The sequence below is a fragment of the Dunckerocampus dactyliophorus genome, chromosome 8 (assembly GCF_027744805.1).
Source record: "Dunckerocampus dactyliophorus isolate RoL2022-P2 chromosome 8, RoL_Ddac_1.1, whole genome shotgun sequence".
NCBI classification, from domain to species: Eukaryota; Metazoa; Chordata; class Actinopteri; order Syngnathiformes; family Syngnathidae; genus Dunckerocampus; species Dunckerocampus dactyliophorus.
The window spans coordinates 12,090,156-12,151,385 of record NC_072826.1 but is presented as its reverse complement, the minus strand read 5'-3'; the positions used below and the strand labels follow the sequence as shown (position 1 = coordinate 12,151,385).

Sequence of the window (61,230 nt, the reverse complement as noted above, 5' to 3'; positions counted from 1 at the left end):
CACACGAAAAAATGTTGGAGACTTCTGCTGTATGGGAAAGGCTGATATGTTCACATAAAAAAAAAAGTGTTCTTAATTTGAGTTGTTTTGTTTTTTATAATCATGTTAACTATTAAATAGGTCTTTTATAATTGCCAATGTCAACAGACACAATCTATATGGATAGCCATTTAGATTAAAAAACAAACAACGCTATTAATGTTTGTATGAAGTTACGATTAACACAGTGGCAGGTCAAAGCGGTCATTACAACGGTGAGTAAACAAATCCCCGGGCCTATTCAAGCGTAAATGTTCTTTAAAATAACATGGGGACTACTGCTAGTGTAATCCTGCTGCACAGAGCGTGTAGCGTTAATCCCTGATTCATGTCTATGGACTGAATGGAGAGACACATTTATACAGAAACATAGCTTTTAAAACATCTGCTAAACAACAGAAATATCAAAAACATCCCAAGTCCGAAGGTCTTAAAATTTAGACGAAAATCGTTTTGAAATTAGTATAATTTTGAAATTGACTTAGTGTTTGACTCGGTATGCAGAAAATACTCCTACACAATGCTTTCTTGCCGTAGCTTTTAATTGTGAGTTGGCACCAAAGGGAAAAAAAAAAAAAAACTCAAGTAAATCCAGTTGCGTAGTTTTGTTTATGACATTCATTGAAGAGTCATGAGAACTTGTAAATGTAATTCAATCAAATACTGTAGTGTTAGCACACCCAAACGATAAAGTGTTCTAACTAAGTCAAAGTCAAAGTATTTCACATGTAAAGCAAAAAAAAATGTGACATGACTCCAAATATGCAGCCACAAGGGGGGAAAAAAAGCCCCATTATTGTTTTTCGCAACAACTTGGTACTGATGTTGGAGAGGCCACAACGAATAAGATGCACTCAGTGTTTGAGGTCTGAAATGGTCTCAACCTCAACAGCAGCGTTTAAGTGTGCTCTGCGGCACGTTCAACACTTTGTGCTTGAAGTCACCATCAACAACTTACAGAAAACCAAGCCAGTTTTGCCCAAATGATTACAGCACCATTGCTTACCCTCTCTTTAAAATGATCCTCAGCACTAAAAACAATTGCAGTCAATATTGTTTCAAAATCTCAAAAAACCTGCAGAAAAGTCTCACTCATAAACCCTTAAACAGTTTAAATCACTGAGTCAGCAGCTACAATTTCGGATCTTAATAGCTAAAACCACGTCAAGTTTTACAACATTTCCGACTGAGAAGGTCTTGTGCCCACTCAGGAACAGAATGTCGTCATCAGCGCAACCTAGAGAAATTGCTAAATCAATGTTTTGATGTAGCACGCTTTCATCTAATGTTTAACTATTTAACCATGTCATGTGTGGGTTCTTGCCTCGTTGGACTGGGAACATCCTTGGAAGATCATGAACAAGAAAGAAACACTGATGTTTGGTGGAGGTGAAAATGATGATGATGATGATGAGTAACAGTCAGAGTGCTGCCCCCGGTGGTGAAGTGTATCATCACATATAAAGTGGTGGCAATGTGGTGATTCTTCTATGTGATGTCATGATCAACTTGGACTGGTCCAGGCAGGTCCATCGATGGACTGAAATGGTGTTAGTCATGAGTAGAAAGCGGAACACTGAAGAGGTGCGTCGACATGAATGTCAGTGGACGACGTGAGGTAGACGATCACATGAAAGGTGGACGAGTGTTGGCTGTATTTGCGAGAAGAGGGGGAGAAAAAAAAGCCAAAAAGAATCAAGAAATCTTTCACACTTCACCAAAGTTGGTGTGGCCCGTCTCTTTGGCGTGCTCCCGCGCCTCCTTCTGTCCCACCAGGCCCGTCTGACACACCATGCAGCGCAAAGCAAAGCGGTTTACGTCCGTGAACTGGCGCTTGCGCCGAGCCTCGTCTGCCAGCTCCAGAGCCTGAGCCAGAATGACGTCGTCGCAGGTGGAGAAGATGGTTTGGGGCGGGGCCCCGGAGCCTGGTACCTCTTTCTCCAGCGGGTCATAGTGGATGCCGTCATAGATGAGAAGCACGCGCTTACGGTAGCCGGCGTCCTCGCCGAATCGGTCCACTCGCACTGTCTGAGTGTCCACCACACAGATCTCACACTGGTAGAACTTGGACAGGATGGACACCTCGATGGCTCCGCCCCACGTGTCGTCACGCCGGATCCAAGTGCAGTAGTCCTCGTTGGTCTTGCCCAGCACCGCCTCAGAGTACGCCGACGGGTTGCTGGACACAATCTGGGCGATGAGGCCCCGCATCTCGGGGGCGCACGCCGGGTCGTACACGCCGCCTTCCACCACGTAGTTAACGCTGGTGAAGAGGCACGAGTTGTCCGCTGGGACCACACGCCGCGCCAGGACCGGCGAGGTGTCCAGATGTGGTGTTTTAGTCACAGAAGGATGATCGATTGGCTTTGGCTTGTTTTTTTCCTCCTCCACAATGAGCGTGTCTCCTGAAGGGGGCGACAACGCAAACTAACTCAGTGCGTCCCCTAGTAAAGAATACTGGTGGCACAGGTAAGGGACTTTTAAACAAACACAAGCACAGCATAAAAAGACTGTACTGTTACACATGATAACTGTCGCCTTTTATGAAAGAAATCAATAGACTGCAAAATAATCCACTAAGTTAAACAAACGGCACGCTTGCTCAAATATAGACTTGAGAAAAAGTCCAGTGATATTCTAGAAGAAATGTATCCTTACATGACTGCTGTTGTATTGTGGCGCCATAGAAACCAAAACGAACTTGACCTTCATTCAACTTTGAGACACTACATGAAGTAACCTACCAGACTTGATGGGGTAGTCCTTGAGGTGAGCATCCCCGTTCTGGAGGTCCAGGCTGGAGGGGGGGTAGCCCACCATGATCTTCTGCACGTCGCAGGGGATTCCTGTCAGCTCTTCCACTTTTCTCTTCAGCTCTTGCACACATGACTGGTGAGTCAAACCCTGCATGACATGGCTCCCGTTTTTGGTCTTACAGCGAAGACGCAACATCCTGCCTACGGAACCACAAAAATCCACTTCAATACAGCCAAAATTTTGTGTTTACACACACACTAAAAGTGGCCTTTATTTGTACAAATCCTAAATGTTAGCATTGTAGACCATAAATAACAATGTTACAATCATACTGTAATAACTCCCCCGTTACTTCTAAACGGCTTGGTTGTTTTGTCATTTTGGTGGACACTCCTCAGTAATTTACTAGTAGTGTCTAAAGCAGGGGGCTCCAAATGTTTTCCACCAAGGGCTGCATACCGCAACATCAACGGATGTGGGCGCTCGCATTTTTTTTTTATTTTGTAGGAAGGCTAAAAAAATGTTATGTATATTCAAAGACAAAGCTTTGTGCAATTTTGTTCTATTTTTGCTATTTTTGATGGGGGGTTTTTGGGGTTAATTTTATTTCTATAATGGTTACTACTCTGATGGGTTAAACCAGTGGTGTCCAAAGTCTGGCCTGGGGGGCCATTTGGAGCCAGCAGCTTGTTTTATCTGCCCACAGCATCTTATTTCAGAAATTAAATTAAACATGGCCCGCTGCAGAATGTGACAATTATGGTCAATCCAAAACATACAAATATGTAATGTTATGATATAAAGGAGCAAAATAACAAAACTGACGTTATTTATGCTATGTAGCATGTCTTTAACTACTTTGGATTGATTTTTTAAGGAGTTGAAGAGGTAAAGAATATTCAATATTTCAGTGTATGCCTCCCTCAGTGCAACCAAGGTTCATTATTTATTTGGTAATCTTATAATTAGCAATAAGAATTGACATCTGTTTGTTAAATGTGTAATTATTTTTTTTACTTTTCTTCAGCATCTAAACTCACACGTGACACGATGACATAATATTTTATGTTTTGTATTGATAGTTATACTGTCCGTGCATCACAATCATCTCGTGAGGACAATGCACACTAAACAAATAACACCTGACGACAACATTGTTTTGTTTCACTCTTTTGTCCCAATGCTCTTAACGCCGCAGCTTCTACACGCTACATAAGCAACTGTTACAAGTTTAAATTCCATACATCAGTCGTCTTGTTAACTATTTAACAGCGATTAAGCATTAATGTGTGTAAAATTAACTTATTAGCCGAGCTAAATGTGTGCTGAGCGGAAGCTAACCTGGGCTAGCATGCTAACCTGGCCATGAACTGAGCGTTGAACAGACAGTTGCCGCCAAGCGACTCAGCTTCGTCTTGTTAGCCACAAAAAGACGAGACGTCACTCCACTAAAGACGTTGAAGGACATCTCCGTGACGTCATTCCCAAATTGCTCTTACCTGTCGATGACTTGCTACCTCGCCTCAAACAATAAACAGCCACTACGAGGGGTTGGAAACGTCAACACGTACGTGACCTCATGACGCATCAACTACCGTAAGTCCTCTAATAATCACATTTACCATAATAGTAACACACGCGCGCATTTTAAAGTAAAACGCTTACAAATGTCGTCAGGTATTCGTCGTTAAGTCTACTCAAATTGTTATCAAGTATTGAAACACAAGCAGCCAGAGTGTAAAGTTATAATCTTTAATGGGTTTTTTTTAAACACGGCCATAAAACAATGAACACAAACATGTATGTTTGTGTGCAAAATAACAGCTTTGCGTCACTCCACTTGGTGCAAAGACAACTGCTCATTTTATGGTACAAAATTCAATAAGGTTCCCTTTTATTAGCTAAAAAGGCACAAATCGGCATCCCTCCATGATCCACCATCCATAAGGGGGTACAACCGTCCAAATATACGTAAATCAACACGTGTATTCAATATAACGAGCACACATTCTACATGCTTTTTGTAGAGAAGTCCAAGAAAAAACGTAATTATACTAGCATCTACAAAGGCATTTTCAACCCTCCACAATCCTCTAAAATATGAAGAAAAAATATTTTCTTTAAGTCTCCATGACTATAGCTCTTAAATACTGTACACTGCCCATTTGTTTGCACATGTTTATAATACCGATAAGTCATCCTTTTCTTGGAATGAGCATGCAAACAAATATATGAAATTGCAGCATTTGTTCCTTGACTGATTCCTTCATTTCATATGACCATGACACATTCACTGGCCATTCCAATAGGCACACATGCAGGTGGTCCTCAGGGTATGACGCCGCTCGGGAGACATGATGCGCAAAAAAGTTAGCTGCGCAGGTAAACACACTAGCCTTCCGCCGTGTGTGAAGCACAAAATGCTTTCTTGAGCCATGCACAGCTCGCATTATTCCATCACATCCGCTGTAAGTAGTTCATCGACCAAAATTCCATAACCACAAAACGTTGTAAATTGAGGACCACCTGCATTTTCTGTGAGATGCATGGCAAAAATACATGGCTGTAGGTTTGTCATGTAAATTGATGACAGCACAGTCAAAAGTGCAGCTGTGCCACCTATTGATGAATCTGGTTTATTACAGTTTCATCAGTCTGAAATCGATAAAAAAAAAAAAAAAAATTAACATTCCCTGAAGCATACCTCTTCCTTTAACACTTGTATGATCGTAAATGTTACTTAAAACTTGTACTGTCAATAAAGGTTTAATGATGGCAGCATTTTGACTCTGGGGCAGACTAGTTCCATTTTCTGCCATAGGAAACATGATTTGGATATTTGAACCAACTGGGAGGTTGACTGGAATATAGTTTACTGTAATTTTTGTAGAAAACCGACACAGCAAACCCACAAAATGCCAACATATTCCAAATAAATCTGTGCTCTCATCTCATTTGGGATGTGCAGGTGTTTTAATGTTGCGGCCAGTGGCTGCATTTGCTCTTCTATTTAGATGGTCACAATTGGTCTTCACTCAAAAGCGGATGCAGCCGCTCGTTTCATCAGGGCTGTCAAAGTGGATTCCTTCACACAGGCAGACCTGCAGGAAAACATGAAAAAACAAAGTATTAGTTCAACTTTTAATGCACAAAGGTGACCCACAAATGTACGCAAACATAACTGACATGCTGAGTGGAAGAATGGGAAGACTTGAGGAGGCGAAGGTCTCAACTAAGCTGTCATTCAAAATAAACAGCTGATTCCGACGCCGGGCTGCAAGGTTTCACACACTCAAACCACAAAGCAAAACCAACACAAGTGTGATGATGATAACCACAGAACCAGAAATGCAAATTACTGCGACATGGGAAACTGTCTGCCTGCTCAGTACAACATGAGCAATGAAATTAGTAAAATTTTACATCAATTGTATGTACACAAATGCATTTTTACCAAGCAGATGCGACTGTAAATAGCATTCAGCTGGTTAATGACCTGAGAATCTTGTTGACAAACTGTTTCTTGTTCCCAATTTTTTTCACGTCCCATGCCACGGAATAGCTAACTTTTGTTAACAGTCCATTCTTGGCAGAGGTCAGCGGTTAACTGGTTGCTATTTGAGTTATCTTTTGCTAGCACGCTTGTATTGTCCCTAATCTTGTGACCTGTGAGCGTATGTGTGGATTCACTGACGCGTCAAACATGCTTGGTTGTCCAAAGTCGTGCAAGACAAACATTTTGACAGCACACAACACAAAAGATGGCCAGTGACACACAGGGAAGCATCTCGACGTGATGGGATGGATGACTTGTTAACAACATAGCCCACTCAGGAGGCGGCACTGACTTGGCTCGGCCGGCCATCAGGCATCAGAGCCGACGGGGTGGGGGCAAGTGGCAGCCAGGGCTGGTTGCCAGCGCTGTACAGCCTGGGACGCTTGACCTGGTCGTGACTGGACAAGGGTGTGTAACTATTCCTCCGCAGTAAAAGAGCAGATTCCTTTGCCATTTTAGCCTGGTAGGAGATGAGGAGGAGGGGATAGTGATACGGCAGGTGTAGATTTGGATACGGGCAGTCTTCTTCAACATGGAGTGACAAAGGCGGCAGAATTTCAAACAGAAAGTTTGTAACACTTAAGGGTGGCACATTCCAAAGAGCTCGGGAGGAAGAATGAAGGATTGATTTAGCCAAGCATGATCAGCCAGTAGCTCTCGAAAATTTCCTCCATGATAAAATAACTCATAAGATGCAATAATAATACCAGACAATAATGTCAAATAATGCTGATGCAATAAAGATATGGTACATGTAAATAAATACACTAAACAATTATTAAAAATAAGTAAAGCATAGTCAGCTACAACTTGAAATGGTTTGCGCTACTGGTTAGTTACCAGCAGAGGGTACTGGTGATTCAGCTCAACCAGTCATGTCATAGTTTATGCTGTAAGCGTGACTGATGACATTTTCATTATATTCAACACTTCATAATCTCAGCTATGATGCATTTTAAACTTTGCTCTGATTCTACCTCAAAAACCTGAAAATAGCGAAAAAGACTTTAGAAAATGGCTTTTAAGGGATGAAAAGAAAAACTGACCAAATGCCCCTGCTTTTTATTAGATAGTAGGAAGTTAATTAAACCCTTATGTCCGTCCTGTTTAGGGTTTTAAATGGACTCACAAGAGGCCGATCCCGATGCGTGTTGACCGCCTCCACGTTGAGATAAAACATTTCCACCTTACAGCCTAAAGGAGGAAGAAGAGATTTTAGCAGATCAAGAGCTGCTGTCAATTCAAGTCTCTTAATTTGAAAGTCATCTACCATATGCCACGGGGGTGAGTTTGAGGATGGTGTGCAGCGGACATTTCATGTAGGGCAGATCCTCTGTTGTAGGAAGGACAAGAGGACAATCATCCAGCAGGACTGCAGACAAGCCACAAGACCAGCATGTGATTGTGTACACACCTGCACTTTTATCCAGGAAGTAGGCCAGAAGACAGCGCATGACCGCCTGGTGGCAGATGACCAGAACATTGCCTTGCCTCTCCAGCTCCATGATGGCTGGCTCCAGGCGCTGGACCAGATCCTGGTACGACTACACAAACATACAACTTTTTGTGAATGGCTAGAAATGGGAAAAGGGTCCAACGTGCCGTAAGCAACCAGTCAACAATATTTCCATGAGTAAATAACATAGTGGATTAATTTTTTCCAGGGTCAAACTGTGGCCATCATAGAACATTTATGAACTAAGTAACATTTGAACATGAACTGCGTAAAAAGAGAGAAATAGTGGAAATGGGAAACTGTGCAGTCACCTCGCCCCCTGGGTAGCGGTAGTGATATTTGTCCTGGTCCCTCAAAGCAAACTCCTCTGGGAACGCCCTCTGGATCATCTCGTAGGTCATTTCCTCGCACACACCCTGCATGGAGTAAAACACAAACGTTTGTGTAGTGTTTCACAAATGCTCCAATTAACACGTTCACATAGTCGCCGGTTGTCTCGGATTAGCAGATGGGCTGTAGGCAACTTGTTGATGTTGTTTTTTATTAACTCCACACTATGGCAGCAGCTGCATTTGGAGTATGATGAGTGGTTAGCATCCAGCAGCTTTAACTATCTCTGTATGCGCTTTAAACTGTCACGTGTGTTATGCTTGCCATACTGCTGTTTACAACTAACTCATTGTCATTCTTAATGCTAGCTAAGCAGTTTGCTCCTTACCACAACTACAACATTGGCTCTGTTGCTGCAATATGATACAGCTCTTGTATTGGATCTCATTAGATTGTACAGACGTGATGGGGACGTCCACTACGACTGACCGCGTCAATTTCATTGAGAATCTTCCACTGCTCGTAGGGGACAGCCAGCTCCTCTGCCGTCTGAATGGTGCGTCTCAGCTGGCTTGTCCACACCTTCAGGTCTGACAGCTCATGCTCCTCGATGAAGTCACGAAGGGCACAGGCGAACTATAGCATAGGGAATGGTTCAATGCGATGAGATCAGCAACCTTTTCTATTGTGAATCTCACCTGTTTCCCACGAGGAGAAAGTTCGGCATCTCCCCCGATGCGACCCTCAACGTTGTGGTTGCTCTCGCCGTGACGACACAGGTAGATGGAGTGCGAGTGTACGTGGATGTTCATGAGGTAGTAGACGATTTTACTCTGGATGTAGTCTTGCACCCGATTTACCAAGAACCGCCGGCCCACGTTCATCACCTTGATGAAAGACAGGTCCCTGCAGTGGAAGCGGCTCACTGTCACCCTCTAGTGTCGCTAAGCTGAATTGCAACATGTAATTTCTGCACTACAAGACAAAAAACTTGGCTTTTTTTTTTTTCAAGTCAGGCAAGAAATTGTATTTGATAAATTGAGTCAAGAGGGTCCATCACTATAAAGATAGTAAAACCATATGATTTCTCTGAGTCAATGAGAGAAGGAAGCTATTAATAATAATGAAACATGATATAATGAAAGAATAGAAATATTTAACAATTGGAAACATTAATACATTAAAATACACTACAATTATTTTCTGTGTTAAAATATACCATTATTTTAAAAATATATACAAATATGAGCTTAAAAATAATTAAGAAATTGTAATACACCACTGCTACTAATTATTTTTTTCTTTTAAAATTAAGGCAATGTAAATAATGTAAATACATTTTCCAATCACTGAAAAATGTCAAAGTGGTAATAATGAAAAATGTATAATTATGAAATATAATAGAATAATAATGATTACAAATTTTAGAAAAAGCTACTAAAATGAAAAAAAAAATTTGGATTACTATATTTTAAAATGATTAAATAATGGTATTATTGATACTAAACCAACCTAAAACATGAGAATTTTTAACAAGCGCCCATAAAAGAGGTGGTAAGGAATACATCAAAGTCTTTTTCTTCAGTCTTACTTGTCATAATCATCAGGATCCAGTGGCTGGTAAGTCACCTTGTAGCACTCTATGCGTTTCAGGAAGTCATCCATGACCCTCTCCCGGTGCCTCTCGGGGTAGTCCGGACTGGACACCTTAACTTCCTGTTTGGAGGTAATGAACACATGAGAGCACACAAAGTAGCTCTTACATAACACTGCTGCAGAGTGTGTGAATATTATTGGATTAACACGCTTTGAAGAGAGCCAGACAAAGACGGCAGACACTTAAATAAGATCCTACCATGATATTAGCAGCAATGACCTCAGGGTCGTCACATACTGACTCCACAAAGAACACCTGTTGGGGAGAAAGTGGTGTCTCTGTCAGTGACGGCCAGATCACCAGCATGATTGCATTAAAGGGACACTGTGTGGCTGTTTACTACTAAATAAAAAAACCCCACCCACCTTAAATGCATTCTCCTTCACAAACTCTTGAATAAGGTCTCGGCGCTCTCTCGTTGTGTTGGTTGCGTCAAAAACCTGACGACATGAAAGAAAGTTGAGTTCCACGGCAATGAAACTCTTTGTGGGTCAAATGAGGATTAGCACTAAGCCAGATGTGGTTCTGATGTGGGGCTGGAGGGGTAGGATGGAGGACTCACAGCAATCTGACCTCCCTCGTCTGTAAGGTACACCTTCACATCCTGCAGGGCCACCAGAGCGCACTGCCTGAAAGACACAGAGCAGGGCACAAGTCTTGACATTGACATTAGACATGTAGCTTGTTACATACTATCCTTACTACTTAGTGTCAGCACCTCCCATTATTTGTAATCTAAGTATGAGCTGTTTCAAAGTATGATGCAGCAAACCACAATAATGAATGTTATTTACCTCCCTGACAGCGTTTCAACATTTATACAGTCATTAGACCACCCTTGTTTCTTCAGTAATGCCTGGTATAACTAAAAGAACCTTTGTTTGGACAAATATAACAATGACAACAAAAATAGCTCTTAAGAGTTACATTTTTTGGCAGTACAATTCTATAACTATTCATGTAAGAACTGAAGTGATTTTGGTTATCAGGAAAACCATGGAAGTTGCTAGATATCAGCTCTTAAATTAAACTCTTATGAGATATATTTGTTATCATCCTTATATTTGTCCACACAAATGTGCCTTTAGTTGTACCAGGCATTAAAATGGATCAATAAACTGAAGAAACAAGGATGGTCTAATCATTTTTTCCATGGCCGTATGTGACCCAGGATGGCGGCCATGCAGAGTGACAGCTGCAGCGTGTTTAATATTTGGGTCACAATTCAGCACAGGGAAAGCTGTCAAAGGGTCTGACATGATTTCACGACAGCAGGGCAGCACACACAAGAGCTCCTTTTCAAACCCCGAAACGTACTTCCTGATCTTCATGGCCTCCTCGTTGTCGTGGCGGAAAAAGTCGTAGGACTTGTAGGCTCTGACGGCCTCCCTGCGGTACACGCCCAGGTTAAACACTGTGACCAGAAGACACAATAATAATAATAATAATAATAATGATGACATTGACAAGCTGTCCTGCTGCCTGCTGGAGCTAAATTTATAAGCATCACAACTAAACTGCTCCTATTTTTAAAAGGATATTGCATCGTAACATGGAGCAGCAGGGTGATGTGGACAAACGCTTTCAACACTATTCAACATATACAATGCTCTTGGTCAGTCTAAAATGTTAATACAGCTATATTATAGAAAATAAAAGTGAGCTTTTGGCTTTCTTTGGAGAATGTGTATGAGATCACAATTATTGGATAGTACAAATATGAATGCGCACCTTTATTATGCAGCTACATGAAAAAACATTTTACCATCTCACTTGGCCTTTTCATGCATAATCATACAGCTTCCATCCATGGAGTCTGGCACTTTCGTCCTCTTTTGGCCATCAACTTTTTGTGCATTCCTTTGCCATAAACCTACCCCGTAAGAAATTCTCAATAGCCAGGTGAGGAAGGGGACAAGTCATTCTTCTGTGCACCTTAGGGCTTTCAAGATGAAAAAATACAAACTCTTGCCACCCTGTTATTTGCAAGAAAACGTTATCGTATCAACGTATCAACGTAACGTATCAATTTCAGGAGTTGTCTTTTCATATCCCCTAAGGAAAAATAATTCTGCACACCTTGATATATGGTGTTGATGTCCTTAGGCCACACCCTCCCTCACTTTATAAAACTGGAGTCATAAAATGTGCAGAAAATTCATGATATGCTTGAAATACTCACTTGACTAGTCATTGTACACACAGTAGTAGTATCAGTATCACAAATTACCCTTGAAGATAAATGTAGAATAACACATGGATGTTTCTGAATATTCCACTGAGAGGAAGGGTTGTCTCCTACCTTTGGTGGGAACTCCGATCCAGTTGAGGTACCGCGTGAGCTTTTTGGACATGTACGTCTTCCCTCTGGCAGGCAGGCCAATCATCACGATCACCGTGGGAGAATTTGTCATGTAAGAGGCCCATGCTGCACAGGGGAGACAAACAATACAAGAATATAATGTGAATATAATACAATATAAATATACGAAGATAGAATATATCAATACATAATATACAGTGGGGCCGCACGGTGGTCTAGTGGTTAGCATGTTGGCCACACAGTCATAGTCAGGAGATCGGGAAGACCTGGTTTCAAATCTCCCTTTGCATGTTCTCCCCGTGCGTGCGTGGGTTTTCTCCGGGTACTCCGGTTTCCTCCCACATTCCAAATACATGCATGTTACATGCTCTAAATTGTCCATAGGTATGAGTGGGAGTGTGAATGGTTGTTTGTCTATACAGTATGTGCCCTGCGATTGGCTGGCGACCAGTCCAGGGTGTACCCCACCTGTCGCCTGAAGTCACCTGGGATAGGCTCCAGCATACCCCTGCGACCCTAATGAGGAGAAGCGGTATAGAAAATGGATGGATGGATAATATACAGTGACAATGCAATACCAAAGTTGTCCAAGAGCAGGGGTGGCCATTACGTCGATCGCGAGCTACCGGTAGATCGCCAAGGTAGTTTGGGTCGATCGCGTAAACGTCACTTTGTAGTTGTCATATGACATCAGCCAGCTGACATTAAGCTCCCCTCCTGATTCGCGCTTGCTCCCCCGCTGTGTTTCAAGCTACACACAAAGATGCAACTTTCATCTTTATTAACTCTGCGGTAAGATGTCTATATCACAAAAGTTATCTGTTCACTTGTAGCGGCTAGTTACATAGAAAAAAAGTCTATTGTTTACTGGCTTTGCTTCGCGTCATGAACTCTACTACAGAAATCAGTGTTTTCTACACGTTCGTTTCTTAAACTATTATTTCATGATGAAATTAAAAATGTTCCCATTGGTGAAACATTTCAATATGTTGCCTTGACTTCGGCTGCATTGTCTTTTGCATAATCATTTTCAATCCTTGTATATCGGTAATGTTTGATAGTAAATTCTAACTGGATGTAATACACAAACTGTGTGCTCTAATGAACGTTACATAGCTAATTTGACTGACATATTACCAGTACTCAGGTTATGTACACAACCATTTTATTATGTGTAATTATCTTTATTTCCATATTGAAGTGAATTATGATTGCAACTACTTTGATTACCTGTAAACTTTGAAAATGTAAATGTGAAATACTAATCATTAATATTTACAATAGAATTTCAGAGTTTACTGGTTACATTTTGTAACTTTCTACGTTTTATAGAAAGAGGAAGATCATTTTAACTTGTACTTGCACGCTGAGAAAGTGCGTGCACTCCTGATACATAAATACGTACTCATATTCTTTTAAAATAAATATAGTAAATATATATACTTGCTATATTTATAGTGGTAGGTAGATCTTTGGGACTTGGTCATTTTAAAAGTAGCTCGCAGGCTAAAAAAGTGTGAGTACCCCTGTCCAAGAGCATGCTAACGTGTGACATAGAAAAGCATGAAGGACTTTGAGGAATCATTTCTGGGTCATTTGTGAGCTGGACTGGGATCACAGACATGACAAGTAGGAATATCCTGGGAGGTAAAAATCTATTTTCTTATCATCTCTGAGGCATTTGGTCATAAGTTATTAGAGTAGTGGGATTTTTTTGCCCTCAATTACAAATAATAATTTAAAAAAGTGTAATACATAAATAAAATATATATTATCATATAGTGTATATTTAAATATAAGAAAAGTTTTTCAACTAAAACATGTGGTAACATGAAATTGCAGAGTGTATCTCCAGCATGAAAAAATATACCACAAAAACTACAACATTTTGCAAAGATTTGTGGGTTGAGGATTTGTGTTGGGTTGCTTTGCCCCAAGAAATAGTTCAAATATTCATAGCTCTCAGTAAGCTGCAGTGCAGTTCATCATTCACCGTAATAAACATGCAGTTCAATTAATAGCACGTATATTAGATTTGATCCTGATAGACTGCAGGCACAGTAGATGTACCAAATGAAGTGACGAGTGAGTGTTTTTTTTATGTCTACTTACAGCATTTTTTCTCATTCACCCTCACATCTGCTTTCTTGGAATCGGCTGAGCCCACACAACCGTTGTCTCGTTGGTGGTTCGACATGAGGAAGGAGACACTGGATCGGGGTCTGAACAGAAACCAGTAAGAATAAAAAAACACACACACATTTATTTACATATGCAGGGCAGATGTGGGCGCTGTTTCCCTGGCAACGCAGACCCCAGAGAACGGGTCAGAACATGACAACCGGTTCTGCCACATCATCGGTCCACTGATTCGGGAAACATGGAAACACGAACCAGGTAGCGTCATATAGTCATTTGTATTTAAACATCAATTTACATGACGATTACCTTGGTAATTGAATGTCTGCAGGACCGAAAACGCCTCCGTTAAGGTGAGTGGGTCTCTGCACGGCAGCTGCCGGTTCTGTCATTCTGTCAAGCCGTCCTTGGTGCCTCAAAGCCCGGCTGGCTGGCGTCCTTCCAACTTGGAGGCGTGCCGCTACGTCACAGTGTCTTACCGTAATATTGGTAATAGACGCGCAAACACATTTGCAAAGCACACAAAGCAATTTTTTTAATCGTTGCGTGTGAATGTTGACACTGAGCTGAAAGTAGGAAAAAAGTGGAAAAGGTGGCCCTTTTTGGTACATAGAAAATTGTTATCTGACATGAGCTCAACAATTTGGCATTTGAATAGTTTGAATCCATTGACAAATGTGGAAGTACTGTACTAACAATTCACTTCAAAGGGATTTTTGTCACAGAAAATGTGGAATTATGGGAAAAGTGTGAATTTCCAGAATGTGGAAATCCTGAACCTCCTGAATGTTTTGACAATGGAATGGTTTGCTTTTGAATGAGCAAGTGACCAGCACATATGTCCTGAATGAGCTGAGTGACATTAGAATGGTGTGAATCGGTTGGGAAACGTGGCATCAGTAAAAGGTCTCCATTTCAGTTGGAATTTTGGTTTTGGAAAATCTAAATGAATGTGTAATTTTAGGGAAAAAATTGGAACTCTGGGAATAAGAACGTGACAAACATTGTTGCTGTGAACATGTGAATGGTTTAAGAGACAAAAAAAGCCATTAATAATACAAATGCTAATAATAAAGACTTTTGGTGCACAATAACATGTGAATGCTGTTTAGTAAATGGAGTAAAAAGGCTTTATTCTATCAAACATTTTATGAATTCATTGCATAGTTCTATTCACCAGTGGTCCTCAATAGGGAAGGCAGATAGTGGTCAGAGAACACAAAAGTGCTAAAATAAATACATGTAAATCCCAATGTTTCCTTAAGCTGGCCACCTGTGCTTATTTGCTGGCATGGCGTAGCATTTCATGTTTAATACTTCATTACATTATTTGTCTATTTTATTCTCAAGTTTCACTCTGCCCTGGTTACGTTTAGCCACATTCAAGGGTCAAAGGTGTTAAGTGTGTGATGGACATGTGGTCAGTAGGTTTGCACGAGTAGTGAAGGCGAGAGGTGGCCGGCGTCTGACCTTCCGGGTATGTTAAGTGCTTTTTGGCGTGTTCACATTAAGGTTTGATTTTCCACAGCTGCAAAAGAAGCAGAACATGTTTAACTGTTATGTCACATTACACAGAATAATACAACCATTCATCTACATTCATTCATCTGTCTAAAGATACAGTGGAACTTCGGTTTTCATACGCCCCGGTTTTTACAGGATTTGGTTTTCGACAAAAATTATTGCCAAAAAATGTCTGTTTTCGTACACTGCCTCAGTTATCGTACCAAAACAGTGCCAGTTCCCAAAACACAGCATCCATGTATTAGTGACTAAGTCTGTGTGAAGAATAGATAGTGGTTCTTTCAGAATTGTCACACTATAGACAGATTTCGGCCAGGGAATCCTTTAATCATCTTTATTATGTGGGTGTGTGTTTTTTTTTAAATTTGTTCATATAACAGCAATAAAACAATGAACAACTCTGTTTCTGTCTCCTTTCTTCCTCCTAATAAGCACTATGCGCCCTGTGATGATGAAGCATCCAAGCGCACTGCATATTTCTGAGTGTTTGATGTGCTTTTTTAAATTACGGCTGCAAAATAACCAACCATGACGACAAAAAAAGTTGTAAGTGCCAGAATATTTATAAAGAAGGTGATAAATAATATTTAATTAAAAAAAGAACAAGTAGAAAAGTACGAAGGTAGCATCTGTTACAAAGGGATTGCAATGCAAAGGTTCTTGTAGTTAACACAGGTTACAGGGGTAATGGTTTAAAGGAGACATAACAGATAGTGAGTCGGGCCAGTGTGTGTAATGATTCTACCTGCTGAAGTTTACAATAAGATTCAAGTAACCAAGTATACATCCGTCTACTCTTTAAAGTTAAGTTTGTAACGAACAAGAATGAAACAGTATCCAGGTGGCTCTTCCCTCCACTTATCACCATGTTCAGGTCTTCAATAAAAGGTAAAAGTGATGCTAAATGTTCATTTATCAATTTTCTTTACCATTTATATGCATTTAACATTGTTTTATGCATGTAAAACTGTATTTATTCTCTATGAAATGTGTTTTTTGGGTGCCAGAACGGATTAATTGGAGTTACTTGATTTCTTATGGAAAAAATAGCTTTGTTTTTTTTCTGACCATTTGGAACAGATGAATGAGGAAAACAGAGGTTCCACTGTACTCAGAAATACAACTTCTTAATAAAAATTAAATGATATTACAGGCATATACATATGAAATCATTGTAGAAATACAAAGTTAAGAACTAAAGATTAGCTGAATTTAAAATGTCTTTGGCTGAAATTAGCCACATTGTACAATCTAAACCAAAAACGGTGGTACTTCATATAAAGGTTGTAATATTTTTGAGGTGGTACTTTGTTTTAAAAAAATTGAGAACCACTGCTTGAGTTTAGAAGATGAAGAGATCATGAAAAAAGCAGTGGAACCTTCAAAATTGGACACCCTTGAGCTTGTAAGAGTCAAAATTTGACAATTTTTTTTTATGTTGGACAAAACGTTTGCTTTATTTTTTACAGTAGTTAACATATTTTCACCCTTGTGCGAAAGTTAGGAATGTCAAAAAATTGGGTTCATCTGTGATGTGACTTACCTTACATGAGGCTTCTGTTTTTTTATTGTGTTTGATTGTCTTTGTGGTAATATTATAATATATAGTATAATATTATACTTGAAGAAGAATGTTCAAATGTTACTTAAAATGTAAGGTTTCGTTTGGAAATACAATCTCAAATCAGAACATACAGATTTGTGTGAAGGGAAACAAATGTACAAATGTGAGTGGAGACTCACTCTAATGTTGAATCCCAGCAGGTCGCTGACCACGGCGGACACGGCCGACAAGATGACCACTCTGGTGATGTTATAGATGAGCGGGTTGACGGTCAGACCGAGAAGGCGGAAAGGAGTGTCCAGCTCCTGATGAAGGTTCAGTGTTCATGGGTCACAGGTCAAAAGGCAACTACAAGTGGTACTTCAGTGGTAATACACCTATCTACTGCATTTTGGGAGATAGTGGCTATAGCCTATGAGGACTTGGTTTAGAGACCAGCCATGGTGGAAAAAAAAGCAGAGCTCATCAATCACTGACCAAGGAGAATAGAGGTTGGCACTACTGAGGTGCCACTAGTGGGCATATTTGCTCAGTCTCTGCGTATTGCTATGACATGACATGCTGTGATGCGTTAACAAGTCACCACCACCGCTCACCTTCATCAGTTTAGTAGCGAGCTTTAAGACGTTGTTCACTATACTGAGCTCTTCTTTCTTGTTGGGCTTTTTCTCCATCTTGAGATACAAGTTGATCTGAAAGACACAGGCGGCGTAAATGACACACTGGCGCTCGCTGTCCTGCTCACTGCACAATCAACAAGATCCAACACATGAGATTAAAATTACAATAGTGCCACTTTTCATTGTCTACGGTGTAATTTCTTAATGTTATGCAAATATTCTATGTCTTATATCATTGATACATATGGAGTATGTAAGTATGTTAAGAATGTTCATAGTTTTGTATGTATTTAAATTTAACTATCTATCTAAATCTCTTAGTACTTTGAAGTACTACAGTATATGGATATGTTAACACTATAATATTGACAATACAGTAGAGATTAAATGGTATGATTAAGTAAATGTATCCCTCTTCCAAACACTTGAAACATGCACATTTATTTTTGTAATTATTTTGAACATCATTGTGTACTTGTACAGCACATGTTTGAAATAAACTGCTAAATAAAATATTAGCTTCCGTATGATGATGATCTCCTTAGATTTTGTACCTAATGTGTAATGTTTAATAATGTAACTTCAAGCAGACTGTTATATGAGTCAAACAAGTGGAGTCATGTTCTGCATCTGGTTCTGACCTGCTCAGTGAGCAGCACAGAGGAGTTGCTATATTTGCAGTTGGTCTCCGATCCCAGTGTGGCGAGTCGCAGCAGGAAGAGAATGAGCGACGAGGTCCACAACATCAGCTCCCAGTTGGTCAGTGAGTCCAGGAAGGTTTTGTGGCTCTGCAAAAGCTTTGAAGGAAATATAAGTGTTAACTCATTCAATCCGTATGGCTGCACACTGCATTAGTCTTCGTGAGCTGCATGCCAACGTGTTACCTGTGCGCAGATGATGAATGAGATCGACAGGGCAAGCAGGAAGATGGTGGATACAATGACGTCGACGGAGCGCTGCGGGCCACGCCTCTGCAATGTGTGAGCGAGCAAAGCGGCTGTGAGAAAATATGCATCAAAGCCAGTCTGACGGCATGGGAAGGATATCTACCCGGAGGAAGGAGCGCAGTGACAGCCACATCTTGATGTTCTGCACCTTCTTGAGGCGGAAGTGAGGGATCTCCGACTTTTTGGCCTTGCGGGCTGACGTGAGGTGGCTGAAGTGTTTGGCGAATAAAAGCCTCTGTTGAGGAGACAATGTACAGTTATGGACATCAAGCAAAATGTAGAAAGAAATTCCCATTTAGCAACGTAAACAACATTAAGAAAAAAATCCGGTTTGCACCAAAATGTATGTGTTTTTTCTTGTTCCATGCCCCATCACAAAGCAAAATGTTGTAGAATTCTTTGCAATTTTACTCGCACATCTCCACCAAGACCAAATAATCATAATTAGCATCAGCATTAACATAAATGTCATAAATGAATCACTGAATCAATCACAATGAATTAAAGAAAAGGGTAAACATTGAAATCTGTTTTAAAAAAACGTGTAAAACACTTCCTATCTAATTCTGGAATTTGTCATTAATGTTCATGCATTATTCTCTGAAAAATAAAATCAATTTTTCATAATTTTTCGATTTCAATTTTGTCAACTTTTTTTTTAATGAGTAAACAAAATCTATAACAAAAACTATGAAATATTTTGTGATTTAAAAACTTCCTTGGTGGAGGTAAGGATTTACTCGCCTGCTTGTATGTCCTCTCAGCCACACACATCATGAAGAAGAAGAGCCCGGTGAGACACACTCTCAGCACCGTTGTGATGAAGAAAAAGGCGTAAGCGTGAGCACTGGCCGGCCTGAACACTATCTCCACCAGCTCGGACGCCGACAGCGAGCAGAGGCTGGACATGTCTAGACGTTGGGCCAAGCGGAAGGCGAAGGGCAAAAGCGCCAACGTGGCGGTCACCAGCCCGCCGAACACCAGGTAGCCCACGCCTTGCTCTGCTAGCTTGACCTGTTAGCAATAGAACAAAACATTTTGTTAGCATGTGTCAAAATATTAGTAGTGAGAATCAGACTTTATGTAATCTCTGATCCTTCACAATTATAGTTCCCGTTCTTTAAAAAATAATAATAAAAAAAAAAGATATTCGCCAGCCATGAACTGATACATTTCATTCACACAATTACATTGATTCAAGCTAGTATCTATTGCTAATAGGTACCAGAGGGAGTCAATTCGCTTTGCTGTCCTCTGGTGGCACAGATAATATATAATTTGCTGTTTGCTGTGTTGACTACTTCCATTGAATTTAATGGATTAACATACGTACATATACATTATATAGGTGGTCCTCGGTATACAGTGCCCCATGTGTTACGAGCTTCGTGGTTACGAACGTGCTCCCATAAATTAATAAAAAACGTAATTTAAGTCCATCAACATGAGTCTCACACAAGAACTAGTTATAGCGGAATAACACATTACAGTATATGCAGCTCACGCGCAGCTACACTACTCTAAACACTCGACAGTCACGACCAACATTAAAGATAAAGATTGTATTGTAACGTCTACCCGGACTTTGTAAAGACGACGAGGAGATGGTTGATCCACAATTTCTTTATAAATAAAACAGGCCGCAACTACGCCAAAACAACATCAGCAAACTCAACTGCCATCCTCCTCCCGCACCTACACATGCATGGGCACACACACACACACGCATAGACACACACACACAGTCAGGACTCAGTCTGCCATATTCACACAGTCAGAAATCACAAAACTCTTTAACTCTACAAATAACTGCCAAGTCACTACAATATCCTTGAGCATATTAAAGGATTTGTTCCTATGAAAACAACAGTGATACATAAGCAGTGTTTTTTTTCTCCTTTCTTAAATTTTTTGCATTTTTACCAGTTTCATTTAATGTTTTTATTGCTGTATTTGGATTTTATGTCCTCCACGTGTTCTGTGTACACTGTGTGTGACTTAAGTGTTAATTTAGGTATAAAATCCGACTTACACTAAAATTTGACTTACAGCACATCGTAGGAACGGAACTCGTTCGTAACCAGAGGACCACCTGCACAGCAGAGGCAGTGCAATATATTATGATGGCAACAGTTTGAACCTGAAACATGTTAATTCAGTTATTTCCTATGGGGTAATTGGTTTTAAAAGTATAAAAATTTGGAAGTCAACCTCAGACTTGAAATTGATTGCATTAAATTTTTGTGGTTCCAGAGTACTGGATCCAGTCTCAACCACAAAGGGGCAGTGGAGCACCACAACAACTGAGGTCAAGTTGCTTATGATTATAGTCCAACAAGTTTATTTCTACCATTAACAACATCAGCATGTTTTTGTAGTGCATAACATTGTCATGTAACAGGTTGAAAAGGTTCTGGCTACTGTACCCGAGTGAGGATGATCCCGCTGATCTCCAACACGGACATATCTGCTTTCTTACACTCGCCCTGCTCCCATATTATGGCACTGACGCGGTCCTTGGAAGGATGGCACGCCTGGAACCAAGACAGCTGGTGCTGCCACACAATACACATGATTAATGAACACAATCAAAACACACAAGCATCTTTCAAAATTTGGGGGGGATTGTAGTTGGTAATCATACTCCTGTGATGCCTTGTAGGCTCTCGTCATCGCTACTCAGCGTGGTGGTCTGCTGGAGCGCCAAGCTTGCAGCAAACCTCCCGTTATCGTCGCTGTCGCTGCTTCCTGTGGAGGCAGAGTCTGAACCTTGGAGAAGCTCCTCCCACATGGTGTCATCAGTGTCGGAGGCCAAACGGGAGCCCACGCTTGGTCTGAGGCGCTCCACCTCACGCGGCTTCACCCTGAAGACCCCACCGCCCTCCTGCTGTCATACAAGAAACATACTTGAAATAGTGTTCAGTATGATGCTATGTAGTTCTACACCAACGCTAACCGCAATGATAAACATACTGTAAGTACTTACTTTTCCAGAGGTGGTGCATGTCAAGGGAAAAGCTTTTAAATGTTGCTGCAGATCACGATAAAGGTGCAAGGATGAATAAAGCTTGCTGTACACTTGATCTGAATTTTTAAGAACAGCTGAAAAATTGGAATTTACATTTTGCACAGTTGGATCTTCTAAGTAGAGCTTCGACAAAAAAAAAAAAGAGTTAGCAATTTATTGCAAACAAGCATTAAAATGATGTAGGCTGTTCATCAGATAATCAAATGTTTAAGATCATAGCTCAAAAAACCCTGAAAATCCCCCTAAAAAAAGAAATAAAATGTTCAAAAAAAGGACCGAGTAATGAGTAGCTGTGCCATTTTTGTTAATCGCTTCAAAAATTTGTTTGGGCATGCTAGACGCCAGTGTTTCCAGGAGGCTAGCGGGAATGTTGCTCCGAGTGGTGAAGATGGCTTCACAGAGGGGTTTCTACTGTCTGGAACTGATGTCCATTTTTGTAAACTTCCCTTGCCATCCATTCCCAAATGTCTGCAACTGGATTGAGATCGGGGGAACACGCAGGATGGTCCAGAAGAGTGAGGTTATTCCTCTGGAAGAAGTCCTTTCTCAGGTGGGCATTGTGAACTGCAGCGTTGTCCTGTTGAAAAAGCTAGGCATTACCACACAGACGAGGACCTTCAGTCATGAGGGATGCCCCCGGCAACATCTCCACATAGCCAGCTGCCGTTTGATGCCCCTGCACAAACTGAAGTTCCATTGTTCCACCGGAGGAAAAAGCACACTCCACTGTGCCGTGCGGACAAAATCTCTGGCGGGATCTCCTTTTCATGCTAGTAACGTTGGAAGCCACCAGACGTCCGATGGTTAATGGACTGCACTCAGCACCAGTATCTTGACGGACAACCAATTGAATTCTGCAGCTCGGGGCCAGTGAATTTTTTTTTTTAATCTACCACTTAACTTTTTTGTTCCATAACCCTCAGGATCTTTTAAGAAGTTTCAAATCAATGTCTTACTGTGTCTTTTTTGTCTTTGCAATGAAGAGATCATGACAGTGCGAATACCTGACAGAATATGACAACGAATAGACATTTTTGCCAAGATTTTGGCTTTTAAAAGATTGTGGTCTTAAACTTTTGATCAGCTGATGAACAGCCTATTTTTCTTTAATGCTTGTTTGCAATAAATTGCTTACTCAATTTTTTTGTAGCTCTGTTTAGAAACTCCTTAAGATTCAACAGTGCAAAATGTAAATTCTTGCAATTTTTCAACCGGTCTTAAAATTTTCATCAGGAGTGTATGTGATAGTCAAGACCCACTTCGTAACATGTTTGGCTGCAGGACTGAATGGGAAGAATATTGCTCATCAGACAATTCAGATGGATTGTAAGGTTAACCTGAGGCCTCGTTGCAGCTTTTGGGTTGGACTTCCTCAACCTCACAGAAGACGGCAGTGCGGGTGGCAGCCAGGGCCCGGCTGGGCATCTTTCCTGTGGAGAATGAATAACTTCCACTGGTTGCACTCCGTCCTCTTCCTCACTAGAGAGCTCGTCAGACGCTCCAAAGCCTGATTTTCTTTTGCTCTGCAACATCAAAAAAGTTTCAAATACTTTACCAAGAAAATGTATTTGGCAGTTTTAGATCCTAATATATACAGGTGCATCCCAATAAAGTAGAACATGGTGCAGAAGTTATTTTATTTCAGGAGTTCAATTCAGACAAATAGATCAATTAAAGGTTCAGGAAGTGGTGCAGTTCATTTGCCGATTAGAGCACAAACCAGTAGTTTACAATTTTCTGTTTTAATTTTTTATGAGATACTGAATTGGGGGTATTTATTCTCTGTAAGGCATAATTATAAAAATTTTGAAGACATTAACAAATACATTCTTGAAATAGTTCATTGTGTAGTGAATCTATAGAATACAAGAGTTTCAACTTTTTGAATTGAACTACTGAAATACACAGTATCAGTGTTTCAAAAATATTCACATTTGTTGAGATGCACCTGTATATTCTATTTTTCTTTTTATCCCAAATACATACACTTTTCACAATTTGTGGTTGCAGATAAGATTGAAGGACAATATTGGTTCATTTAGAACAATACGATCCGAAACGATTCAGTAACTTTAAAGCCATACAGTAACTCTTTAGCCAAAAATTCAACCAGTCTGACTGTGAAATAAATACCTGGATACTGGACAGTGCAGGTGATGTAGCATGTATGGTATGTATATGTATATGTAGAATAGCATGTAGGCCTCACACTCGCAGTGCAGGAGCACGTTGTATTCGTTTCCACGCCACACTACAAATTGCATGTACACAGTAATTCCGAGGCAAAATTAACATATTCCGCAACATAATATTTTAACAAAACTTCATCTGCATATACATATTAAAGTGAATGTATATCCTATATACCTTTTATTTTGTCCTGAAGCTCCGATCCATGAGTTTGAAAGGCTTAAAGTTGGACTTACTGTAACTTTCAAAGCGCTCTTATGACTTATGAGTATGGCGCCTGTTGTCGTGTTGCCGTGGTATTTTATTTGACCTTTACATACCCTACAAACAGCAAGCGACTTATTTAGAACATCTGCCTGTGTTCTGTTGTCTGCCGGTGCGTGGCGATGACATCAGAGACAGGCAGACTGAATCGAGTAACGTTTAACATCTTTATCATTAAACGCGTTTAAAAAAAAAAAAAACACACACACATCCATATAAAGCCTTCCATGCTTAAATCCAATGCTTTACTTCCTAGTATGGATGCAATTGATTGATTGCCTTTTAAACTATGTTACATCGATATATGTCATCCAGAATGGCAACTTGCTGTAGAGATCAATATAGTTGGATCATAGGAATATTAAATGAATACATCGATGGAGTGGATGAATCGTTACACCCCTACTAATACTGTATTACAACAGCTTGTCTTATTGCAAATTAACGTCAACATCAAGCTCGCTTGGAGGGGGAAGGGGAATATTTTTGCAATTTGCTGGTGGTACCAGAACAAAACCAACGAATAGCGGGGGATCTACTGTATTTTGACAATCAATGGATTTCCAGTTATTACCGTAGATTTTCCAAATGTAGTTCTTTCCTTTGTTTACATTAGTGTTTTTAGCAATGTGAAAAAAACCCTTAAATTTAAGCTTTGTTCATTATTTGATATATTTTTATAACTCTTCAAAAACATGTGCTACATTTTGTTTGTTTTTTACACCAAACCAATTTCTATGTGCTGACCCTTATCTCGTCTTTTCTGTTCAATTGCTGGATTTCCTCTAACTGTGACGAGCCCCGCTGCTCGGTGTCCTCGCTCTCATTCTTCTCGTCAGATTTCTTCTGGCCTCTGCCCTTCCTGGGCCTGACGGAAACAGGAAGAGAGGAGGTGAGAATGCAGCAAACAAATGGATGATTTTAAAGAAGCTTTATACAGTAGTAGAAGGTAATATACAGAACCAAACTGCTAGGGCCATGCTGAGTAACTCACCTCCTCCTACGGGCTGGACTGTTGCTGATGCTATTGCTAGCAGATGGACCACTCAAGGGCCACCGGCTACACTCGGTGGACACAATCTGGCAGTGCACGGTGCCCAGCAGCAGCATCAGACACATAGGCCCAAACACCTCACTGGCACTGGCACTGGGGACCTCCATGTAGAGTAGTACTGCGGCCACTAGGGGGCAAATAACAACGATAGAGGAGGTCTCCCTATGTGACTTCATTACTGTAAATACATTCACCATTCATCGCCGTTAGCTATTATAAAAATAATAATGTTAAATTTTCATTGACATTGCCATTGTGTTGCTGTGTGAACACACAGCTGTCACAATAATAATAAATGCTGGGTCTTTTGTCCCAACTTTTTTTTTTTTTTTTTAACAAGATCTCTGTAATTGGCTTCAGTTGGCACTCAACTGTAAGGGACACTACTGCTACCTACAGGACCGGATAGAAAAATATCTTGTCACACCTAATAACCTGACAGATAAAACTCTATGCCTGAAGCTTTAAGAATTGTTTTAAATAACCACTCAAAGTAACTCATTGCAAAAATAAAAAGTAAACACGAATTAGATTAATTAGATTAGTGACACAAACTGTGGTTTTATTCCGCACTGGACTGGAATTTAAATTAGAAATTAATATCACATTATTATTTTCGTATTTGTAACCTTATCCATTTCAGCTCTTCTTAGGAGGCAGCTAACCTTGCATGAAGTACAGCACCAGAATACAAACGGAGATGGATTTGGAGGTGACCTGGATCCACCACGGAAAAAAGAAAGGAAACAGCAACACTCTGACCAGACCCTTGCGAGTCAACGCTGTCCATGGACTTGCTGGCTTGGCTTTGCTGAACGTGGACCCTGCACGGAGAGGGGTGAAGACCAGTGATGGCTCTCAATGTGACAGTTTGGCACCTCGTTTGTTATGTGATGTGTAGTGGACTCTCACCTCTTACTAAGTCGACATCAATGAGGTCTGACTTGATGTGACCGGTCTTCCTTGGCTTGCTGTCCAAACCCTAGTTGAAAGATGAAGGTTACTTGGACACAGAAACACAAAACCTTTTTGCACATTTCTTGTTGTCTTACATTTAAATTCAGGTCTGTCTGCTCCAACGACTTCTCCCAAACTTGTTGATCGTAGGCTCCTATCTGTGGCAGTAAAAACATTATACATTATATAAATGACAAATTAGTGATACATTTTCAATACATACAAGCAGCTGTCATTGAATTTGTGCTCCCCTGTGCCATAAATAGCCACTTTATACATACACCTGCCCGCGTGATCATACCTTTTCTTGATACCAGGATATTCTGGCCATTGTGTTTTGGTGCTAGAACCACTGTTCCAGAGTCAGCTCAATTCACAGAGAACACAGAAGAGCTGCTGGCAGAAAAACATCACGAAACAAAACAATTGGTGGGAAGAAACTCATTGAACTTGATAGCAAGAAAAGCATATTCCTAAACGATTTAAGAGAATATTTAGTTAGTTAGTTTAGCGAGCTTCCAGAGTATGGCTATGCAACAAGTAGCCGGAAGACATGTACCTACAGGCAAATATCCAAACTTACCTGGTATAAATTGCAAAGCTGCCACATTTTGAAAGACGCAAGGTATTCGTAAGAAAAGGTACTGTTGTTCTTTCATGTTTAAACGCCAGTGGTACATTTGTTATCATCCCAGTGTTCTAGCATTGTCCTTTCAGGCTTCACCCTTGACTTCCTCGACGTGAAAGTTGACCAAAAGAGTTTAAAACCCTATACATGTAACGAAATTACCATAATTGTGTTTATTTCAGGGATTCATAGCGAAGTTGAGTTTTTGCAATACACTAATCGTCCGCTCTCCTTTTCCGGGTTTGTTGTGGAAATACGTAACGTTGGTTTCCCCTGGTTTATGCTTGTCAGGAGGGTTTGTCGCTCGACCAAACGGCACCCGATTGAGAGCCGCGTTTAATGCACGGTGGTGCACTAAACACATTAGCTATGAACTAATTTAACAAAATTCGACTATATTTTCAGTCGTAGTTGGGTATAATCAACATACATCGCGAGGCGGGAGAGATTGATCGCCTGACAGACAATAAAAGGGCACCAATTTGAGAAGACCATAGCCAATCAGAGATAAGAATAAGACAACATGAGTGCGCCTATCTGCTGTTTATTTTTTTATTTTCATTTCAATCTGACCTTTTCATTGTCAGCTCTATGAATGATATTAAGATATTGGAGTTGCTTTGTTGCTTTTTCTGCATTCTTGTTTATTTTATACAGTGCGTATGTATAACAATGATGCATCAGTGATGCTTGTTTTGTACCACAAAACCACATTTTCAACTACAGTAACAAAGGGACACCCTTATTACATATATTTCCTGATGAACTTCTGAAGTTCCATGTCCAGTGAAGCTAAGTGACAGATGAGCCAAAAGAAGAGTTGATAGGTGATAATAGACTGTCAAGAAAAATAAAGTTATTTATCATGTGACTCCTGAGTGTCCATTGATGCTGGTTGGTCTTGCTCGGCCGCACACAGGATTTTGGCCTTGACCTTCTTGTTGGAGGAGATGATGAAATACGGGCTGAGGGAAGCATAGCAGGAGGAGAAGAACACTCTCATGTCAGCCACCACCGGGGGTACCTTGGTTTCAGTCAGCATGTAGATCCAGATCACGTTATTGATCCCAAAGAAGAAGACATACAGAACCACCAGGGTAACCACAGTCTTGGCTGCTCTAGTCTCCGCTCCGCCACCTTGGGAACGACGGATTGCTCTCACCTGGCGGCTGTGGTGGTGGAGAAGCAGCAGGATGTAACCACTGGAGGCCACCATCAGGGCCACAAAGGCAAAATCCCTTCCAGAGACAGCGACCCCATTGATAACATAGGACAGGTTGTCCTTGAAGTCCACATGACAGAAGCTCAGGTTGAGCATGAAGGCGGGGACGGTGCCATTCCGTGGTGCCATGGAGAAGAAAGGGGCTGCGATGCATATGGCCATGTTGAACAACCAGAGTGCAGCAAAGGTGGGGAGGACCAGAAAGGGAAGGGCTGGCTTCAGTCTGGACAAGTGGGGCCCAGCAGTGGCAATGGTCATCGCCTGGAACACACTCAGCATGCAGGTGATCCATACTGACAAAGCCCGACTGATGCGATAGCCGTAAATGACCACCTTGCAGCCCGGGTCGTTGAGCAGGTTTGTGAGGCCAAACACTGTCATGGTCTGGGGCACGCAGCGGGTCAGCAAGATCAAGAGGTTAGCAAAGGCCAGATGGCACAGGATCATGTCCACAGGAAGCACCTTGGGCTCAGTGAAGATGATGTGGGCGTAAACCAGCAGAACCACGGTGTTCCCCAAGATGCCCATACCTGTTTGCAAGAGGAAGGAGACACCTTTGATGGTCACACACAAGTCCATGCCACTGATGCCTAAACCTGTTGTGCAGACACAGAACAACACCTGTTAGAAACACACTCCATATCGTCGGGAAACTAAAGAATACATCAAATTGCTAGTCCCACTGTGGGGAAAAAAAAGTAAAATGAAACAAAAGCCAAACCATTGAAGAACCTCCTGAAAAACACCAAAGCTAATCTCACCTGAGGAAGCGGATGGCACACTGGTTGTGTTGCTAATAAACTCTTTAATAGACCACTTGATGGCATTTATAGCCTCCCATCTCCTTGGAGACATTTGTGCTGTGCCTTTATAGAAATTAATTCAGCGAATTAAAGCTAAGAAATTAATTATTTAAAAGGTCTCAGGGGGTACGACAAAGGTGGCTCACGGAATAATGATGATATTGTTTGTTAATCCCAATTATATTTAAAGTCCAGCCTGTTTTTAATATTTTATTCTTCAGACAACTTCATCACAAAAATCCAGAAAAAATCTATTCTTGCTTTGTAAGCAATGCTTGCATTGCTTACATACATGCAATTCAAGATTCAAGATTCAAGAGTTTTATTGTCATATGCACAGTAAAACAGGTAGTTCTGCTATGCAATGAAATTCTTGTTCTGTTCATTCTACCAAAAAAAGAAAGAAAAACACAAGAAAATGAATAAGAACATCAGAAACATAAATACCAACAAATTAAGCAACAACAACAGAAGAGACATTAATACAAATAAATGAATAAATAGTGCTATGAGTGTGTGCGTGTGTTGCGTGCGGTGTGCAATACATACATGTACTACAGACATCCCCAAAGTTGATCATCATTAGACAAATGGTCGATGACTTATGGACAATTACCGTAGTTGGTAAGTCCCACCCATGCCTCTGCAAAGATGTTTTTCTTGATGGCGGCCACGTTTATCAACCATCCATGCATCCATCCATCCATGTATCCATCCATCCATGCATCCATCCATCCATCCATCCATCCATCCATCCATCCATCCATCCATCCATCCATCCATCCATCCATCCATCCATCCATCCGTTCAATCCATTTTCCTCTGCTTATCTGGGTCACGGGGTCAGCAGTCTCAGTAGGGAAGCCAAGGCCACCTCCTCTAGCTCCACCGGGGCTTCCCAGGCCAGCTGTGAGACATAATCCCTCCAGCGTGTCCTAGGTCTGCCCCGGGGCCTTCTCCCGGCTGGGCATGCCCGGAACACCTCACCACGGAGGCGTCCGGGAGGCCGAGCCACCTCAACTGGCTGATCTCGATGTGAAGGAGCAGCAGCTCTACTCGGAGCCCCTCACGGATGACTGAGCTCCTCACCCTATCTTTTAGGGTGAGTCCAGCTACCCAACAGAGGATACTCATTTCAGCCGCTTGTATCCACGATCTCGTCTTTCGGTCACAACCCAAAGCTCATGAACATAGGTGAGGGTGGGAACATAGATCGATGGGTAAACTGAGAGCTTTGCCTTCCAGCTCAGCTCTCTCTTCACCACGACAGTCCGGTACAGGGACTGCATTACAGCAGATGCTGCGCCGATCCGCCTATCGACCACACGCTCCAACCTTCCCTCAATCGTGAACAAGACCTCGAGATACTTGAACTCCTCCACCTGGGGCGGGACCTCATTCCACGTTTATGACGTTTATCAGCCAATATTGATAAAATTTCACACAAGTGCTTGTCAGTCCCCTGAGGGTGTGTAACAAATTTTATGGTGTCTTGTCTAAACTTAAAGTTAAAATGCCACTTAAAATTTTGCGGCTTTACGCTAGCACAAGTTTTCAAAAATATATTAATAAATCATGCTGTTTTGTGGTTGAATACGGCCTATTATTAGTCAAATACTGAAACAAATTTTACATGTATTTCCTGCCTAAATTAAGCATTTTTAAGCAAAAAAAATGGCTAAATCAACTAAAATACATATATAAGCCATTCAGAAGACTCATTCAAAGATGCTGTGAATGATATGTAGTATTCTACACCAATCACTGCGTGTCAGTAATGTTACTGTAATGTTCGGTGAAACACACAATCACCAGACATGATTGCCAGAACAACAGGCTTTTATTGCAGGTTTGAATTATCCCACAACAATAATCCCTACTGTTGCGGCCATAAACCATGCCAAACTGAAACTCAACTCTGGAGAGTGTTGAGAACATACCAAGAGACAGGCCAGTACACCAGGAGAGGTGGCGTAGGAAGGCAACGACCCCCCCCAGCATGAGAGCAGCTATTTGCTCTCTTGTGCAATGAAGAAAGTCTGCCAGAGCCTTAGAAATTTAGCTCTTGTAGGGCAACTTCTCTGCATGTTTCTGCCCACGCTATCAGAAGCAGACTCAACGATGGCGCCATGAAAGCCTAACATCCACATGATAATGCATTCAATTTTGAAGGTTATGACAAGATGGGGGATGAGTATCTTGAACGTGTTCCCCTTGACAAATGAGTATGTGTGTGTGTCAATCTACTAAAGTGTGGTAATGACATTTCCTGGAAGTGTTACACTGGAACATGCGTGCTTGTTGTTGAATGAGGCATCAGGAGGCTTCCAGGTGCACAATTGCTTTGTTTTAGCATGCACATTCTTCCCCTTTACGTCCCGGGAGCACGTTTAGTAACGCAGAGCAGCAAGACAATTAGAGCAATAACCACATGTTTCAACTAATTGGGGAGATAGGGACAATCTGTAATTATTCATTTAAATCTCACTTAGTTGTAACAAATCTTAATAACACACAATCACGTTAAACTAGTAATAAAAAATGTGCTTTATGTTCACATGTATTTAACCCATTCTCGAAGTATTCTAGAAGTAATAGTAAAGTAAAGGTTATTTCCATGTGTTCTTTGATGATCATTAGTGATGAAACAGTTATTTTTATGAAGCATCTTTTCTCTAGGGAGGGGCTTATTGTGTTATTATCACGTGTGTGTGTGTTTTACATGTTTACATGTTCAGAGAGCTCATTAAAATGGCAAGTTCAAGCATGTCCTTCTCAGTGGACTTTCAGTATCAAAGCTTGCTAATTGAATGTTTTACAGTGACCTTAACAGTCACTTCCTCTGTGGCGACAAAAAATAAAAGCCATAAATAACATGTTTGCATTACTTCTTATCTATTTAGCTAACAAATCATTCATAAGACTTATTTATTGAAATCATTCTGCACTTTTAAATAACTCCAGAATGGGATTTAATTAGTGAGGACAATCAGATGTGAAAAAAATGAAGAAGAAAGTGATGAAAATGTCCTGGTTTTCATTGTTGTTCATTGGGCCATTACATTGACTGACATTAGGGCACTCTTCTGCATGTGACATAATCCCCGAGAGACTGCCATGCAGGCAGCTTTTTGAATTAGTGTTGCCAAAAAGACGCAAAAAGCCAAAGAAAAACCAAAACACATGCACGGTGCAATCCTCTGATACTTGCCGAGTTGAAGTCTTGTAAAATTGGGGACGTCATGCACAACGCCAGCAGCAATTCCCAAGTTCTTATCACTTTAGATGGCACATTTTTCCCAAAAATATTGGTTACATTTCAAAGCTTAACAAGCTTTTGATCTCAGGTTCCTGTGTTGTTCCTTTTGTGGAAACATTTTTGTGATAGTTTTTAAACATTCTTCCTTTGGAAGTTGTGTCTTTGGTTATAGATAGTATTTTGTAATACAACTATTTTCTATGTACAGTACGTATTGAATGTGTTGTATGTATTTAAATTGTATTTAAATGTGTTGAAATTATAAGAAATATTTGAGTAGACTTCGAACTTCTGTCATTCAGGCCAGCCCACTGAAGGCCCAGGTACCAAATGCACAGCGCCCCACCCTTGAAAGTATGTTCTGCTTGTTATGCATCATCTGTTGAAGTGGAATATACATTTACTTTAAGAAAGTGTGCAGTTGCAGTATTTATGGATCTTACAAAAGCCTTTGATACAATTAATCATAATATTTTAACAACAAAATTAGAAAGGTACGGAATTAGAGGATTCGTTTTGAATTGGGTCAAAAGTTACCTAGCAAAGAGGAAGCAATTCGTAAAGCTAGGAGAATATAATTCTGCGAGTTTAAATATCACGTCTGGAGTACCCCAGGGGTTATTATTGGGACCAAAACTGTTCAGTTTGTATATCAACGACATTTGTAAAGTGACAAAGGACTTAAAGTTGGATGATACCACTGCCTTTTGTTCTGGGGAAAGCACACAATAACTAATTAAAAAGGTAAAGGATGAAATGGCCATATTAAAGTCATAGTTTGATAGAAACAGACTATCCTTGAACTTAAGTAAAAGTAAAATAATGCTATTTGGAAATAGCAGAAACGATACGTACGATCAAATGCAAACAGACGGAGCGGATATTGAAAGAGTGAAAGAAAATACATTTTTGCCGATCATAATAGACGAAAAATGAGTTGGAAGTCTCATATCAAAAATAGTGATGGTAAGAAATACTTTAATAATGAAAAAAGCAAAATTTGTTCTTGATCAAAAATTACTCCACACTCCTTCCTGTTCTTTTGTATTTGGTATCTAATTTATTGTGTGGAAATATGGGGCAATAATTATAAAAGTAATCTTCACTCATTCAATGTACTGCAAAAAAGATCGGTGAGGAAAATTCATAATGCCACCTATAGAGAATATACAAAACCTTTATTTTTAAAATCACAGATATTAAAATTTGCTGGTTTAGTAAATTTTCAAACTGCTAAAATAATGCATAAAGTTAACAATAACTTGTTACCCAAAAACGTCATACAGTCTTTCTCTATGAAAGAGGATAAATATGATCTTAGAGGAAAATTAAACTTAAAACACGTATATTTGTGAGAACAACGCTGAAATCCGACAGTATTTCAGTATGCGGAATTAAATTATGGAACGGATTGAGTAAGGAACTCAAACGATGTACCGAGGTGAGCAAAGTCAAAAAACAATACAAGAAGTTGATGTTTGCTAAATATAAGACAGAAGAGTCTTGATTATTATACGTATTGTTCTGTCATGCTTGTTTTTATTTTTCATTATTTATTATTACACTGATTATTATCAGTGTAATAAAGTGGCGTTTTCAGTGTAACTACTCCTTGTGGACATGTGGAACTGTGAAATGATTCATGAGATGTTTTCCATTGTAACCTTCATGCATGTTCATATAAAATTAAACCAAACCAAACCAAATGTCTACTTAGCTGTCATATTCGGAGGTGTTCGAAATCATCATGTAAATTGCTAGTAGCGTGTATGTGGGATTTCCAGTCGAAATTAGTAACGGTCTAGCTCATTTGTTTAAATGCATTTCATTTACATTGAATGTCAAAGAGAAATTAATTGTTGATTTATGTAAGTTGTAATTCACATGCTTAACTTATGTATGTTGAGTTTTTTACTCTTTACTGGAGTCTTTATTGAGAACCTGTTATCTGTCTGCTGAGCAAGCAGGTAGAGGCCAAATGTCAGCAGGAGCAGAACAACACTGATACTGAACTTCTGGACTATTTGATAAAGCAAGCCTACAGACAAGCAAAGACATGCAGTTTCCACCTGGGTGCTAATGACCACCTGCCAGCATTTTCATCAAGTAACAACAACTTGTATTATTATTTATTTCGTGGCTTTCCTTTCATTGCTGGTTTGTGTTAAGTGCATGCCAGAACTTTATTCCTTGAAAAAATAATTATTGGGGAAGTGACAAACTTTTTAAGGCAACCTAAAATAGAAAAAGTGACATTTCAAAATTGTGCATATCCCTAAACTTACTGGATAATTTTGAGTAAACACAATATTTTGCAAATACCTCTTTAACACAACATCTTACAGTCTTTTGACACTTTCTTGTGATTCAGTGTGCTCTGAAGCAGGATGTTATAATAGTCGCAAAAACACAAGGGACATCATGAATCTACAGTATATGTATATCTTCAAAATGATCAAAGTCTAAGGTTTTATCGACTGTATGCTGCAAGCCACTAGCTTCAAACACATTTAGTGTAGCTAGCATTTGACACAACACCAGCGACACTTTAAAACATCTATATATTTGTATCCACACATTTGACAACGGTAGTTTCCTTTTAGCATTTTTCTTGCTTACATTTAAGTGGTTTATTGTCATTGCATGTTCAACAGTTAGTCAGACAGAAAAATACAGTTGCTTGTACTGTACCACCAAAAATTCACATATTAGAATAAAAACAATAACTCAAAGTGTACATTTTGGAAAGATAGCTACTTGTGATTTGGTTATCTATGAGACAGTAAAGCTCAGTGGTAGGAGGTGGACATTTAAAAGCGTCAAGAAAAAGAAAGTCATTTATCATGTGACGCCTGAGTGTCCATTGATGCTGGTTGGTCTTGCTCGGCCACACATATGATTTTGGCTTTGACCTTCTTGTTGGAGGAGATGATGAAGTACGGGCTGAGGGAAGCATAGCAGGAGGAGAAGAACACTCTCATGTCAGCCACCACCGGGGGTACCTTGGTTTCAGTCAGCATGTAGATCCAGATCACATTATCGATACCAAAGAAGAAGACATACAGGACCACCAGGGTAACCACAGTCTTGGCTGCTCTGGTTTTCGCCCCACTGCCTTGGGAACGACGGATTGCTTTCATCTGGCGACTGTGGCGATGGAGCAGCAGGAGCATGTAAACGCTGGAGGCCACCATCAGGGCCACAAAGGAAAAATCCCTTCCAGAGGCTAATACTCCTTTTATGATGTAGGTCAGGCTGTTTCTGAAGTCCACGTGGCAGAAGCCCACATTGATGGTGAAGGCGGGGATGGTGCCATTACGTGGGGCCTTCGCATGAAAAAAAGTTTGAAAGTATATGGCCGAGTTGAGCAACCAGAGTCCAGCAAAGGTGGGAAGTACCAGGGAGTGAAGGGAAAGCTTCAGCCTGGACAAGTGTGACCCAGCGGGGGCGACGGTTACCGCCTGGAACACACTCAGCATGCAGGTAATGCACACTGACAACGCCCGACTGATGCGATAGCTGAAAATGATCACCTTGCAGCCCGGGTCGTTGAACAGGTTGGTGTGGCCGAACACCGTGATGGTCTGTGGCACACCACGGGTCAGCATCAGCATGAGGTTGGCAAGGGCTAGATGGCACAGGATCATGTCCACAGGAAGCAGCTTGGGCTCGGTGAAGATGATGTGGCCGTAAGCCAGCAGAACCACTATGTTCCCCAAGATGCCCATACCTGTTTGCAAGAGGAAGGAGACGCCTTTGATGGTCACACACAGGTCCATGCCACCGATGCCTGGACCAGCCTTGTTGTGCAGAGGAGACACAGAAGCACAACTGTTAGCAATATGACGCAAGAACCTCACCTACTGTATATCTACCGGTATACCGAAAGCAATCTCATCTGAGAAAGCGACTGGTACCAACAGTGTGTGTTAACTATTAAAAGCTCTCAAGACTCCATTCAGTCTCCAGTGTCCTTGGAGATTTAATTTGGCCGGAGTTTGTTCAAATTGAAAACAATAACAAAATACAAAAAACAGTAGGAATGGAATCGTCTCAGGGGGAACATGCAGGTCGACACAAGTGGCTCAGGGAATATAAATGATCTCTTGTTTTTATCACAATTTTCATCCAAGTCTTTTTCAAAATGAGAGCAAACAGGACTAGATAAAGCATTGGAGGAGGATTTTCAAGATAATTACAGGGGTAATTTTAGCTGCTGAAAGAAGGCACTCCTTTTAAGTGTGTGGATGGCCAATTGTTTGCTTCTGACTATCTGCACCATATTTTTTGGATGTAAAACAAAAAGCCAACCAGAAAAGCATCACTGATGAATTAATCATGAAAGAGATTATACGTGTGGCTGGCGGCATGGCTCAGGTCTCACAAAACGATGGTGGCTGGTTGAATCCTCAGTCACCCCAATTCTCTTGTGGAAGTATCCTTTGTCAATTTACTGAACCCGCAGTTGCTTCTGACCCCCGATGAATGTTTGGGGGGTTTGGCCCACCTCCCGGGCTGGAAAAGTGTCATTTCAACAACTTGAAAAAATGTGATTTCGCGACAGTGCCGACCGACACTGTCGAAACGGATGAAAATCGACCCCTCGGAAAAGTTGGGTTTTTTGCCATCTTTGGGTCCTTCCGGGACCCCCGATGAATGTTTGTGGGGTTTGGCCCACCTGCCGGGTCGGAAAAGTGTAGTTTCAGCAAATTGAAATTGTCGAAACGGGTGAAATTCGACCCCTCGGAAAAGTTGGGTTTTTTGCCATCTTTGGGTCCTGCCGGGACCCCCGATGAATGTTTGGGGTGTTTGGCCCACCTCCCAAGGCGGAAAAGTGTCATTTCAGCAACTTGAAAAAAATGCGATTTCGCGACAGTGCCGGCACTGTCGAAACGGGTGAAAATCGACCCCTCGGAAAAGTTGGGTTTTTTGGCATCTTTGGGTCCCGCCGGGACCCCCGATGAATGTTTGGGGTGTTTGGCCCACCTCCCGGGGCGGAAAAGTGTGGTTTCAGCAACTTGAAAAAATGGGATTTCGAGACAGTGCCGGCACTGTCGAAACGGGTGAAAATCGACCACTCGGAAAAGTTGGGTTTTTTGCCATCTTTGGGTCCTGCTGGGACCCCCGATGAATGTTTGGGGGGTTTGGCCCACCTCCCGGGGCGGAAAAGTGTCGTTTCAGCAACTTGAAAAAAATGCGATTTCGCGACAGTGCCGGCACTGTCGAAACGGGTGAAAATCGACCCCTCGGAAAAGTTGGGTTTTTTGGCATCTTTGGGTCGCGCCGGGACCCCCGATGAATGTTTGGGGTGTTTGGCCCACCTCCCGGGGCGGAAAAGTGTCCTTTCAACAACTTGAAAAAAATGCGATTTCGCGACAGTGCCGGCACTGTCGAAATGGGTGAAAATCGACCCCTCGGAAAAGTTGGGTTTTTTGCCATCTTTGGGTCCCGCCGGGACCCCCGATGAATGTTTGGGGTGTTTGGCCCACCTCCCGGGGCGGAAAAGTGTCGTTTCAGCAACTTGAAAAAAATGCGATTTCGCGACAGTGCCTGTCGAAACGGGTGAAAATCGACCCCTCGGAAAAGTTGGGTTTTTTGCCATCTTTGGGTCCCGCCGGGACCCCCGATGAATGTTTGGGGTGTTTGGCCCACCTCCCGGGGCGGAAAAGTGTCGTTTCAGCAACTTGAAAAAAATGCGATTTCGCGACAGTGCCGGCACTGTCGAAACGGGTGAAAATCGACCCCTCGGAAAAGTTGGGTTTTTTGCCATCTTTGGGTCCCGCCGGGACCCCCGATGAATGTTTGGGGTGTTTGGCCCACCTCCCGGGGCGGAAAAGTGTCGTTTCAGCAACTTGAAAAAAATGCGATTTCGCGACAGTGCCTGTCGAAACGGGTGAAAATCGACCCCTCGGAAAAGTTGGGTTTTTTGCCATCTTTGGGTCCCGCCGGGACCCCCGATGAATGTTTGGGGTGTTTGGCCCACCTCCCGGGGCGGAAAAGTGTCGTTTCAGCAACTTGAAAAAAATGCGATTTCGCGACAGTGCCTGTCGAAACGGGTGAAAATCGACCCCTCGGAAAAGTTGGGTTTTTTGCCATGTTTGGGTCCCGCCGGGACCCCTGATGAATGTTTGGGGTGTTTGGCCCACCTCCCGGGGCGGAAAAGTGTCGTTTCAGCAACTTGAAAAAAATGCGATTTCGCGACAGTGCCGGCACTGTCGAAACGGGTGAAAATCGACCCCTCGGAAAAGTTGGGTTTTTTGCCATGTTTGGGTCCCGCCGGGACCCCCGATGAATGTTTGGGGTGTTTGGCCCACCTCCCGGGGCGGAAAAGTGTCGTTTCAGCAACTTGAAAAAAATGCGATTTCGCGACAGTGTCGAAACGGGTGAAAATCGACCCCTCGGAAAAGTTGGGTTTTTTGCCATCTTTGGGTCCCGCCGGGACCCCCGATGAATTTTTGGGGTGTTTGGCCCACCTCCCGGGGCGGAAAAGTGTCGTTTCAGCAACTTGAAAAAAATGCGATTTCGCGACAGTGCCGGCACTGTCGAAACGGGTGAAAATCGACCCCTCGGAAAAGTTGTTTTTTTTGCCATCTTTGGGTCCCACCGGGACCCCCGATGAATGTTTGGGGTGTTTGGCCCACCTCCCGGGGCGGAAAAGTGTCCTTTCAGCAACTTGAAAAAAATGCGATTTCGCGACAGTGCCGGCACTGTCAAAACGGGTGAAAATCGACCCCTCGGAAAAGTTGGGTTTTTTGCCATCTTTGGGTCCCGCCGGGACCCCCGATGAATGTTTGGGGTGTTTGGCCCACCTCCCGGGGCGGAAAAGTGTCGTTTCAGCAACTTGAAAAAAATGCGATTTCGCGACAGTGCCGGCACTGTCGAAACGGGTGAAAATCGACCCCTCGGAAAAGTTGGGTTTTTTGCCATGTTTGGGTCCCGCCGGGACCCCCGATGAATGTTTGGGGTGTTTGGCCCACCTCCCGGGGCGGAAAAGTGTCGTTTCAGCAACTTGAAAAAAATGCGATTTCGCGACAGTGTCGAAACGGGAGAAAATCGACCCCTCGGAAAAGTTGGGTTTTTTGCCATCTTTGGGTCCCGCCGGGACCCCCGATGAATTTTTGGGGTGTTTGGCCCACCTCCCGGGGCGGAAAAGTGTCGTTTCAGCAACTTGAAAAAAATGCGATTTCGCGACAGTGCCGGCACTGTCGAAACGGGTGAAAATCGACCCCTCGGAAAAGTTGTTTTTTTTGCCATCTTTGGGTCCCACCGGGACCCCCGATGAATGTTTGGGGTGTTTGGCCCACCTCCCGGGGCGGAAAAGTGTCCTTTCAGCAACTTGAAAAAAATGCGATTTCGCGACAGTGCCGGCACTGTCAAAACGGGTGAAAATCGACCCCTCGGAAAAGTTGGGTTTTTTGCCATCTTTGGGTCCCGCCGGGACCCCCGATGAATGTTTGGGGTGTTTGGCCCACCTCCCGGGGCGGAAAAGTGTCCTTTCAGCAACTTGAAAAAAATGCGATTTCGCGACAGTGCCGGCACTGTCGAAACGGGTGAAAATCGACCCCTCGGAAAAGTTGGGTTTTTTGCCATCTTTGGGTCCTGCCGGGACCCCCGATGAATGTTTGGGGTGTTTGGCCCACCTCCCGGGGCGGAAAAGTGTCCTTTCAGCAACTTGAAAAAAATGCGATTTCGCGACAGTGCCGGCACTGTCGAAACGGGTGAAAATCGACCCCTCGGAAAAGTTGGGTTTTTTGCCATCTTTGGGTCCCGCCGGGACCCCCGATGAATGTTTGGGGTGTTTGGCCCACCTCCCGGGGCGGAAAAGTGTCGTTTCAGCAACTTGAAAAAAATGCGATTTCGCGACAGTGCCGGCACTGTCGAAACGGGTGAAAATCGACCCCTCGGAAAAGTTGGGTTTTTTGCCATCTTTGGGTCCCGCCGGGACCCCCGATGAATGTTTGGGGTGTTTGGCCCACCTCCCGGGGCGGAAAAGTGTCGTTTCAGCAACTTGAAAAAAATGCGATTTCGCGACAGTGCCGGCACTGTCGAAACGGGTGAAAATCGACCCCTCGGAAAAGTTGGGTTTTTTGGCATCTTTGGGTCCCGCCAGGACCCCCGATGAATGTTTGGGGTGTTTGGCCCACCTCCCGGGGCGGAAAAGTGTCCTTTCAGCAACTTGAAAAAAATGCGATTTCGCGACAGTGCCGGCACTGTCGAAACGGGTGAAAATCGACCCCTCGGAAAAGTTGGGTTTTTTGCCATCTTTGGGTCCCGCCGGGACCCCCGATGAATGTTTGGGGTGTTTGGCCCACCTCCCGGGGCGGAAAAGTGTCGTTTCAGCAACTTGAAAAAAATGCGATTTCGCGACAGTGCCGGCACTGTCGAAACGGGTGAAAATCGACCCCTCGGAAAAGTTGGGTTTTTTGCAATCTTTGGTTCCTGCCGGGACCCCCGATGAATGTTTGGGGTGTTTGGCCCACCTCCCGGGGCGGAAAAGTGTCCTTTCAGCAACTTGAAAAAAATGCGATTTCGCGACAGTGCCGGCACTGTCGAAACGGGTGAAAATCGACCCCTCGGAAAAGTTGGGTTTTTTGCCATCTTTGGGTCCCGCCGGGACCCCCGATGAATGTTTGGGGTGTTTGGCCCACCTCCCGGGGCGGAAAAGTGTCCTTTCAGCAACTTGAAAAAAATGCGATTTCGCGACAGTGCCGGCACTGTCGAAACGGGTGAAAATCGACCCCTCGGAAAAGTTGGGTTTTTTGCCATCTTTGGGTCCTGCCGGGACCCCCGATGAATGTTTGGGGTGTTTGGCCCACCTCCCGGGGCGGAAAAGTGTCCTTTCAGCAACTTGAAAAAAATGCGATTTCGCGACAGTGCCGGCACTGTCGAAACGGGTGAAAATCGACCCCTTGGAAAAGTTGGGTTTTTTGCCATCTTTGGGTCCCGCCGGGACCCCCGATGAATGTTTGGGGTGTTTGGCCCACCTCCCGGGGCGGAAAAGTGTCGTTTCAGCAACTTGAAAAAAATGCGATTTCGCGACAGTGCCGGCACTGTCGAAACGGGTGAAAATCGACCCCTCGGAAAAGTTGGGTTTTTTGGCATCTTTGGGTCCCGCCGGGACCCCCGATGAATGTTTGGGGTGTTTGGCCCACCTCCCGGGGCGGAAAAGTGTTGTTTCAGCAACTTGAAAAAAATGCGATTTCGCGACAGTGCCTGCACTGTCGAAACGGGTGAAAATCGACCCCTCGGAAAAGTTGGGTTTTTTGCCATCTTTGGGTCCCGCCGGGACCCCCGATGAATGTTTGGGGTGTTTGGCCCACCTCCCGGGGCGGAAAAGTGTCGTTTCAGCAACTTGAAAAAAATGCGATTTCGCGACAGTGTCGAAACGGGTGAAAATCGACCCCTCGGAAAAGTTGGGTTTTTTGCCATCTTTGGGTCCTGCCGGGACCCCCGATGAATGTTTGGGGTGTTTGGCCCACCTCCCGGGGCGGAAAAGTGTCCTTTCAGCAACTTGAAAAAAATGCGATTTCGCGACAGTGCTGGCACTGTCGAAACGGGTGAAAATCGACCCCTCGGAAAAGTTGGGATTTTTGCCATCTTTGGGTCCCGCCGGGACCCCCGATGAATGTTTGGGGTGTTTGGCCCACCTCCCGGGGCGGAAAAGTGTCCTTTCAGCAACTTGAAAAAAATGCGATTTCGCGACAGTGCCGGCACTGTCGAAACGGGTGAAAATCGACCCCTCAGAAAAGTTGGGTTTTTTGCCATCTTTGGGTCCTGCCGGGACCCCCGATGAATGTTTGGGGTGTTTGGCCCACCTCCCGGGGCGGAAAAGTGTCCTTTCAGCAACTTGAAAAAAATGCGATTTCGCGACAGTGCCGGCACTGTCGAAACGGGTGAAAATCGACCCCTTGGAAAAGTTGGGTTTTTTGCCATCTTTGGGTCCCGCCGGGACCCCCGATGAATGTTTGGGGTGTTTGGCCCACCTCCCGGGGCGGAAAAGTGTCCTTTCAGCAACTTGAAAAAAATGCGATTTCGCGACAGTGCCGGCACTGTCGAAACGGGTGAAAATCGACCCCTCGGAAAAGTTGGGTTTTTTGCCATCTTTGGGTCCTGCCGGGACCCCCGATGAATGTTTGGGGTGTTTGGCCCACCTCCCGGGGCGGAAAAGTGTCCTTTCAGCAACTTGAAAAAAATGCGATTTCGCGACAGTGCCGGCACTGTCGAAACGGGTGAAAATCGACCCCTCGGAAAAGTTGGGTTTTTTGCCATCTTTGGGTCCCGCCGGGACCCCCGATGAATGTTTGGGGTGTTTGGCCCACCTCCCGGGGCGGAAAAGTGTCGTTTCAGCAACTTGAAAAAAATGCGATTTCGCGACAGTGCCGGCACTGTCGAAACGGGTGAAAATCGACCCCTCGGAAAAGTTGGGTTTTTTGCCATCTTTGGGTCCCGCCGGGACCCCCGATGAATGTTTGGGGTGTTTGGCCCACCTCCCGGGGCGGAAAAGTGTCGTTTCAGCAACTTGAAAAAAATGCGATTTCGCGACAGTGCCGGCACTGTCGAAACGGGTGAAAATCGACCCCTCGGAAAAGTTGGGTTTTTTGGCATCTTTGGGTCCCGCCAGGACCCCCGATGAATGTTTGGGGTGTTTGGCCCACCTCCCGGGGCGGAAAAGTGTCCTTTCAGCAACTTGAAAAAAATGCGATTTCGCGACAGTGCCGGCACTGTCGAAACGGGTGAAAATCGACCCCTCGGAAAAGTTGGGTTTTTTGCCATCTTTGGGTCCCGCCGGGACCCCCGATGAATGTTTGGGGTGTTTGGCCCACCTCCCGGGGCGGAAAAGTGTCGTTTCAGCAACTTGAAAAAAATGCGATTTCGCGACAGTGCCGGCACTGTCGAAACGGGTGAAAATCGACCCCTCGGAAAAGTTGGGTTTTTTGCAATCTTTGGTTCCTGCCGGGACCCCCGATGAATGTTTGGGGTGTTTGGCCCACCTCCCGGGGCGGAAAAGTGTCCTTTCAGCAACTTGAAAAAAATGCGATTTCGCGACAGTGCCGGCACTGTCGAAACGGGTGAAAATCGACCCCTCGGAAAAGTTGGGTTTTTTGCCATCTTTGGGTCCCGCCGGGACCCCCGATGAATGTTTGGGGTGTTTGGCCCACCTCCCGGGGCGGAAAAGTGTCCTTTCAGCAACTTGAAAAAAATGCGATTTCGCGACAGTGCCGGCACTGTCGAAACGGGTGAAAATCGACCCCTCGGAAAAGTTGGGTTTTTTGCCATCTTTGGGTCCTGCCGGGACCCCCGATGAATGTTTGGGGTGTTTGGCCCACCTCCCGGGGCGGAAAAGTGTCCTTTCAGCAACTTGAAAAAAATGCGATTTCGCGACAGTGCCGGCACTGTCGAAACGGGTGAAAATCGACCCCTTGGAAAAGTTGGGTTTTTTGCCATCTTTGGGTCCCGCCGGGACCCCCGATGAATGTTTGGGGTGTTTGGCCCACCTCCCGGGGCGGAAAAGTGTCGTTTCAGCAACTTGAAAAAAATGCGATTTCGCGACAGTGCCGGCACTGTCGAAACGGGTGAAAATCGACCCCTCGGAAAAGTTGGGTTTTTTGGCATCTTTGGGTCCCGCCGGGACCCCCGATGAATGTTTGGGGTGTTTGGCCCACCTCCCGGGGCGGAAAAGTGTCGTTTCAGCAACTTGAAAAAAATGCGATTTCGCGACAGTGCCTGCACTGTCGAAACGGGTGAAAATCGACCCCTCGGAAAAGTTGGGTTTTTTGCCATCTTTGGGTCCCGCCGGGACCCCCGATGAATGTTTGGGGTGTTTGGCCCACCTCCCGGGGCGGAAAAGTGTCGTTTCAGCAACTTGAAAAAAATGCGATTTCGCGACAGTGTCGAAACGGGTGAAAATCGACCCCTCGGAAAAGTTGGGTTTTTTGCCATCTTTGGGTCCTGCCGGGACCCCCGATGAATGTTTGGGGTGTTTGGCCCACCTCCCGGGGCGGAAAAGTGTCCTTTCAGCAACTTGAAAAAAATGCGATTTCGCGACAGTGCCGGCACTGTCGAAACGGGTGAAAATCGACCCCTCGGAAAAGTTGGGATTTTTGCCATCTTTGGGTCCCGCCGGGACCCCCGATGAATGTTTGGGGTGTTTGGCCCACCTCCCGGGGCGGAAAAGTGTCCTTTCAGCAACTTGAAAAAAATGCGATTTCGCGACAGTGCCGGCACTGTCGAAACGGGTGAAAATCGACCCCTCAGAAAAGTTGGGTTTTTTGCCATCTTTGGGTCCTGCCGGGACCCCCGATGAATGTTTGGGGTGTTTGGCCCACCTCCCGGGGCGGAAAAGTGTCCTTTCAGCAACTTGAAAAAAATGCGATTTCGCGACAGTGCCGGCACTGTCGAAACGGGTGAAAATCGACCCCTTGGAAAAGTTGGGTTTTTTGCCATCTTTGGGTCCCGCCGGGACCCCCGATGAATGTTTGGGGTGTTTGGCCCACCTCCCGGGGCGGAAAAGTGTCGTTTCAGCAACTTGAAAAAAATGCGATTTCGCGACAGTGCCGGCACTGTCGAAACGGGTGAAAATCGACCCCTCGGAAAAGTTGGGTTTTTTGCCATCTTTGGGTCCCGCCGGGACCCCCGATGAATGTTTGGGGTGTTTGGCCCACCTCCCGGGGCGGAAAAGTGTCCTTTCAGCAACTTGAAAAAAATGCGATTTCGCGACAGTGCCGGCACTGTCGAAACGGGTGAAAATCGACCCCTCGGAAAAGTTGGGTTTTTTGCCATCTTTGGGTCCCGCCGGGACCCCCGATGAATGTTTGGGGTGTTTGGCCCACCTCCCGGGGCGGAAAAGTGTCGTTTCAGCAACTTGAAAAAAATGCGATTTCGCGACAGTGCCTGCACTGTCGAAACGGGTGAAAATCGACCCCTCGGAAAAGTTGGGTTTTTTGCCATCTTTGGGTCCCGCCGGGACCCCCGATGAATGTTTGGGGTGTTTGGCCCACCTCCCGGGGCGGAAAAGTGTCGTTTCAGCAACTTGAAAAAAATGCGATTTCGCGACAGTGTCGAAACGGGTGAAAATCGACCCCTCGGAAAAGTTGGGTTTTTTGCCATCTTTGGGTCCCGCCGGGACCCCCGATGAATGTTTGGGGTGTTTGGCCCACCTCCCGGGGCGGAAAAGTGTCGTTTCAGCAACTTGAAAAAAATGCGATTTCGCGACAGTGCCTGCACTGTCGAAACGGGTGAAAATCGACCCCTCGGAAAAGTTGGGTTTTTTGCAATCTTTGGGTCCCGCCGGGACCCCCGATGAATGTTTGGGGTGTTTGGCCCACCTCCCGGGGCGGAAAAGTGTCCTTTCAGCAACTTGAAAAAAATGCGATTTCGCGACAGTGCCGGCACTGTCGAAACGGGTGAAAATCGACCCCTCGGAAAAGTTGGGTTTTTTGCCATCTTTGGGTCCCGCCGGGACCCCCGATGAATGTTTGGGGTGTTTGGCCCACCTCCTGGGGCGGAAAAGTGTCGTTTCAGCAACTTGAAAAAATTGCGATTTCGCGACAGTGCCGGCACTGTCGAAACGGGTGAAAATCGACCCCTCGGAAAAGTTGGGTTTTTTGCCATCTTTGGGTCCCGCCGGAACCCCCGATGAATGTTTGGGGTGTTTGGCCCACCTCCCGGGGCGGAAAAGTGTCGTTTCAGCAACTTGAAAAAAATGCGATTTCGCGACAGTGCCTGCACTGTCGAAACGGGTGAAAATCGACCCCTCGGAAAAGTTGGGTTTTTTGCCATCTTTGGGTCCCGCCGGGACCCCCGTGAATGTTTGGGGTGTTTGGCCCACCTCCCGGGGCGGAAAAGTGTCGTTTCAGCAACTTGAAAAAAATGCGATTTCGCGACAGTGTCGAAACGGGTGAAAATCGACCCCTCGGAAAAGTTGGGTTTTTTGCCATCTTTGGGTCCCGCCGGGACCCCCGATGAATGTTTGGGGTGTTTGGCCCACCTCCCGGGGCGGAAAAGTGTCGTTTCAGCAACTTGAAAAAAATGCGATTTCGCGACAGTGCCGGCACTGTCGAAACGGGTGAAAATCGACCCCTCGGAAAAGTTGGGTTTTTTGCCATCTTTGGGTCCCGCCGGGACCCCCGATGAATGTTTGGGGTGTTTGGCCCACCTCCCGGGGCGGAAAAGTGTCGTTTCAGCAACTTGAAAAAAATGCGATTTCGCGACAGTGTCGAAACGGGTGAAAATCGACCCCTCGGAAAAGTTGGGTTTTTTGCCATCTTTGGGTCCCGCCGGGACCCCCGATGAATGTTTGGGGTGTTTGGCCCACCTCCCGGGGCGGAAAAGTGTCGTTTCAGAAACTTGAAAAAAATGCGATTTCGCGACAGTGCCGGCACTGTCGAAACGGGTGAAAATCGACCCCTCGGAAAAGTTGGGTTTTTTGGCATCTTTGGGTCCCGCCGGGACCCCCGATGAATGTTTGGGGTGTTTGGCCCACCTCCCGGGGCGGAAAAGTGTCCTTTCAGCAACTTGAAAAAAATGCGATTTCGCGACAGTGCCGGCACTGTCGAAACGGGTGAAAATCGACCCCTCAGAAAAGTTGGGTTTTTTGCCATCTTTGGGTCCCGCCGGGACCCCCGATGAATGTTTAGGGTGTTTGGCCCACCTCCCGGGGCGGAAAAGTGTCCTTTCAGCAACTTGAAAAAAATGCGATTTCGCGACAGTGCCGGCACTGTCGAAACGGGTGAAAATCGACCCCTTGGAAAAGTTGGGTTTTTTGCCATCTTTGGGTCCCGCCGGGACCCCCGATGAATGTTTGGGGTGTTTGGCCCACCTCCCGGGGCGGAAAAGTGTCGTTTCAGCAACTTGAAAAAAATGCGATTTCGCGACAGTGCCGGCACTGTCGAAACGGGTGAAAATCGACCCCTCGGAAAAGTTGGGTTTTTTGCCATCTTTGGGTCCCGCCGGGACCCCCGATGAATGTTTGGGGTGTTTGGCCCACCTCCCGGGGCGGAAAAGTGTCCTTTCAGCAACTTGAAAAAAATGCGATTTCGCGACAGTGCCGGCACTGTCGAAACGGGTGAAAATCGACCCCTCGGAAAAGTTGGGTTTTTTGCCATCTTTGGGTCCCGCCGGGACCCCCGATGAATGTTTGGGGTGTTTGGCCCACCTCCCGGGGCGGAAAAGTGTCGTTTCAGCAACTTGAAAAAAATGCGATTTCGCGACAGTGCCGGCACTGTCGAAACGGGTGAAAATCGACCCCTCGGAAAAGTTGGGTTTTTTGCCATCTTTGGGTCCCGCCGGGACCCCCGATGAATGTTTGGGGTGTTTGGCCCACCTCCCGGGGCGGAAAAGTGTCGTTTCAGCAACTTGAAAAAAATGCGATTTCGCGACAGTGTCGAAACGGGTGAAAATCGACCCCTCGGAAAAGTTGGGTTTTTTGCCATCTTTGGGTCCCGCCGGGACCCCCGATGAATGTTTGGGGTGTTTGGCCCACCTCCCGGGGCGGAAAAGTGTCGTTTCAGCAACTTGAAAAAAATGCGATTTCGCGACAGTGCCTGCACTGTCGAAACGGGTGAAAATCGACCCCTCGGAAAAGTTGGGTTTTTTGCCATCTTTGGGTCCCGCCGGGACCCCCGATGAATGTTTGGGGTGTTTGGCCCACCTCCCGGGGCGGAAAAGTGTCCTTTCAGCAACTTGAAAAAAATGCGATTTCGCGACAGTGCCGGCACTGTCGAAACGGGTGAAAATCGACCCCTCGGAAAAGTTGGGTTTTTTGCCATCTTTGGGTCCCGCCGGGACCCCCGATGAATGTTTGGGGTGTTTGGCCCACCTCCTGGGGCGGAAAAGTGTCGTTTCAGCAACTTGAAAAAATTGCGATTTCGCGACAGTGCCGGCACTGTCGAAACGGGTGAAAATCGACCCCTCGGAAAAGTTGGGTTTTTTGCCATCTTTGGGTCCCGCCGGAACCCCCGATGAATGTTTGGGGTGTTTGGCCCACCTCCCGGGGCGGAAAAGTGTCGTTTCAGCAACTTGAAAAAAATGCGATTTCGCGACAGTGCCTGCACTGTCGAAACGGGTGAAAATCGACCCCTCGGAAAAGTTGGGTTTTTTGCCATCTTTGGGTCCCGCCGGGACCCCCGTGAATGTTTGGGGTGTTTGGCCCACCTCCCGGGGCGGAAAAGTGTCGTTTCAGCAACTTGAAAAAAATGCGATTTCGCGACAGTGTCGAAACGGGTGAAAATCGACCCCTCGGAAAAGTTGGGTTTTTTGCCATCTTTGGGTCCCGCCGGGACCCCCGATGAATGTTTGGGGTGTTTGGCCCACCTCCCGGGGCGGAAAAGTGTCGTTTCAGCAACTTGAAAAAAATGCGATTTCGCGACAGTGCCGGCACTGTCGAAACGGGTGAAAATCGACCCCTCGGAAAAGTTGGGTTTTTTGGCATCTTTGGGTCCCGCCGGGACCCCCGATGAATGTTTGGGGTGTTTGGCCCACCTCCCGGGGCGGAAAAGTGTCGTTTCAGCAACTTGAAAAAAATGCGATTTCGCGACAGTGTCGAAACGGGTGAAAATCGACCCCTCGGAAAAGTTGGGTTTTTTGCCATCTTTGGGTCCCGCCGGGACCCCCGATGAATGTTTGGGGTGTTTGGCCCACCTCCTGGGGCGGAAAAGTGTCGTTTCAGCAACTTGAAAAAATTGCGATTTCGCGACAGTGCCGGCACTGTCGAAACGGGTGAAAATCGACCCCTCGGAAAAGTTGGGTTTTTTGCCATCTTTGGGTCCCGCCGGAACCCCCGATGAATGTTTGGGGTGTTTGGCCCACCTCCCGGGGCGGAAAAGTGTCGTTTCAGCAACTTGAAAAAAATGCGATTTCGCGACAGTGCCTGCACTGTCGAAACGGGTGAAAATCGACCCCTCGGAAAAGTTGGGTTTTTTGCCATCTTTGGGTCCCGCCGGGACCCCCGTGAATGTTTGGGGTGTTTGGCCCACCTCCCGGGGCGGAAAAGTGTCGTTTCAGCAACTTGAAAAAAATGCGATTTCGCGACAGTGTCGAAACGGGTGAAAATCGACCCCTCGGAAAAGTTGGGTTTTTTGCCATCTTTGGGTCCCGCCGGGACCCCCGATGAATGTTTGGGGTGTTTGGCCCACCTCCCGGGGCGGAAAAGTGTCGTTTCAGCAACTTGAAAAAAATGCGATTTCGCGACAGTGCCGGCACTGTCGAAACGGGTGAAAATCGACCCCTCGGAAAAGTTGGGTTTTTTGGCATCTTTGGGTCCCGCCGGGACCCCCGATGAATGTTTGGGGTGTTTGGCCCACCTCCCGGGGCGGAAAAGTGTCGTTTCAGCAACTTGAAAAAAATGCGATTTCGCGACAGTGTCGAAACGGGTGAAAATCGACCCCTCGGAAAAGTTGGGTTTTTTGCCATCTTTGGGTCCCGCCGGGACCCCCGATGAATGTTTGGGGTGTTTGGCCCACCTCCCGGGGCGGAAAAGTGTCGTTTCAGCAACTTGAAAAAAATGCGATTTCGCGACAGTGTCGAAACGGGTGAAAATCGACCCCTCGGAAAAGTTGGGTTTTTTGCCATCTTTGGGTCCCGCCGGGACCCCCGATGAATGTTTGGGGTGTTTGGCCCACCTCCCGGGGCGGAAAAGTGTGGTTTCAGCAACTTGAAAAAAATGCGATTTCGCGACAGTGCCGGCACTGTCGAAACGGGTGAAAATCGACCCCTCGGAAAAGTTGGGTTTTTTGCCATCTTTGGGTCCCGCCGGGACCCCCGATGAATGTTTGGGGTGTTTGGCCCACCTCCCGGGGCGGAAAAGTGTCGTTTCAGCAACTTGAAAAAAATGCGATTTCGCGACAGTCCGGCACTGTCGAAACGGGTGAAAATCAACCCCTTGGAAAAGTTGGGTTTTTTGCCATCTTTGGGTCCCGCCGGGACCCCCGATGAATGTTTGGGGTGTTTGGCCCACCTCCCGGGGCGGAAAAGTGTCGTTTCAGCAACTTGAAAAAAATGCGATTTCGCGACAGTGTCGAAACGGGTGAAAATCGACCCCTCGGAAAAGTTGGGTTTTTTGCCATCTTTGGGTCCCGCCGGGACCCCCGATGAATGTTTGGGGTGTTTGGCCCACCTCCCGGGGCGGAAAAGTGTCGTTTCAGCAACTTGAAAAAAATGCGATTTCGCGACAGTGCCGGCACTGTCGAAACGGGTGAAAATCGACCCCTCGGAAAAGTTGGGTTTTTTGGCATCTTTGGGTCCCGCCGGGACCCCCGATGAATGTTTGGGGTGTTTGGCCCACCTCCCGGGGCGGAAAAGTGTCGTTTCAGCAACTTGAAAAAAATGCGATTTCGCGACAGTGTCGAAACGGGTGAAAATCGACCCCTCGGAAAAGTTGGGTTTTTTGCCATCTTTGGGTCCCGCCGGGACCCCCGATGAATGTTTGGGGTGTTTGGCCCACCTCCCGGGGCGGAAAAGTGTCGTTTCAGCAACTTGAAAAAAATGCGATTTCGCGACAGTGTCGAAACGGGTGAAAATCGACCCCTCGGAAAAGTTGGGTTTTTTGCCATCTTTGGGTCCCGCCGGGACCCCCGATGAATGTTTGGGGTGTTTGGCCCACCTCCCGGGGCGGAAAAGTGTGGTTTCAGCAACTTGAAAAAAATGCGATTTCGCGACAGTGCCGGCACTGTCGAAACGGGTGAAAATCGACCCCTCGGAAAAGTTGGGTTTTTTGCCATCTTTGGGTCCCGCCGGGACCCCCGATGAATGTTTGGGGTGTTTGGCCCACCTCCCGGGGCGGAAAAGTGTCCTTTCAGCAACTTGAAAAAAATGCGATTTCGCGACAGTCCGGCACTGTCGAAACGGGTGAAAATCAACCCCTTGGAAAAGTTGGGTTTTTTGCCATCTTTGGGTCCCGCCGGGACCCCCGATGAATGTTTGGGGTGTTTGGCCCACCTCCCGGGGCGGAAAAGTGTCCTTTCAGCAACTTGAAAAAAATGCGATTTCGCGACAGTGCCGGCACTGTCGAAACGGGTGAAAATCGACCCCTCGGAAAAGTTGGGTTTTTTGCCATCTTTGGGTCCCGCCGGGACCCCCGATGAATGTTTGGGGTGTTTGGCCCACCTCCCGGGGCGGAAAAGTGTCGTTTCAGCAACTTGAAAAAAATGCGATTTCGCGACAGTGCCGGCACTGTCGAAACGGGTGAAAATCGACCCCTCGGAAAAGTTGGGTTTTTTGCCATCTTTGGGTCCTGCCGGGACCCCCGATGAATGTTTGGGGTGTTTGGCCCTCCTCCCGGGGCGGAAAAGTGTCCTTTCAGCAACTTGAAAAAAATGCGATTTCGCGACAGTGCCGGCACTGTCGAAACGGGTGAAAATCGACCCCTCGGAAAAGTTGGGATTTTTGCCATCTTTGGGTCCCGCCGGGACCCCCGATGAATGTTTGGGGTGTTTGGCCCACCTCCCGGGGCGGAAAAGTGTCCTTTCAGCAACTTGAAAAAAATGCGATTTCGCGACAGTGCCGGCACTGTCGAAACGGGTGAAAATCGACCCCTCGGAAAAGTTGGGTTTTTTGCCATCTTTGGGTCCCGCCGGGACCCCCGATGAATGTTTGGGGTGTTTGGCCCACCTCCCGGGGCGGAAAAGTGTCGTTTCAGCAACTTGAAAAAAATGCGATTTCGCGACAGTGTCGAAACGGGTGAAAATCGACCCCTCGGAAAAGTTGGGTTTTTTGCCATCTTTGGGTCCCGCCGGGACCCCCGATGAATGTTTGGGGTGTTTGGCCCACCTCCCGGGGCGGAAAAGTGTCGTTTCAGCAACTTGAAAAAAATGCGATTTCGCGACAGTGCCGGCACTGTCGAAACGGGTGAAAATCGACCCCTCGGAAAAGTTGGGTTTTTTGCCATCTTTGGGTCCCGCCGGGACCCCCGATGAATGTTTGGGGTGTTTGGCCCACCTCCCGGGGCGGAAAAGTGTCGTTTCAGCAACTTGAAAAAAATGCGATTTCGCGACAGTGCCGGCACTGTCGAAACGGGTGAAAATCGACCCCTCGGAAAAGTTGGGTTTTTTGCCATCTTTGGGTCCCGCCGGGACCCCCGATGAATGTTTGGGGTGTTTGGCCCACCTCCCGGGGCGGAAAAGTGTCGTTTCAGCAACTTGAAAAAAATGCGATTTCGCGACAGTGCCGGCACTGTCGAAACGGGTGAAAATCAACCCCTCGGAAAAGTTGGGATTTTTGCCATCTTTGGGTCCCGCCGGGACCCCCGATGAATGTTTGGGGTGTTTGGCCCACCTCCCGGGGCGGAAAAGTGTCCTTTCAGCAACTTGAAAAAAATGCGATTTCGCGACAGTGTCGAAACGGGTGAAAATCGACCCCTCGGAAAAGTTGGGATTTTTGCCATCTTTGGGTCCCGCCGGGACCCCCGATGAATGTTTGGGGTGTTTGGCCCACCTCCCGGGGCGGAAAAGTGTCCTTTCAGCAACTTGAAAAAAATGCGATTTCGCGACAGTGCCGGCACTGTCAAAACGGGTGAAAATCGACCCCTCGGAAAAGTTGGGTTTTTTGCCATCTTTGGGTCCCGCCGGGACCCCCGATGAATGTTTGGGGTGTTTGGCCCACCTCCCGGGGCGGAAAAGTGTCGTTTCAGCAACTTGAAAAAAATGCGATTTCGCGACAGTGCCGGCACTGTCGAAACGGGTGAAAATCGACCCCTCGGAAAAGTTGGGTTTTTTGCCATCTTTGGGTCCCGCCGGGACCCCCGATGAATGTTTGGGGTGTTTGGCCCACCTCCCGGGGCGGAAAAGTGTCCTTTCAGCAACTTGAAAAAAATGCGATTTCGCGACAGTGCCGGCACTGTCGAAACGGGTGAAAATCGATCCCTCGGAAAAGTTGGGTTTTTTGCCATCTTTGGGTCCCGCCGGGACCCCCGATGAATGTTTGGGGTGTTTGGCCCACCTCCCGGGGCGGAAAAGTGTCGTTTCAGCAACTTGAAAAAAATGCGATTTCGCGACAGTGCCGGCACTGTCGAAACGGGTGAAAATCGACCCCTCGGAAAAGTTGGGTTTTTTGGCATCTTTGGGTCCCGCCAGGACCCCCGATGAATGTTTGGGGTGTTTGGCCCACCTCCCGGGGCGGAAAAGTGTCCTTTCAGCAATTTGAAAAAAATGCGATTTCGCGACAGTGCCGGCACTGTCGAAACGGGTGAAAATCGACCCCTCGGAAAAGTTGGGTTTTTTGCCATCTTTGGGTCCCGCCGGGACCCCCGATGAATGTTTGGGGTGTTTGGCCCACCTCCCGGGGCGGAAAAGTGTCGTTTCAGCAACTTGAAAAAAATGCGATTTCGCGACAGTGCCGGCACTGTCGAAACGGGTGAAAATCGACCCCTCGGAAAAGTTGGGTTTTTTGCCATCTTTGGGTCCTGCCGGGACCCCCGATGAATGTTTGGGGTGTTTGGCCCACCTCCCGGGGCGGAAAAGTGTCCTTTCAGCAACTTGAAAAAAATGCGATTTCGCGACAGTGCCGGCACTGTCGAAACGGGTGAAAATCGACCCCTCGGAAAAGTTGGGTTTTTTGCCATCTTTGGGTCCCGCCGGGACCCCCGATGAATGTTTGGGGTGTTTGGCCCACCTCCCGGGGCGGAAAAGTGTCGTTTCAGCAACTTGAAAAAAATGCGATTTCGCGACAGTGTCGAAACGGGTGAAAATCGAACCCTCGGAAAAGTTGGGTTTTTTGCCATCTTTGGGTCCCGCCGGGACCCCCGATTAATTTTTGGGGTGTTTGGCCCACCTCCCGGGGCGGAAAAGTGTCCTTTCAGCAACTTGAAAAAAATGCGATTTCGCGACAGTGCCGGCACTGTCGAAACGGGTGAAAATCGACCCCTTGGAAAAGTTGGGTTTTTTGCCATCTTTGGGTCCCGCCGGGACCCCCGATGAATGTTTGGGGTGTTTGGCCCACCTCCCGGGGCGGAAAAGTGTCGTTTCAGCAACTTGAAAAAAATGCGATTTCGCGACAGTGCCGGCACTGTCGAAACGGGTGAAAATCGACCCCTCGGAAAAGTTGGGTTTTTTGCCATCTTTGGGTCCCGCCGGGACCCCCGATGAATGTTTGGGGTGTTTGGCCCACCTCCCGGGGCGGAAAAGTGTCCTTTCAGCAACTTGAAAAAAATGCGATTTCGCGACAGTGCCGGCACTGTCGAAACGGGTGAAAATCGACCCCTTGGAAAAGTTGGGTTTTTTGCCATCTTTGGGTCCCGCCGGGACCCCCGATGAATGTTTGGGGTGTTTGGCCCACCTCCCGGGGCGGAAAAGTGTCCTTTCAGCAACTTGAAAAAAATGCGATTTCGCGACAGTGCCGGCACTGTCGAAACGGGTGAAAATCGACCCCTCGGAAAAGTTGGGTTTTTTGCCATCTTTGGGTCCCGCCGGGACCCCCGATGAATGTTTGGGGTGTTTGGCCCACCTCCCGGGGCGGAAAAGTGTCCTTTCAGCAACTTGAAAAAAATGCGATTTCGCGACAGTGCCGGCACTGTCGAAACGGGTGAAAATCGACCCCTCGGAAAAGTTGGGTTTTTTGCCATCTTTGGGTCCCGCCGGGACCCCCGATGAATGTTTGGGGTGTTTGGCCCACCTCCCGGGGCGGAAAAGTGTCGTTTCAGCAACTTGAAAAAAATGCGATTTCGCGACAGTGCCGGCACTGTCGAAACGGGTGAAAATCGACCCCTCGGAAAAGTTGGGTTTTTTGCCATCTTTGGGTCCCGCCGGGACCCCCGATGAATGTTTGGGGTGTTTGACCCACCTCCCGGGGCGGAAAAGTGTCGTTTCAGCAACTTGAAAAAAATGTGATTTCGCGACAGTGCCGGCACTGTCGAAACGGGTGAAAATCGACCCCTCGGAAAAGTTGGGTTTTTTGGCATCTTTTGGTCCCGCCGGGACCCCCGATGAATGTTTGGGGTGTTTGGCCCACCTCCCGGGGCGGAAAAGTGTCGTTTCAGCAACTTGAAAAAAATGCGATTTCGCGACAGTGCCGGCACTGTCGAAACGGGTGAAAATCGACCCCTCGGAAAAGTTGGGTTTTTTGCCATCTTTGGGTCCCGCCGGGACCCCCGATGAATGTTTGGGGTGTTTGGCCCACCTCCCGGGGCGGAAAAGTGTCCTTTCAGCAACTTGAAAAAAATGCGATTTCGCGACAGTGCCGGCACTGTCGAAACGGGTGAAAATCGACCCCTCGGAAAAGTTGGGTTTTTTGCCATCTTTGGGTCCCGCCGGGACCCCCGATGAATGTTTGGGGTGTTTGGCCCACCTCCCGGGGCGGAAAAGTGTCGTTTCAGCAACTTGAAAAAAATGCGATTTCGCGACAGTGCCGGCACTGTCGAAACGGGTGAAAATCGACCCCTCGGAAAAGTTGGGTTTTTTGCCATCTTTGGGTCCCGCCGGGACCCCCGATGAATGTTTGGGGTGTTTGACCCACCTCCCGGGGTGGAAAAGTGTCGTTTCAGCAACTTGAAAAAAATGTGATTTCGCGACAGTGCCGGCACTGTCGAAACGGGTGAAAATCGACCCCTCGGAAAAGTTGGGTTTTTTGGCATCTTTTGGTCCCGCCGGGACCCCCGATGAATGTTTGGGGTGTTTGGCCCACCTCCCGGGGCGGAAAAGTGTCGTTTCAGCAACTTGAAAAAAATGCGATTTCGCGACAGTGCCGGCACTGTCGAAACGGGTGAAAATCGACCCCTCGGAAAAGTTGGGTTATTTGCCATCTTTGGGTCCCGCCGGGACCCCCGATGAATGTTTGGGGTGTTTGGCCCACCTCCCGGGGCGGAAAAGTGTCGTTTCAGCAACTTGAAAAAAATGCGATTTCGCGACAGTGCCGGCACTGTCGAAACGGGTGAAAATCGACCCCTCGGAAAAGTTGGGTTTTTTGCCATCTTTGGGTCCCGCCGGGACCCCCGATGAATGTTTGGGGTGTTTGGCCCACCTCCCGGGGCGGAAAAGTGTCCTTTCAGCAACTTGAAAAAAATGCGATTTCGCGACAGTGCCGGCACTGTCGAAACGGGTGAAAATCGACCCCTCGGAAAAGTTGGGTTTTTTGCCATCTTTGGGTCCCGCCGGGACCCCCGATGAATGTTTGGGGTGTTTGGCCCACCTCCCGGGGCGGAAAAGTGTCGTTTCAGCAACTTGAAAAAAATGCGATTTCGCGACTGTCGAAACGGGTGAAAATCGACCCCTCGGAAAAGTTGGGTTTTTTGCCATCTTTGGGTCCTGCCGGGACCCCCGATGAATGTTTGGGGTGTTTGGCCCACCTCCCGGGGCGGAAAAGTGTCGTTTCAGCAACTTGAAAAAAATGCGATTTCGCGACTGTCGAAACGGGTGAAAATCGACCCCTCGGAAAAGTTGGGTTTTTTGCCATCTTTGGGTCCCGCCGGGACCCCCGATGAATGTTTGAGGTGTTTGGCCCACCTCCCGGGGCGGAAAAGTGTCGTTTCAGCAACTTGAAAAAAATGTGATTTTGCGACAGTGCCGGCACTGTCGAAACGGGTGAAAATCGACCACCTCGGAAAAGTTGGGTTTTTTGGCATCTTTGGGTCCCGCCGGGACCCCCGATGAATGTTTGGGGTGTTTGGCCCACCTCCCGGGGCGGAAAAGTGTCCTTTCAGCAACTTGAAAAAAATGCGATTTTGCGACAGTGCCGGCACTGTCGAAACGGGTGAAAATCGACCCCTCGGAAAAGTTGGGTTTTTTGCCATCTTTGGGTCCCGCCGGGACCCCCGATGAATGTTTGGGGTGTTTGGCCCACCTCCCGGGGCGGAAAAGTGTCGTTTCAGCAACTTGAAAAAAATGTGATTTTGCGACAGTGCCGGCACTGTCGAAACGGGTGAAAATCGACCCCTCGGAAAAGTTGGGTTTTTTGCCATCTTTGGGTCCCGCCGGGACCCCCGATGAATGTTTGGGGTGTTTGGCCCACCTCCTGGGGCGGAAAAGTGTCGTTTCAGCAACTTGAAAAAAATGCGATTTCGCGACAGTGCCGGCACTGTCGAAACGGGTGAAAATCGACCCCTCGGAAAAGTTGGGTTTTTTGCCATCTTTGGGTCCCGCCGGGACCCCCGATGAATGTTTGGGGTGTTTGGCCCACCTCCCGGGGCGGAAAAGTGTCCTTTCAGCAACTTGAAAAAAATGCGATTTCGCGACAGTGCCGGCACTGTCGAAACGGGTGAAAATCGACCCCTCGGAAAAGTTGGGTTTTTTGCCATCTTTGGGTCCCGCCGGGACCCCCGATGAATGTTTGGGGTGTTTGACCCACCTCCCGGGGCGGAAAAGTGTCGTTTCAGCAACTTGAAAAAAATGTGATTTCGCGACAGTGCCGGCACTGTCGAAACGGGTGAAAATCGACCCCTCGGAAAAGTTGGGTTTTTTGGCATCTTTTGGTCCCGCCGGGACCCCCGATGAATGTTTGGGGTGTTTGGCCCACCTCCCGGGGCGGAAAAGTGTCGTTTCAGCAACTTGAAAAAAATGCGATTTCGCGACAGTGCCGGCACTGTCGAAACGGGTGAAAATCGACCCCTCGGAAAAGTTGGGTTTTTTGCCATCTTTGGGTCCCGCCGGGACCCCCGATGAATGTTTGGGGTGTTTGGCCCACCTCCCGGGGCGGAAAAGTGTCGTTTCAGCAACTTGAAAAAAATGCGATTTCGCGACAGTGTCGAAACGGGTGAAAATCGACCCCTCGGAAAAGTTGGGTTTTTTGCCATCTTTGGGTCCTGCCGGGACCCCCGATGAATGTTTGGGGTGTTTGGCCCACCTCCCGGGGCGGAAAAGTGTCCTTTCAGCAACTTGAAAAAAATGCGATTTCGCGACAGTGCCGGCACTGTCGAAACGGTTGAAAATCGACCCCTCGGAAAAGTTGGGATTTTTGCCATCTTTGGGTCCCGCCGGGACCCCCGATGAATGTTTGGGGTGTTTGGCCCACCTCCCGGGGCGGAAAAGTGTCCTTTCAGCAACTTGAAAAAAATGCGATTTCGCGACAGTGCCGGCACTGTCGAAACGGGTGAAAATCGACCCCTCAGAAAAGTTGGGTTTTTTGCCATCTTTGGGTCCCGCCGGGACCCCCGATGAATGTTTAGGGTGTTTGGCCCACCTCCCGGGGCGGAAAAGTGTCCTTTCAGCAACTTGAAAAAAATGCGATTTCGCGACAGTGCCGGCACTGTCGAAACGGGTGAAAATCGACCCCTTGGAAAAGTTGGGTTTTTTGCCATCTTTGGGTCCCGCCGGGACCCCCGATGAATGTTTGGGGTGTTTGGCCCACCTCCCGGGGCGGAAAAGTGTCGTTTCAGCAACTTGAAAAAAATGCGATTTCGCGACAGTGCCGGCACTGTCGAAACGGGTGAAAATCGACCCCTCGGAAAAGTTGGGTTTTTTGCCATCTTTGGGTCCCGCCGGGACCCCCGATGAATGTTTGGGGTGTTTGGCCCACCTCCCGGGGCGGAAAAGTGTCCTTTCAGCAACTTGAAAAAAATGCGATTTCGCGACAGTGCCGGCACTGTCGAAACGGGTGAAAATCGACCCCTCGGAAAAGTTGGGTTTTTTGCCATCTTTGGGTCCCGCCGGGACCCCCGATGAATGTTTGGGGTGTTTGGCCCACCTCCCGGGGCGGAAAAGTGTCGTTTCAGCAACTTGAAAAAAATGCGATTTCGCGACAGTGCCGGCACTGTCGAAACGGGTGAAAATCGACCCCTCGGAAAAGTTGGGTTTTTTGCCATCTTTGGGTCCCGCCGGGACCCCCGATGAATGTTTGGGGTGTTTGGCCCACCTCCCGGGGCGGAAAAGTGTCGTTTCAGCAACTTGAAAAAAATGCGATTTCGCGACAGTGTCGAAACGGGTGAAAATCGACCCCTCGGAAAAGTTGGGTTTTTTGCCATCTTTGGGTCCCGCCGGGACCCCCGATGAATGTTTGGGGTGTTTGGCCCACCTCCCGGGGCGGAAAAGTGTCGTTTCAGCAACTTGAAAAAAATGCGATTTCGCGACAGTGCCTGCACTGTCGAAACGGGTGAAAATCGACCCCTCGGAAAAGTTGGGTTTTTTGCCATCTTTGGGTCCCGCCGGGACCCCCGATGAATGTTTGGGGTGTTTGGCCCACCTCCCGGGGCGGAAAAGTGTCCTTTCAGCAACTTGAAAAAAATGCGATTTCGCGACAGTGCCGGCACTGTCGAAACGGGTGAAAATCGACCCCTCGGAAAAGTTGGGTTTTTTGCCATCTTTGGGTCCCGCCGGGACCCCCGATGAATGTTTGGGGTGTTTGGCCCACCTCCTGGGGCGGAAAAGTGTCGTTTCAGCAACTTGAAAAAATTGCGATTTCGCGACAGTGCCGGCACTGTCGAAACGGGTGAAAATCGACCCCTCGGAAAAGTTGGGTTTTTTGCCATCTTTGGGTCCCGCCGGAACCCCCGATGAATGTTTGGGGTGTTTGGCCCACCTCCCGGGGCGGAAAAGTGTCGTTTCAGCAACTTGAAAAAAATGCGATTTCGCGACAGTGCCTGCACTGTCGAAACGGGTGAAAATCGACCCCTCGGAAAAGTTGGGTTTTTTGCCATCTTTGGGTCCCGCCGGGACCCCCGTGAATGTTTGGGGTGTTTGGCCCACCTCCCGGGGCGGAAAAGTGTCGTTTCAGCAACTTGAAAAAAATGCGATTTCGCGACAGTGTCGAAACGGGTGAAAATCGACCCCTCGGAAAAGTTGGGTTTTTTGCCATCTTTGGGTCCCGCCGGGACCCCCGATGAATGTTTGGGGTGTTTGGCCCACCTCCCGGGGCGGAAAAGTGTCGTTTCAGCAACTTGAAAAAAATGCGATTTCGCGACAGTGCCGGCACTGTCGAAACGGGTGAAAATCGACCCCTCGGAAAAGTTGGGTTTTTTGGCATCTTTGGGTCCCGCCGGGACCCCCGATGAATGTTTGGGGTGTTTGGCCCACCTCCCGGGGCGGAAAAGTGTCGTTTCAGCAACTTGAAAAAAATGCGATTTCGCGACAGTGTCGAAACGGGTGAAAATCGACCCCTCGGAAAAGTTGGGTTTTTTGCCATCTTTGGGTCCCGCCGGGACCCCCGATGAATGTTTGGGGTGTTTGGCCCACCTCCCGGGGCGGAAAAGTGTCGTTTCAGCAACTTGAAAAAAATGCGATTTCGCGACAGTGTCGAAACGGGTGAAAATCGACCCCTCGGAAAAGTTGGGTTTTTTGCCATCTTTGGGTCCCGCCGGGACCCCCGATGAATGTTTGGGGTGTTTGGCCCACCTCCCGGGGCGGAAAAGTGTGGTTTCAGCAACTTGAAAAAAATGCGATTTCGCGACAGTGCCGGCACTGTCGAAACGGGTGAAAATCGACCCCTCGGAAAAGTTGGGTTTTTTGCCATCTTTGGGTCCCGCCGGGACCCCCGATGAATGTTTGGGGTGTTTGGCCCACCTCCCGGGGCGGAAAAGTGTCCTTTCAGCAACTTGAAAAAAATGCGATTTCGCGACAGTCCGGCACTGTCGAAACGGGTGAAAATCAACCCCTTGGAAAAGTTGGGTTTTTTGCCATCTTTGGGTCCCGCCGGGACCCCCGATGAATGTTTGGGGTGTTTGGCCCACCTCCCGGGGCGGAAAAGTGTCCTTTCAGCAACTTGAAAAAAATGCGATTTCGCGACAGTGCCGGCACTGTCGAAACGGGTGAAAATCGACCCCTCGGAAAAGTTGGGTTTTTTGCCATCTTTGGGTCCCGCCGGGACCCCCGATGAATGTTTGGGGTGTTTGGCCCACCTCCCGGGGCGGAAAAGTGTCGTTTCAGCAACTTGAAAAAAATGCGATTTCGCGACAGTGCCGGCACTGTCGAAACGGGTGAAAATCGACCCCTCGGAAAAGTTGGGTTTTTTGCCATCTTTGGGTCCTGCCGGGACCCCCGATGAATGTTTGGGGTGTTTGG

General features: G+C 46.0%; 5 protein-coding genes across 13 annotated transcripts; all 5 read right to left on the bottom strand.

Annotated features, from left to right (window-relative positions):
- Positions 1-563: 563 nt before the first annotated feature.
- On the bottom strand, positions 564-4,378 carry yod1 (YOD1 deubiquitinase). 3 transcript variants are annotated; one of them, XM_054784597.1, is made up of 3 exons: positions 4,296-4,378; positions 2,784-2,996; positions 564-2,444 (listed from the first exon to the last, which is right to left on the bottom strand). In XM_054784597.1, the coding sequence occupies exons 2-3, from the start codon at positions 2,989-2,991 to the stop codon at positions 1,747-1,749; spliced, it is 906 nt and encodes a 301-aa protein (XP_054640572.1). In that variant the 5' UTR covers positions 2,992-2,996; positions 4,296-4,378; the 3' UTR covers positions 564-1,746. The 3 variants fall into 3 exon arrangements, with proteins under 3 accessions (XP_054640572.1, XP_054640571.1, XP_054640573.1); XM_054784596.1 differs by having other exon boundaries at positions 4,156-4,364; XM_054784598.1 differs by lacking the exon at positions 4,296-4,378 and adding an exon at positions 4,138-4,252.
- A 183-nt stretch (positions 4,379-4,561) lies between these two features.
- LOC129186375 (6-phosphofructo-2-kinase/fructose-2,6-bisphosphatase 2-like) lies at positions 4,562-14,868 on the bottom strand. Of its 5 annotated transcripts, none has more exons than XM_054784591.1 (16): positions 14,567-14,868; positions 14,231-14,340; positions 12,098-12,223; positions 11,113-11,209; positions 10,358-10,424; positions 10,161-10,235; positions 9,994-10,050; positions 9,730-9,854; positions 8,837-9,044; positions 8,628-8,774; positions 8,120-8,224; positions 7,767-7,896; positions 7,623-7,685; positions 7,482-7,546; positions 6,645-6,812; positions 4,562-5,897 (listed from the first exon to the last, which is right to left on the bottom strand). In XM_054784591.1, exons 1-16 carry the CDS (start codon positions 14,866-14,868, stop codon positions 5,832-5,834), a joined length of 1,911 nt encoding a protein of 636 aa, XP_054640566.1. In that variant the 3' UTR covers positions 4,562-5,831. The 5 variants fall into 5 exon arrangements, with proteins under 5 accessions (XP_054640566.1, XP_054640569.1, XP_054640567.1 ...); XM_054784594.1 differs by having other exon boundaries at positions 11,113-11,184; positions 14,567-14,605; XM_054784592.1 differs by lacking the exon at positions 6,645-6,812.
- Positions 14,869-15,636: 768 nt separating this feature from the next.
- phtf1 (putative homeodomain transcription factor 1) lies at positions 15,637-27,285 on the bottom strand. 3 transcript variants are annotated; one of them, XM_054784587.1, is made up of 17 exons: positions 26,989-27,285; positions 26,707-26,801; positions 26,501-26,563; positions 26,361-26,430; positions 26,114-26,272; positions 25,389-25,575; positions 25,142-25,262; positions 23,278-23,463; positions 21,557-21,799; positions 21,339-21,467; positions 19,657-19,926; positions 19,016-19,147; positions 18,850-18,936; positions 18,607-18,762; positions 17,942-18,037; positions 17,525-17,650; positions 15,637-15,785 (listed from the first exon to the last, which is right to left on the bottom strand). In XM_054784587.1, exons 2-17 carry the CDS (start codon positions 26,734-26,736, stop codon positions 15,765-15,767), a joined length of 2,076 nt encoding a protein of 691 aa, XP_054640562.1. In that variant the 5' UTR covers positions 26,737-26,801; positions 26,989-27,285; the 3' UTR covers positions 15,637-15,764. The 3 variants fall into 3 exon arrangements, with proteins under 3 accessions (XP_054640562.1, XP_054640565.1, XP_054640563.1); XM_054784590.1 differs by having other exon boundaries at positions 21,557-21,796; XM_054784588.1 differs by having other exon boundaries at positions 26,707-26,798.
- Positions 27,286-27,889: 604 nt separating this feature from the next.
- Positions 27,890-28,855, bottom strand: LOC129186300 (olfactory receptor class A-like protein 1). Its single transcript, XM_054784412.1, has one exon. It carries the CDS (start codon positions 28,832-28,834, stop codon positions 27,890-27,892), a length of 945 nt encoding a protein of 314 aa, XP_054640387.1. The 5' UTR covers positions 28,835-28,855.
- Positions 28,856-35,027: 6,172 nt separating this feature from the next.
- LOC129186302 (olfactory receptor class A-like protein 1) lies at positions 35,028-36,096 on the bottom strand. Its single transcript, XM_054784419.1, has one exon. It carries the CDS (start codon positions 36,094-36,096, stop codon positions 35,152-35,154), a length of 945 nt encoding a protein of 314 aa, XP_054640394.1. The 3' UTR covers positions 35,028-35,151.
- Between the last annotated feature and the right edge of the window lie 25,134 nt (positions 36,097-61,230).

Bases quoted from the DNA above. Each gene is read 5' to 3' on its own strand.
- LOC129186300 (XM_054784412.1), bottom strand. From the start codon at position 28,834: ATGGACTTGTGTGTGACCATCAAAGGTGTCTCCTTCCTCTTGCAAACA.
- phtf1 (XM_054784587.1), bottom strand. From the start codon at position 26,736: ATGGCCAGAATATCCTGGTATCAAGAAAAG. The intron at 21,800-23,277 runs GTTAACCTTACA...CTTGTATGACAG, and splicing joins AAGCTGCAACGAGGCCTCAG to CAGGAGGGCGGTGGGGTCTT. The intron at 18,763-18,849 runs GTAACACGTTGG...TTTCCTTCAAAG, and splicing joins CATTCATCATCTGCGCACAG to CTTTTGCAGAGCCACAAAAC.
- LOC129186375 (XM_054784591.1), bottom strand. From the start codon at position 14,868: ATGTACCAAAAAGGGCCACCTTTTCCACTTTTTTCCTACTTTCAGCTC. The intron at 11,210-12,097 runs GTAGGAGACAAC...TTCTGGTCACAG, and splicing joins GATCGGAGTTCCCACCAAAG to TGTTTAACCTGGGCGTGTAC. The intron at 6,813-7,481 runs GTGAGTCCATTT...ATCTCCTACCAG, and splicing joins CGCATCGGGATCGGCCTCTT to GCTAAAATGGCAAAGGAATC.
- LOC129186302 (XM_054784419.1), bottom strand. From the start codon at position 36,096: ATGGACCTGTGTGTGACCATCAAAGGCGTCTCCTTCCTCTTGCAAACA.
- yod1 (XM_054784596.1), bottom strand. From the start codon at position 4,264: ATGTCCTTCAACGTCTTTAGTGGAGTGACGTCTCGTCTTTTTGTGGCT. The intron at 2,997-4,155 runs GTTAGCATGCTA...GTGGTTCCGTAG, and splicing joins AACGCTCAGTTCATGGCCAG to GCAGGATGTTGCGTCTTCGC. The intron at 2,445-2,783 runs GTAGGTTACTTC...CGCCCCCTTCAG, and splicing joins GGACTACCCCATCAAGTCTG to GAGACACGCTCATTGTGGAG.